Source organism: Ischnura elegans (assembly GCF_921293095.1).
Source record: "Ischnura elegans chromosome 13 unlocalized genomic scaffold, ioIscEleg1.1 SUPER_13_unloc_1, whole genome shotgun sequence".
NCBI classification, from domain to species: Eukaryota; Metazoa; Arthropoda; class Insecta; order Odonata; family Coenagrionidae; genus Ischnura; species Ischnura elegans.
The window spans coordinates 13,289,801-13,361,889 of NW_025791657.1; the positions used below are offsets into that span (position 1 = coordinate 13,289,801).

The 72,089-nt window shown below is 38.0% G+C and overlaps 2 protein-coding genes across 2 annotated transcripts; one reads left to right on the forward strand and one right to left on the reverse strand.

Moving 5' to 3' along the window:
• Positions 1 to 31,096: 31,096 nt before the first annotated feature.
• On the forward strand, positions 31,097 to 56,348 carry LOC124172084 (zinc finger protein with KRAB and SCAN domains 1-like). The gene is made up of 8 exons (XM_046551491.1): positions 31,097 to 31,473; positions 31,583 to 31,720; positions 33,436 to 33,603; positions 40,220 to 40,339; positions 45,901 to 46,032; positions 47,273 to 47,345; positions 55,139 to 55,702; positions 56,290 to 56,348. Exons 1-8 carry the CDS (start codon positions 31,333 to 31,335, stop codon positions 56,346 to 56,348), a joined length of 1,395 nt encoding a protein of 464 aa, XP_046407447.1. The 5' UTR covers positions 31,097 to 31,332.
• Positions 33,753 to 37,186, reverse strand: LOC124172166. Its single transcript, XM_046551585.1, has 2 exons — positions 36,211 to 37,186; positions 33,753 to 34,386 (listed from the first exon to the last, which is right to left on the reverse strand). Exons 1-2 carry the CDS (start codon positions 37,163 to 37,165, stop codon positions 34,064 to 34,066), a joined length of 1,278 nt encoding a protein of 425 aa, XP_046407541.1. The 5' UTR covers positions 37,166 to 37,186; the 3' UTR covers positions 33,753 to 34,063.
• Positions 56,349 to 72,089: the final 15,741 nt, after the last annotated feature.

Here is a 72,089-nt window from a genome sequence, read left to right on the forward strand (position 1 = left end):
GCAATAGTCATTTTTCCTCTATCCTCTCTGATTTTAGATGCATATCCAGATTTCGAATGTAACCGTCCATCATTAGGATTTGAGCACAACGTTATTGTATCAGCAAGTAAGGTATCACATTTTTTAATGTCTTTATCAATCACCTTCTTTCCTTTCCTTGAATGTGATGCTCTTATCTTTGGTTCAAGGACTGCAAACAAGGCTGAGGCTCGTTCAGAAGCTAGGGACTCTAGAAAAGAATTTCAAATAAAAAAAGGTAAGTTCAGGCATGAAATCTACGATTCGTTGAACTAATTTATAACAGCCTTTAGACAGATACCAAGGTAACTACTTTAACCGATTCTTCCGTTAAATGCTATACACATAACAATATGTCAGTTAATTTTTTACGGTGGTTTCATTACATTTCTTCACAAATTGAGCGGCACTGCTCCACCGAGACATTGAGCAAAATAATGAATACTGTAAGTCCCCATGTCAGCATTCATGCCTCGTCACCTCCCTCCCTTCTTGCCCCATCTACCTTTTTCCTTTCCGCACACTAGAGGAATGTGCAACGAAGTCCGATTGCCGAATTGCAGCAACGGCTCCCCCTCCCTCGCACAGACGCCCCTCCCCACCCTTTGTGCCATCCACCTTTCCCGGATGAATGCGAATGCAACGCCGTTTGCCGAATTGCGACAAACGGCTGACTGGGGATAAAAGCAAGGTGAAGGAGGAACAGAGGGAGAACGGTGTGGGCGGTCACGATGGAAATTCCATGTAACAAGGAATAAACGGTACTTTTCCAGCATCTCTGGACTTTCCTTTCCCAAATCCCTGCCAAATTTGCCCGATCGAGCCCGAGAGGACTAACAACTGGTGTCTGGTAGTATGATTTGGCATATTTGGGGAAGTGGATGGAGTTCCAGGATGGTCGGAAGAGTGAGCATTGGAGGGAAGGAGATGGACCTTCAACAGGCCTTAGAACAAATGCACAACAAACTCCGAGAGCTGAGTGAGGAGAACGAGAAGCTCCGGGCTGACAACGGTGCACCCGCCGCAGATAGAGGACCGACGATAAATTTTGGTGTTCTTGGATCCGTAGAGGGGTTCTCTGGGAGACCAGGGGAGTCGGTGACTCTCTTCTTTGATAAATTGGAAAGGGCAGCCGAGTTGGGAGGGTTGTCAGATTCAGAGAAGCTACACGTCGCCGTGCTACGGCTAAGCGGGGAAGCCGCCGAGTATTTCCGCAGCAGGGATGAATGTATGCATGCAGCCAACTACGAAGAACTGAAAGAGCTACTCCTCCAGCGATACCGCAGTAAAAGAAGCGCAAGGTTTTACCGGGAAATGCTCATCAACATGCACATGTTACCCGGCGAAGATATCGAGACCTTCGCGGACCGCATCCGAAAAATTAATTCACAAACGTACGAAATAGACGGAACGGCAGAGCACGTCGCCGAAACACGTTTCTAGGCAGACCAACGTGCTCTCGATACGTTTCTCCGCGGCCTTCCGGGTGAGTTGGGGAGGCAGTGCCGCCTGACGGCGCCGAAAATGTTCGACGAAGCGGTCCGAGCGGCGATACGAATCCAAGAGGTGGAGGGATGCTTTAAGGAGCGGCCACTACCGACCAGGCACATCTTCCGCGCACCGAGGGAGATAGCGTGCTTCAATTGCGGGGAAGAGGGCTACTTCGCGAGGGAGTGCAAGACAAGGAGACGCTGTCATTCATGCGGGAGAGAGGGCCACGTCGCGCGGGAATGTCGGAACCGCCGCCGAGGGGAGAGCAACGGGAATTTAAACGCTGCTGGGGCCGACGTCGCCGCCAACCGCGGCCCCTGGTAAGTGTCCTTCTTCCGAGGGTGGATATGGGGGGAAGGGCACACGATTTAGTGGCGGAAGTTTATATTAAAGAACGCCCGTGTCGGGTGCTGATTGACACAGAAGCTCAAATATCATTGGTGACGAGTGCCGCGTGTGGGCGGGGGGGCATGAAGAGTTCTCCTTAAAGAGTTAAGGGAATTACGGGAGACGTGATGTGGGTCCACGGAGAAAAACTTATATGCATTTCTGTGGGAGAGGAGCGGTATGACCATGTGATGCAGGTCGTGGACAATTTAGGTGGTTTTGGCGGGATTTTGGGACTTGACTTTTTGCAGAAATATAAGGGTGTTATAGATGCTAGCAGAGGGCGCATTACGATAAACGGCCAGGTTTGGGCCTCGCGAGGCGGCCGCATTGCCAATGCTGGTGAAAGAGAGATGTCGAAAAAGGTCGATGATGAAGCAAAACTATGGGAAAGAAATGTTATTGCGCGACTCGATAGATCCGAAGTTCTGCCCCCACGTAATGAAAGAATACTTGAGGTGGCATTACAAGGAGGGCGGGGGTGGGTTGGCAGCGAAGTCATAGCCGAACCGGCGTTGGAATATATTGAAGGGTGCTATGTGGCGAGGGCAGTGTGCCGCGTAAGCGAAGATGAACGAATAATACTTCAGGTGGCCAATTTCAACAACGGAGAATTAACGCTGAATAAGGGAACGGTGCTGGCTAGCGTCGCACAGGTCGACATGAGTGGGGGAAAAATCAAAGGCGGAGAAATGGAGGGGAAGGTGAGAGTTGCGAGACCGGTGGTTGATGAGTTAGATTTCTCCGAAAAGCTGAGTCACTTGAAAGAGTCCGAGAGGAATGTCCTCTTACCTGTACTCGAAGAGTTCCGAGATTTATTTTCGGAGGACGGCATGCCACCACCAACTGATATAACCACCCACCACATACCGACGGGAATTCACCCCCAATTTATAGAAAACCTTATAGAAGTCCCTTCCATCAGAAGGCCATTATCGAAAAATTAGTGCGGGAGCAACTCGACGCAGGGATAATCGTTCCAAGTGAGAGCCCGTGGGCGTCCCCTGTGGTGATCGTGCCGAAAAAATCACGGGATGGAGAGCAAAAATTTAGATTTTGTATTGATTTTCGGGCCCTAAATGCCATCACCACGCCAGACGTCTACCTGATACCCAATATCGTAGAGACCCTCGATTACCTAGGGGGCTGTAATTACTTCACAACTTTTGATCTGACAGCTGGCTACCACCAAATTCAGATGCACTCGGACTCGTCAGCTTAGACAGGATTTATCGTCGACAGTGGCCATTATGAGTATAAGAGAATGCCATTCGGCCTCCGAAACGCCCCCGCGACGTTTCAGAGGATGATGGATGGTGTTTTACGAGGATTAAAACCGACCCAGGCCCTCGTTTATCTCGATTGTGTAATCATATTCAATTCCGGTATTGACGAGCATGCAATAAGAGTGAGGAAAGTGTTGGAGAAGTTGAGGTCAGCCAAACTCACACTCAAATTCGAAAAATGTATGATCGCGCAGAGCGAAGTTAAATATTTGGGACACATAATCGGGGAGAGTGGAGTTCACCCTGAACCCGAGAAAATAGAAGCGGTTAGGAATTTCCCTACGCCCACGAAAACTAAGGAGTTGCAGTCCTTTTTGGGGTTGGCCAAATATTATCGGAGATTCGATGAGAATTATGCGGTGACGGCCAAACCCCTCAAACGTCTATTGAAAAAGGGGGCCGCGTTTGTTTGGACCCCGGAGTGCGACATGGCTATGGAGTCCTTGAAAACGGCACTCACGCAAAGTCCAGTTTTAGTGTATCCCGATTTCCATAAGCCTTTTATACTCTCCACCGACGCCAGTAACTTAGCTTTAGGCGCGGTATTGGCCCAAGAAGTTGATGGGAATGAACATCCTATCGCCTATGCGTCCCGGCAGCTTCATACTTCCGAAATAAATTACAGCGCCACGGAAAAGGAATTGGCGGCCCTAGTGTGGGGGTGAATCATTTCCGATGTTACCTCTATGGCAGGAAATTTCGGGTAATCACAGATCACGCGGCGCTGAAGTGGTTATTTAGCGTGAAAGACCCCTGCAGCCGGCTGATGAGATGGACCCTTAAACTAAGTGAATACGATTATGACGTTGTCCATAAATCGGGAAAACTACACCTAAACGCGGATGGGCTAAGTCGAAAGGTAGGGCGGGTGGAGGTCTTTCCGATTGAGGATTGGCCGGTGGCGCACGAGGGGGATGCGGAGTGCGACTTTTGGGGAAGGCGAGCGGGATTTGTTAAGGTGAACGGAATTCTGCTTAAAAGTACTAAAGATGGGGAGAGAGTGGTTGTCCCTAAGAGTTTAAGGGGTGGAGTAATACAGAAATTCCACGATGATCCCTTGTCGGGCCACCTGGGAGTCCGGTCTACCATCTGGCGAATTAGAAACTTGTTGGTGGCCTGGAATGTTGAAAGACGTAGAAACGGCCGTTAAGGGGTGCATCTCCTGCCAGCAGAGGAGTCCGTACGGGAAAAGTAGAGCCCCCCTCCAAACCCTCCCCGCCAGGGACCGCCCTTTCGATTTCATTGCCTTAGATATTGTTGGGCCCCTCCCTAAGACCAGTTTGGGAAATCGATACGTGTTGACCATATTGGACCATTTCTCTAGGTACATAACGTTATTGCCTATCGAGGATCAAACCGCAGAAACAGTTGCGGCGACACTGGTAAAGGAATGGATTCTCAATTTCGGTGTCCCTCAAAAGTTGTTAACAGATCAGGGGAGTAATTTCACGTCGGAACTATTCCTTCAGGTGGCCAAACTATTGAAAATCGAAAAACTCCGAACATCTCCTTTCCATTCACAATGTAACGGTAGAGTGGAGAGGGTTCATAGGACGATCGCGCAAATGTTAAGTCATTATGTAAACAGTGCAAACAATAATTGGGACAATCCTACCGTACGCCACGGCAGGGTACAATATGAGTATTCATAGGAGTACAAAGTGTGCTCCACACGAAGTTGTGTTTGGTTACGCAAAGAATTCACCTTTCGAATGTATGGAGAGGAAAATAAAAGGGCTGGATGGGACATATGTGTCTAACTTGAGGCGCCATCTTAAAATGATATGGGACAAACGTAGGAAAAATAATAAAAAAGCAGCGGAAAACCAAGTGCGAGCATCTTTAGCGAAGTCAACGAGTCGGCGCTCATACTCAGAGGGCGATTGAGTATACTTGTGCGACTTAAGTTTGCGGCCGGGACAAGTGAAAAAATTCCACAAGCCGTGGAAGGGGCCGTTCCGCGTTGTCAGTGTCATTCCACCTTGCAACCTTAAATTGCAACTTGCGCACCGCACGGTCATTGTGCACGAAAATCGAGTGAAACCTCATCACTCCTCCTCCTTCCTTCCCCCTCCCCCCCCCCACCGGCGCAAAAAGAGGGAGGCCAAAAAAAGCAACGTCGGCGCCCCTAGTGAAAGAGGTGGCCGTCGAGTGGAAAATACACGGCAACCACAGTGCTTCACACATAGTCACGAAGAATCCACATCTCCCCTGGAGGTACACCCACCAATCGACTATGGGCACCCCCCGGCGGATAACGCACCAGACAGCCTGCCGACGCCCGAGAAAGATAAAGAAGAAGAGAAGTGTCCCCCCGCCTCCCCGAACCTCCGTATGCTCTGTGATCCCTTGGACCACCCCCGACGCCGCGTGAACCCCCCTGCCCCTTAAGCGAAGAATCCCCTCCCCTCGAAAGCAGTGTAAGCCCCCCCCTCACGTGTGGAAACGAAAGCATAGCCCAGACGCATCAGTACAACCTCCGTCCTCGGCCAACCTCGAAAAATGGAGGAAATTAATCAGTACTGGTGTATTATGCTATTGCTTGCACTACCGAAGAGTGGTGAAGTGAGAGTGACCCCTCTGATGAAGGGGTGGTTCTTGAGAAACAAAGAGATGTGGTCTTCTCGGAGCACACATGGTCTATTGAGACATGGGAGACCCCAAACGGGGTTGGGTTAATTCTGGGGGAGCCACCTTGAAAACGGTTTTTTGAAATTTTGGAAACAGAAAATGTGAGATTTAACAAAAAATGAGTCTTTATGTTTTAAGAATTGGGATTGTATTATTAATTACTTGTTAATCGTCTGTTTTAAAGTGACATTTAATTTTGATTGTGTAGTTAAAAACATATATATATATATATATATATATATATATATATATATATATATATATATATTTTCTGTTGAGGGAGGGTGATTGTAAGTCCCCATGTCAGCATTCATGCCCCGTCACCTCCCTCCCTTCTTGCCCCATCTACCTTTTTCCTTTCCGCACACTAGAGGAATGTGCAACGAAGTCCGATTGCCGAATTGCAGCAACGGCTCCCCCTCCCTCGCACAGACGCCCCCTCCCCACCCTTTGTGCCATCCACCTTTCCCGGAGGAATGCGAATGCAACGCCGTTTGCCGAATTGCGACAAACGGCTGACTGGGGATAAAAGCAAGGTGAAGGAGGAGCAGAGGGGAACTCGGGTGGGCGGTCACGATGGAAGTGCAATGTAACGAGGAATAAACATTACTTTTCCAACATCTCCGCACTTTCCTTTCCCAAATCCCTGCCAAATTTGCCCGATCGAGCCCGAGAGGACTAACAATACTAACCTCAAATATCTACTCCAGAAAACATCTCAATGCACTTTTTCATGCACAGAAGTAATCTTACACTGAATTTACAAATGCAATGCACACACATAATGTTGAACGGAAACAATTATCACCATTATTAAACGAATATACTTCCTTTCAATGCAAGGCTAAAAATATGCAAAATAATAATGGACAGGAACTACGTGGGTCAAAAGGTAATTGAAGCTAACAAAAAATCATTGCCATCTTAATAAATCGTTGAGAGAAAGATAAATGGGTAATAATACGGCATATTGTAAGAACTAACCTTCAAGGACAACATGTATTAAAAAGAAATATTTGCAGTGCGTAAACAAGAACACTAACAGCAGTAAATGAATATCATATTGTCTGAGAGGCACATTTCTATTCTAAAGAAACTTTCGCAACCACTACACCCTGCATTATTTATAAAATTATTTCAAGTATAAAGGCATGGGGTATTAATGATTATATACCTAGGTCATTATATATATTATATTGGGATGGTAAGATGGGATGCCACGTATCCAAATATCTGCAGCTATTGCCCTTCATCAGATACATTGGATCCAAATTTGTGGAAGGCATGAGATCAGGATCCGAAATTTTATTTTATGGCTTCAGTGAAAGTACACCCCAAATGAGAAGAGTGGAAAGGGTTCTAACTCTCTCTTTGAATGTGCCCTCACATTGCCGCTAATATCTCTTTCTGCCAGTTATAGATTGAGTGCCTGGATGGTTCAGGATGGATAGGTATCAAAAACCATCAGAACACATCTGTTATGCAGAATTTTAAAATGAGAAAAAGATTGTCGTGTTTGCAGAATGCACCTAACATTTTGATAAAAGGCTTTGCATGCAAAGATGCACTGAAATGGCAGACAGCACATTTTGTAACATATCAGTAGCCTCCCCCCACACTACTTCCCAACTCCATCTTACAACCATCTACAATCGTCTGGTTTCAGTGGCTGACCCTGTACTCAGGGTTGAATTCACCATGGATTAAGTCTGGCAAGCAATCGCTATGAAGCATGATTCATGGTTCTTGAGTAAGTCTTTAAGAATATCTATTTCATTTTCTCACTTTGTGGATAGACTTCACATGAAAAACCTGAAAATTGGCAAAGCTACCTGTTATCCAAGTTGTTCACATGTATCCATTTTCCAAGTTCCTCACTCTTCCCTTAAATTCTTTAATAATTTATCTATTTTTAGAAGCAATCATCACAATAATATTTGAATTTGGAATACGTCCAGAGTGAATTTTCACAAAACTCAAAGTAATTAAATTGTGAAGAAATGTAGAAAATACCACTAGAACATCATAATAAAAAATAAACTCAACAGTCATAAGTTAAATTAACATCCAATTAATTCGAACTTCTCATATCCACCCTCAAATAGGGTGATACCATGTACTTTGCTGTACAACCTTTAACAATTTGGATGAAGCAATAACCTTGAAATCTTAGCCAACGAGAATAAGTAAGCAGGGCCTGGTCCCCCACTGTCATTACTCTGCAGAACTACAACTGCTGCACACAAGGTATTGAAATTGAGTCAAGCCTATTTTCAGCCAAAAAGGTTTTTTTTCTTTATCTCACTTTTACCATGAACAACTGTTAGGCCTATTAAAGCACAGTTAACAAGAGCACAAAACATAGAGTTGGTTGAGGTGTTTATCAAAGCAAAATTTTACCATCATTTCAAAATTGAAAAAAAACCACTTGAGCTCATTTCAACAAATTCCACGTCAATATTGTCTATGGACGCCAAAATTGCCATGGCACACAACTGGATTCATATGCTTAGTATTCCTCACAAGTGATTTATTGGGATTTTTTTCTATTACCCAGTCTTAAAGACAAAATTGTTAAGAAAGTACACTGGAATTCCCATATGAATGCACATGATAAAATATATCGATTAATGTCACTGAAGCATGATGAAAATTTTACTAGACATTTGCCGACCTGATTATATTCTCAAGTAGAACTATAAATCATAAACTAAAGAAAGTATTTAATATTATGGATTTATTAAAATTTAATATTATGGATTCAGTGAAGGCACATCCCAAATGAGAAGAGTGGAAAGGGTTCTAACTCTCTCTTAGAATGTGCCCTCAAAGATCCCCTAATATCTCTTTCTGCCAGTCTTAGTTTGAGTGCCTCAATGGTTCAGGATGGATTGGTATCAATAACCGTCAGAACAGACCAGTTACGCAGAATATTAAAATAACAAAAAGCTTGTTGTGGGTGGAATTCACCATGGATTAATTCTAGCAAGGAATCACCATGAAGCCTGATTCATGAGTAAGTCTGTAAGAGTATCAATTTCATTTCCTCACTTTGTCAATTCACAGACTTCATATGAAAAAGCTGATTGGCAAAGATACCTAATTTCCAGGATGTCAACATGTATCCATTTTCCAATACCCTTACACTTCCATTTTAGTTTATCTATTTTCAGAAGCAATCATCACAATACTACTTTAATTTTGAATGCGCCCAGAGTGAATTTTCTAAGTACTGAAAATGTGAAGAAATGTACAAAATACCACTAGAACATCCTAATAAAAATAAACTTAGCTGTTATAAGTTAAATCAACATCCAATCAATTCAAACTTCTCATATCCACCCTCAAAGAGGGTAAAGCCTTGAACTTTGCTGTACCACCTTTAACAATTTGGATGAAGCTATAACCTTGAAATCTTAGCTAACGAGAATAAGTATGACCTGGTCATTCACTGTCACTACTCTGAATAACTAAAACTGCTGCACACTTGGTATCGAAATGCAGTTTAGCCTATTTTTAGCCAAAAAGGTTTTTTTCCTTATCTCACCTTTTCCATTAATTACTGTTTGGCCTATTAAAGCAGTTTCGAAGAGCACAAAACAGTGAATTGGTTGGGGTGTCTATCAAAGAAAAATTTAACCATAATTTCAAAACTGAAAAAAAACACTTGAGCTCATTTCAACAAGTTCCATGTTCATTTTGGCTATGGATGCTATAATTGACATGGTACATAACTGGAATCTTATGCTTATTATATATTTGCTTTGGTTATTATACTTAACAGGTGATTTATTGGCCATTTTTTCTATTACCCAGCCTTAAAGACTAAATTGTTAGGTTAAGTACGCTGGAATTCCCATATGAATACACATTACTGCATTTATTGGTGAATGTCACCGATGCATGACGAAAGTTTTACTTGACATTTGCTGACCTGATATTATTATCCATCAGAACTATAAATCATAAACTAAATAATGTAGAGCTGGATGAAAAATACAGGTGCTCCATCCTTAACAAGGGAAGTGTCCAAAAACCGGGTCTCAGATTTCAATCGAATTTTCTTTTGTTATACACGGTCCATTGGGAGCTGTCCTTGAATCAGCCCCCATATGGGGTTGTATAACCAAATAGTTTAAAATGAAATGCAGTTAAAACGTACAGGTAAAATATATTCAGGTATAAGAGCACTCTGCAAAGGGTGAGCATTAGTCCAGTGGTTTAAGTACCCAATTGTCATGCCGAGGACCTGGGGTCAGCCAAATGCAAAAATAAAATTTTCAGTGAACTTAACAGAAATATTGACGAAAAACCAGCTTTTGTAAAATAGAGTGTAGAAATATGGTATGATAAAAATTCAAATTGAAAATTTGATTGAATTCTGAGTTCCCGTTTTTTAATATTCCCTTGTCATAATTAATTACAAGTATTTTCTGTGAAGAGTCATTTTCAAACACTGAAGATCACTCACCATCCGCCTCTGTCATAGACTCCATAGACATTGTTAGATTCTGAACCAGCTCTCCATTCTCCGTAACAGTAGGCTGAAAGTAAGCAGATTTCAGATGCACCCACACCAAATGACATCTCAAAAATTCTAAAAAAGTAAAGCAAAAATCTTAAACTCTCTTGAATCTCTGGTGTGAATACAAAAACAAATGAAGTGACAACACCAACACTAATCCTTAACGCTCTCCAATAATTAACTGTCCTAACAGTGTTCCCACTCTACCTAAAGAATGAAATGTACGGTTTTTCCAGGTAATCCAAGTATTTACGATTTTTTTTAGGTTTTCACGTTTTTTTCAGTTTTTCACGATCTCAATGTCGTCAAATTCATGGTTCATTTATAAGTCAGCAAAAGGAAAATCGCCGGCCTAAATTACCGAAAAAAATTAGCGTACGCGACATGCGCCATACGTACGAGACATATAATGAAAACGCAGCAATGAAAAGTGATATCTGTTATGACGTCAACGTTTGGAAAATTCAGAGCCGAATAAATGCCAAACCCAACCGCGCTCTTGCCCGGACGCCGAATACCATTGCCTCCTTTCATATGCAAATGCCCTTAGGACCTTCTTCTGTATGAACACCGGAAGTCATTTTCTAATTCCTCGCCGAGAGATTGTTTTTGGCGCACGTTGTTATTACCGCACAGTAACCAAATTTTCCTTACTCAATCTTACAGAGATCTCGGAAAATATTTATTAAAATTGTTTATAGAAATTAATAAATCAATAAATCAATTTCATATCATTACAGTGGATCCTCGTTCTATTGTTTTTCGGGGGATGGGTGAAAAAAATAGACGAATGCGGAATCAATCGATGCGGGAATGTTTCGATATGTTGCCTATGTCCCAGGAAACGCAGGATTTGGGCGCGTAATTATGATATTTGTCACAGGATTCAAAGAAGATTTTAGCCAGTCACAGGAATACTAGTATTTTATCGAGGCACTTAGGTCATATTGTTGATTCGAATAATATCTCTTACAAATATCCTAAAGGAACACGCCACCTCACTAACAATGTTTGCTCTCCACTCGGAATTTACCCTGCTATTATGGATTTCTCTCTGATGTAAAAATCCATGAAACGCCATTTCCAAAACACGTATTCACGAAAACAATATGCATGTTATGCCCAACACAACCGCTATCGCCGACGCAGTGATTGATTGTGAGATGGATCATATAGGCCAAAAAAAGTCAATTATTTGTAATGTTCCTGTCTAATAAATATATTTTTCATGTAATTTAGGCCATGCGTAATGCGTGAACATTGTTGCGTTAATCGTCAGCGGCACGCCCGCCTGAGCCTCGGCTTCATCCCACTTCTTGTTTTCACCTGATAGCTTGCTCTACCCCCACCCCTACCGTTATCTGCTAGAGGACAGCCCGAGGAGTTCTCCAATATTCATGCGCTTCTATCCCGGATGCTTTTCTTCATATTCAATTATTTTAAGTCCATCTTTTAAATCACTCACTTGTTTTTTCGGAAGGGTGATGGTCCGAAGACGGATAAAAATAAAACTAAAAAAAATTAAACCTTACTTTATTAAACCCACATGAAAAACACTCGCTAGTTTGAAGTCAACCCACCCTGGAAAGTACGGGACCACTCGTGCGAGGTGAAGTTCGCAACTGATGCTATCGCGTACGTCTTACGCAGAACGTACTGGAGGATGAAGCATATACATATGACTGCGCCATGAAATTTTTTGTTTTAAAGAGAGGGAAGCTTATACATTTTTTTCTAATTATCGTAGCGCCAGATGAGTAGATGAATTCAGATTGTTAGTAGGGAGAAACCAATTTTTTGAGAAGATATCCCTTCCTCAGTAACTCTTACAACTGAGATTTATAGTATAACTCGTAAATTGATAACTGATAATAACCTGATATCCCGTTTTCGGAAAAATGCCACATTAACTGCCGAGAAGCTCATCTACGAGGACATCGAGTTTCGCCAGAAATCATCATTGTCTTTTTCCCACAATTTTTTCTTTTAAATGCTTAAATAACGTTAGAAATACGTCGTGTTTGGTGTCATTCTTTTCTGAATTACGTGCGCTTTTCAAATATTTTAATCTAATAAAAGTATAATGCCAATTGCCGAAATTCATTGTTAGACACCTTTCGGGCTAGTAGGTGATTCATGCAGCGGTTGACCTCCCAAAACTGGGAGCTTTGAAGCAGGTAGGCTTAAAAAGGTTAGTGCTTGAGAAAAGGGTGGGCGCGAAACACGTTTCTATTGTTCTCGTGTGACTTGATCTTTTTTCGAAGCTAAGGTTTTAGTAATACGAACCCTGCGCGAGCTGAGACCTTTTTTATTTCGGAGAAGAGGAAAGCTTCAGAGGGGGTAGGCGAGTTCTGAGTGGAGTGGGATAGCGGATCTTGGGAAATGCGCTAATGTAACTATCCCACGGTACTCAGCTTCTCCTTATGGTAATTCAATCTCCTGGGGGTGTCTGTCTTTATTAGCCACAAATGACACGTGGTAAACACTTGGTCTCATTTTCGTCAAACGGTAGGTGCGGAAAAATTATACGACGGGACCGCATTCTTCAAACGATCAATGCAGGAAAACGATACTTCGGAGAACGATGGATGCGGGAAAAAATTATATTGACTTTATGGAACTTTATATGGATCAGGAACGGCGAACGATGGATGCTGGAAAACTATCAATGCGGGAACGATAGATCGGGGTTCCACTGTATAATGAACTTGGTTTTAATATATTAAGACAAAATAAATACCTGCTGAAACACGTTATTTTCACTTTTACTTTATTATTCACATAAATTCAAACGAGGTGAGCGTAGTCTATTGAGAGCAATTGCCATAAAATGAAAGCCTATTTGCCGTAGAAATGTTTCCTTAAGTAAAATTCCAATGGCAAACTCATATTTCGAAGCATATGGCATGTGCCCTAATTTTGTGTGGGAACCGAACTTCGAGTTACAAATCAGATAAGTTTCGTAAATGGTTCACTCTGGGTCCATTTGAAATCCAAATTTTTTCATTCGTCCTTTTTCGAATACAAGTCCATCCCAAGCTATCACTGAAATTGAAACGCTTAGACAAAATAACAGACAGATTAAGTTGGAAAACATCGGTCAATGTGTCGTCATATGGTACGGACCAATTACTACACTTCGAATATTCGTATGTAGAGAAATGCGTAGACTAAGAGTCTGCGCGTGCCTGACCATGAAACAAGATTAAAATATCGAATTTGATCAGTCAATCGTAGTATTATTATCAATATTGAGATATTTTTAAGGTTTCATGGCTAATTCACGGCTTTTTCACGGTTTTAAGGTTTTCACTGTTGAGTGGGAACCCTGCCTAAATACTAAAACATACACTCCTTTCTGGGGAAAAAGGGTGGGCCAAAATAACAAACAAAATGCTAGGTACAAATATTGCGGGGAAACGGGTCTTCTGCAGAGTTAGTTCTTCTATTATTGATTATAAAGGGGATTTCTTGATGAATCTTCTTAGCTGGGGGAAGTCATATGGGATAACAGTTTGACTTATCAGCTCTCCGTCATGTACTGGGATGGCTCCTGCAGCGTCTTCATTCACCATGGGGTGAGAGAATATTTAATTCAAGTCGTCGTGAGTTGACATTATTTCTCTTGGTCCGGGATATCTACCATTCAGTTCTCCTATTTCCTCTTCTTCGCCGCTCTTCACCTCACAGTCTAACCTCCACGATTCTCTTCTCTTTCTACCTCTCCTCCATCTGACAGGCAACACACCTCCAGCTGTCTGGCATAGCCTTCGGCTGCATCACTAAGCCGTGGTTGATATTTCTCCTCAAGCTGAAATTTGTCCGTATTTCATTAAACAGAGAGTGTTAGTTTTCTGAGGTCGGGGCAACTGGGGGGAACTTAGGAAGAAGCGTGTTTTCATAGAATCCTCACCACGGGGAGGGGGGATTGCCAAAGCATGTTCTCATTTTGTAGAAGGAATGGATGCAGGTAGTGTCACCCTCTATTCGCTTTTCACAGGTGTTGTTTGCGGGGAGAGGATTGGGAAAAATGTGGTCACGGTACACATCACGGAAAAACCCCAAAATTGGGAAAGCGGGGAATCGTGGTGGGAGGGGGAAACACTCAGCACTCCACTCAATCATAATTGTATACACACAGATATTTTCACACGATATTGAATCAGTTCTCCTTGCCTTGTGAACGCTTATTTTAAGTTACCCAAGAACTATGCCAAGCAGCATAGGTTACAATACATTGTGCCTATTTTTGAAAATAATGGTTAAGTTTGGTATGAAGATTTTCACAGCTTCCTTTATTAATGTTGGTGGTTGTTTTTGGGAATTGCTGTGCAAGAAATAATGTTTAACGCTACATGGGTATTAGCGAAGATGAAAGAATACCATCTGCATCTTATACGTGAATCAGTCGAGATCAGTGAGGCGGGCAACCAAGGTGGGAGGTTGAAACACTCAACACTCCATTCAATATTCACTACGCACAAACATACACACATAATAACACACGATATTGAATCAATTCTATCAAATTGCCAAGGGGCATGGTTTACAATACATTTAACCTATTTTTGAAAATAATGATAAAGATCTCCAAATTTGGGCTCAAAGGCCCGAGTTTACAGTACTGCAAATTCAGGATTTCCCCAAACATCACTTTAATCCATTAATTCAACCCATAAATCCCCAGAATTGCATAAACACAACTTTATTGAATGGTAATTATTAGAAAAATCCTTTATGCAGGATAATTTTTTCTTGGGTTTTCTGAATTTCTGAAATATCTTTCATTCTTAGTCAGTTAGTTTTGTAAAAATTTTCATTGAAATTGTAATTTTTACTTTATCTCTGCATTTCTTCAGGGTTTTTTTTTCGTGTCAGCTGTTTGGTTGACAACAGTTTCGCTGGCTATCCTGCCAGTGTCTTCAGGTCTTCAGGCCCTTCGACCTGAAGATGCTGGCAGGATAGCTAGCGACACTGTTGCCAACCAAACAGCTGACACAAAAAAAACCCTGAAGAAATGCAGAGATCAAACCATCGCCACGGAAACCTACGTTCTAAATTTTTATTTTACTTTAAAATTTGCCTATTTCGAAGCGTTGAAGTACTTCAATTTGTTAAGGTTTCAAAACCTGAGCTCAAGTGCCCAAGTTTACAGTACTTGAAATTCAGGATTTCTCCCAAACATCACTTTCATCCATTAATTTAATTGACTGAGAATTTCATGCATACCTCAGTGGCATCAGTCTCCTTGGGAGATAGTTCTTTCTTGGTCAAAACCAGCAGAGTGTCAAGGTCTATCACAACGGCTCTTGTGCCTTCAGCATCCACTTCTTCACCTTGGGAAGATGTTGAGGCCTGTGCCTGCATATGAGTCCAAAATCAGCATCATTATAAAACAGGGATACAGGTATATAGAAATAGCTTCGTGAGTTCACAAAAAATTGATTCCTATTTATACTATTGATAAATATCTACACACCAACTCAAAACATACACTTCTGTAATATTAAAACCTTAACAGCTTGTGTTATACATTTACATGCAATATTTGTACAATAATCTATCACAGAACTCGAAAAAGAAAAAAAACTCTCATCTTATCAAGAAAATGTAGGATTAGTAACAAGTAAAATATCAATTATTCTGTGTGAACAATTATTTGTGTAATGCCTCAATGTGACTGAGATTCATTGTTGCCTTTATTATTGTTTACTTTGACTAATTTTCAATGCAAGCAAAAAGTGTTTGTATTCAAAGGATTTTTCCACTAGATGTTTTTATCACTCTCAAAATTCTTATTAGTCTTTGAAAATATAGATAAAAGATTCAATTTTGGGCAGATCACTCACAAGAGTACAGAAAAATACAAAGCATGCTTTGCTGAGACATGGATGAGATGTGGTTACTCACTTGACTACTATGTATCACATTGTTAGCTCATCGTACTGCAATGACTGGACTTATTACCAACCTTGAATTTCCATGGTAGCCTTTTCAAATTCTTCTGCGTTTTGCAGGTGATAATCATAGTCCCTGCTTTTTTTTACATTTACCCTACCATTTTTTCATCTACCAAGGTCACTACCCTGATCCAAGGGGTTGTAATTCCATGTCGGTATAGCACAGGTTTTTATTCTGTAGTGAGCCAGTCAATAAATAGCTAAGGAGTATAAAGTAGCATTCATTGCATGCATATAATAACTGCTTGTTTACTCATTCCACTGCCAATCTAATCAAAAGTACAGAGGATTAAAAACCCCTCTTTAGCCTAAAACGATAGTAAACATACTACCATCATAACATTTATATTTTATGTGGGTTTTTAGGGGTGTATCATGAGTAGTAAGTGTATTAAATTTGTATTACTTTAAGCACACTAATATAACTTTTTAAGGCAATAATCTCAATAATTTTACAAAATTGTAAGGTTTATTAATGCATGCGCCTCAAAATTGTATGCAACCAGCTACACACTGACTGATCCCAGTAAAAGTTGATGTATATCCCACAAAATTTCAGTTCTCCTTATTTGGGTGTAAAACATGGTAATCAAGTCTCCTAGGAGCAACAAATTCAGAAGCTCCACAGAAAAATGGCATCGACTTGTATTTTTATTCTATCAGAGAAACTAGTTATTGATGTATTATTTTCAATTTATTATAGTGTATTCTACCTGAATGTGATGTTTAGTATCCTCATCTCGGGCCCTAGAACCAACTATAAAATACTATTCAAAATTCATATAAGGATACTGGAGCTCATAGGTAAAATGTCTACATAAACAGCATGACTCACTCTACATCAAAAATGGACTATATTACCTCAAACTTGTGTGTACATGTATGCTGCAAATGTTTGCACAAAAAAGTATTTTTATAACTATGATGAATTTCTTCACATAAATATTTTTTGCTTTCTTCATTTGTACTGTTTTTGTACCTTACATACTCATTGACATGTCCTGTATTTGTCCAAACAAATCCCTGGACCAATTTAAATATTATTATTATGCTTATTACCTGAGCAGAGGCTTGGGCCACAAGGTCATCTGTGACCGCATCCGTGCTATGATTGTGCACACATCCTCCTTCATCACTGGTCTGATCTGCTTTTACACCAGGGGACCCACATGTTGCCATGCCACTCTAATAGAAAGAGAATTAACACTTCCTTGACATGGGTTTTCACCAATCAGTACGAGATGCAAAAGATCACCACCAAAACATCAAATGTATGCTTAAATGAAAAATTCCCTGAATTGCTATTCTGACCTCAGAGAGGAAGGCAGGATAAATTTATTGATAAAAAAATGGTCCATTAAGTTACTCTACCTTTTATATTAACCATAGGAAAATCTTCTAAAGAAGGAAGAACAAATTTATCAGCAATATTTTGAGACATGATGGTCTCATGACATCATTCATCGGCAACCAAGAATTTTTTCTATATGTGCGGACGGAGTACAAAAATATTGATTTCATCCATTAAGGGAATCACAATATTTCATTTCAATCAAAGTTGAATATACAACATGCTCCATCAAAATCAGCTCATGGAAAATAATTGATGCATCTCAACAACCAACCTGGTTTGCCAACATCCAATACCCTCTCCAAAGATGGTATCACTTGCTCAGTGAGCAAAGGTGTGTGATCAGAGCAGCTGTATGCCCCCATTCTGTTCAGTGAAATGACCCATTCATTTTGAATGATTTCGTCAAGAATGACAAATCTCTTTGTTACTAAAAAAAACTTTGGAACTTATGGGCCAAAATTTAAGGAACTGTGATTCCATTAATCCTCCTTGAAAAAGCAACCAAAATAGGTCAGGAAACGTAGATTGTAGACAAAAATTAGCAAGTCAACATAGTGGAAAAGTTTTTCTTTAACCAACACCATGAGAAACAGTGAAAGTTCTAATTAAGACTCATGACACATGTAACATTTACTTATTCACATTTGACAAAGGAAGGTAAAAGGTATTGTTACTATGGTAAATGATATTGCATTATTCCATGGAGGACTGAATTTGCGTAGTAGCAAAACTATGCTTAACCCATTAGCTGCGGGATCATCAAAATTTTTCTTCCACTGTGTGCGGGACACGAACGGGGAGATATTTTTCCAACGATCCCGGGCGTGTGTCTAGCAGGTAGTGGACCCTCATAATCCGGGACTACAGACCCTACCCCCTGACGACAGACCATGAATACAATTGAGCCCTTTCTAAGAATCATAATTGGAATTAAGATATTTGAACGTTACTTTTTCTAAATTGAATGTAAATGGATTTTTTCCTCAAATTTGGCCAGTATGACATTTTTATGAGCGATTTTATATCAAACAGTAATAAAATCCATTGATTTTTAACCAAATTCCTCAATATTTCAACCATACTTCAGCCGACTTGAACTTTGGGGAGCATTTAGATGCCGTAGGTAAAGGTAATGGATAATAAAGGTTATAATAGGCATTCTTTTTAGAAATTATTGTATTTTTGGCACTTAGAAATCGATATTTGAATGATAATCTCTAAAACAACCCATACATAGAGCTTTCTGACAGTCTTCGCACCAAAAGTGCGTGTCTTTTCTCTTTTGATCCCTTTTTTGGTATTATTACACACGAAACATGCTCTCTGTGGGGTCTTCTCTCTGGGGGATTAGGAGCAAACGTACACCACCGAAACTCTGGAAAAACTGAGCAAAGATCAATAGAGCATGTGGAAAAGAGAGGATATTCGAAGGGAAACCCATTCGGTGGAAAATCCAGAACGAGAATATAATACTCAAAGGAAAGAAATGTCCTTGGTAATTACGCAGGTGCGGCAGACCCACCACCGAAAGTATAAGAAAGAATAACCAATGCTTTCAAATAAGTTTCCCCGGATAATGGACACTGAAAAGATTTAAAAATTCCTAGGAAATGCAAGGATTCATTGGAATTGTTTTCTTCGTGAATGTGCCGCAGAGAGCAGAGAGACATCTCTCTCTGGGAGAGGGATAATCTGGGTAGCGCTCCCCGTGGTGAGGGTACCCAGTCCTCGAAAGACGCCTTTGTGCTCTCTGCCACTAGGTTTGGCCGAGTTCAAGCAACCAGGGAAAGGACGGCAATTAAATCTTAAGGAAAGTCTGCCAGTGGTAAGAAAATCTGGTCAAACGTAGAAAAACGTTTTTCCCGCACTCACCATGCAGAACGTTTAAAAACGTTCCCGCAGCCTAAGGGTTAACAAAGCAAACGTGAACTTACCAATTCATCAGTTGCCAATTGGTCTAAAGCATTTCTTGAAATTTTAGCTGGATCCAGAGTGTGCATCTCAGGATATTTACCTTCACTGAGAGGGTCTTCGTTCTCCTCTTTCAGAGTTTCCTAGAAGATAATGCTGGGTGCCAATCAATGGGGCAAAATAAACATGTGAATAGTTATAAATTACAACAATAAAACCTCCTCTTTCACCTAGAACCACTCAAGCTGGCTGAAATCATGTTTGCACAAGATTTTAGTGACAACCTAAAATGAAATGGTAGACATGACCAGTTTACTCTGCACACCTTGGTGTGGAATGCTTCTAAATGTGCTAGCCAAAGTAGAAGTGGGTAACTTCTTCACCTTTCAACTCAGAGGTTACAGGTTTGAATCCCAAATGGGTGGCATAACCCCACCCAGGACTTGGAATATTTGCGTGTCCTCAGCTTGATTGTAGGAGAGGACTTTGAAGTCCTGAATTCCATCAATCAATAAAGATAAAGCCATTGTCATCATTTGTTCACATTTATTTGTTTCATCGACATTGCAGGTCCACCTGACCCTTGGAACATCATCAGCCTCAGCATAAACTGATCTTGCCCTACATGTGCATTATCAAGCCTATATATGGCCATTTTTTTAACTAAACAGCTCATAATGCTTTCATGCCTTACACCCTAAAAACACGGCAGCTAATTGTCATTGTCATGACATTAATAGCACATCAGAAATTCAAGTAATAAATAAAATTTTGAAAAATTCTGGTAACAACTTTGAATGCAATGGTAGTTTAAGGAACATGATCTTCAAAAGCAGTGAAAATTTCCAGTTCCAGGCTAGAGAGATCAACTGCAGATAACCACTGTGGAGACCAGTCTATATGTGTTCACTTCATTTACACTGGTATGACTAAAACACTGAGCAATACATAATCATACAGCACATCTCCCAATAATTGAAATGGAGAAAAACACACCCTAATTTTTATGTTGATTTAGCCAACTTCAGACCTTAAACTTCAAATTGATAACAACAATGACCGGCATGGGTGCATGAATCTCACGCTAAGTACTATCCAAAATTGCTTTGATGCTTTATTTTTCAGTTAATTGGCTTTTTGTGGACCATGGTGATACTGAATGTGATTCAGACATTGAAAACTAATCAGTAAACATAAGTACAACAAAAATAGTACGATGAAACGCATAATTATTTAAAAGTTTTTATAGAATGAAATAAGCAGCAAATTAAGTTATATTAGAGACTGAAAATTAGGTTATTCCCTATTCATAGTTTATTTCTTGCTCTACATGAATTTCGACAGATATTTCCGATTTTTTTTAATAATGAATAAATTACGGCTCAATATGTCTTTCTGGATGAAGGGGTGATAAGTGCAGAGCCTTTATTTTTTCCCGAATTATGCAATAGGGTATTTAGGATCACAATAATTAGCATTGACATGGTTTGAATTACATGGATTTTATTACCCCATATAAAATTTTAGATGAAATGTCTCTTCATTGATCATTTTCCCATGAAACTTGTGTTTCTCTACCATCACTGGCCCGAGTAGCAAATTTTGTGAACCCATGTCACACTTTGCCTGAAGCGACAACATCTGGATTTTAACAAAACATTCTTAAGTTTATTGCTGCATTAACGTGGACAGCTTTGTTTCCCCAGACACAAAACGTCATCAATACCATTAAAAAGTGATGATTGCAATGCAATCACTAAAAATAGTAACTTCGATTTACCAAAGGCTACTACCATGAAGGAAGTTGTAAGTTCAAGGGAGGCATCAATAATGACCACTTAGAGCAAATACCAGGGCAGGTAGCTAGCAAGGTCTTTCTTAGGCACACGTAACCATTACATGTATGTAGTTATCTGGAAAATTTACACATCAGTGAGCCTAGGAAGAAAAGTTTACCATACTTTAAAATGATATAAAATGTATCTTAACCCTGGAACCGTACACCGGGGCACTCAGTGCCCCAGAGAATTTTAACTTTGCCGTAAATTTTATTTGGCAACACTGGCTGCAGCCGGCTCGCGTGAATTTTACTTGACCCTTACAACCTGTAAGTTACTTTGTTTGCTGTGGCCATGGCACATTGCATTTCTTTTCTGGAACGTTTTTGGGGCACTGAGTACCCCAGTGTACGGTTAGTGTGAGTTTTTATTCAAGTGTGTGTATTTCGTTTTAGTAGATTTTTTGGAATTTTACCGAAGTATTTTTACACTGATTTGGTCATGGATAGGCTAAGAACTGAAGAGGATATTTCAAGTGAGTTACCTCGTTCTTTTGAGCCTGGGAATTTTGAAGATAAGTCAGAAAGTGAAAATGAATACAACATTTTGGAAGATGATCTTATGTCGGACTTATATTCACCTGACGCATCTGAAGATGAGTTTTTTCTTGGTGAAAGTGATTTTGAAGGGGAAGAAGAACAAACAACATATGCAAGAAAACGACCTAGACGAAATGAAGATGCACAAGACTTGCAAGTTGAACCAAAACACCTGGAAGATGAATATGAAGAATCAGAAAAAAATGCAATTGAAAAAACTGTCCCTGAAAATGTCATTCAGTTAAAAAGTGTCCTTAGGGGTAAAAATAAGTACCGTTGGGCAAGAAAGCCTGCTGAAAGAGTTGAACGAACTAAAAATCTGCACCTTTAAAAGAATTTGATAGAAAATGTAAGGTTTCTTAATTCTCTTAGTATATTTGATAAAATATTAAAACAAGAAATTAAATTTATGTTTTTGCAATAATTTAAGGCCCAAATAACGCGTTTTCAATGTTTTTTAGAATAATAATAAGTTTTTGCATTTTATACGCATTTTAACTCTTAGGGGCACTCAGTACCCCAGTGTACGGTTAGTGTAACAGAAATGGAGGTGTACGGTTGCAGGGTTAATATTTTTAACTTTTGGCACCTATGAGAGGTCATGGGAAGAGCTACCCTTTATTGATTTATGGCATGTAAATATATATACAGTAATAATGCCTGATCACATACAAGTCACATAACCAATTACCATGTTATCATCGAGACACTAGATGTACGTTGGAATCAAGGCAGTGACGACATCTGCCTTGAACTTTCATTCCTACTCAAGTAATGAGAATGCAGCTTGGATGCTACCAGTGGAGAGTGAAAACAGCATAATAGTCAACGGGATAACATATAGGAGACACAATTCCATCCCATTAAGGTTTAATTTATACTGTCATTTGTAGTGCATTATTATTTGTTTTAAAAAATGTCCACAGCACAACAATAGGTGCAGAGAGATTAGTGTTTTCTCATTATTTGCAATGAGGAGAAGTAAAATCCTCATTATCAGTGAATCCATCTTCAGATAGAATTGCAAGAAGTCTACCATGACATTGTCACCTTAAATCCGTTACCAAACATTTACTTTAGTAATTTTTTTCCTTATTATGAGCAAATCAAGACGTTCCATGAAAGAAAAATTCTTTTCATCAAATATTTGTATACACTACAGGTAAATCTCACCAAAATCTATAGATATATTACAAAAAAAGTGATGTTACAGAAATTTTATTACAGGATAGAAGAATATTCCAGGCAATAGAATTTCCATATTCTAGATCATAGACTGATTTTTCTCTGGGCTGTTTACATCTATGGGCATCAATGCAGTTGGCATGGCAAAATGATGGAAAAATACAAGTGATGCAAGATTGCAAACATACAAAATCTTTAATAAGGCCGTTTTACACTAGGCACAGAATTACTCAGGCTAGAATGGCATTTATTTCTAAAATGGCATGTAACTGCACGAATGCATGAACGGAATTAGAACAGGGACTATTTTGACATCTCACATTCACGCATGTGTTCTAGCGTTTCCATCCTATACACGACACAATTTTGACTGCACCTTTGTACACACATCAAATAGTGCTTGAGACAGGTAAAGCGAGATCTACAGCTTCAATCATGAAACATGAAAATAGCCGCCTATGGCCGTAACGTAAGGATCAAGTAGCAGGTCAAAACAAATACTTTTTTGGTTTGGTGGAATGGAAGAATCCATTTTAGTGACCAACCAGAGCCTCTAAACTGGAAACCCATTTTAAGCACTCAGCTCAGAGGAAGCCTTTGCGATGGATGAAGGTGCTTTGCTAGGTTTTCTTCGGTAGAGTCACAAGCACACATACAACGCATATAAATTTTGTTATAGTGAAAGGGACATTGAAACAGTTTCTTTGGTTGAGAGACACACACACTCACTCAACATAAAGGAAACGTGCTTCCTTCATGTTTACATTACTATTGAAGGCTATTTTAATGTTTTATCCATCAATCTTTTGTAGATTCGAAATGAATAAGATGAATTTGGTTATTTATTGTACTTTCCTCACTTATAACAAATCTCCATGAGGGTTCTGGCTATTTCCTATGATAAGGTCAAGCTGGCAGATTGATTGAAGAAAAATATAGTATTCTTGCTATTCAGCTATGCTGAAGCAAAGGCAATAGGCTACAAAGGAGAATTGACACAAACCACCAATGGACTCCTCCATGGGATGTGACATTTTTTCCACAAGAATGGTGGTGTAATAAACCTCAGATCGATGTATATACATAAGTAGATTAAGGCTTTAATCTACTTAGGTATATACAACTATAGATTAAGGCAGTCAGCCTTTTTGCCTCATGTTGTGCAACTGATGGTCACATATAGGGTGCCTAGACATTCGGATTGATCTGCACATGTCAATTCGGACATGACCTCCATTTAAAAAAATTTTTCTATGAGAACACTTTTATATCTTAACATTTATATTGTTGTATCTGCCTAAATATTTTGTTCATTGATAAGCAATTCTTTATAGATTTTAAAAAAATTATTATTTAATGGCTTCATTAAATGTGTTATTTTTTTCTATGTTCTTTCATCTGTGATGTAATACATAAGAATATCGTTTATGGGTTATCCCATAAATAAATGAAATGAAATAATGTATTGATGATGCCTTCATATAGGGGGAGCATACATCCGGGTTGGTCCAGGGGTGTCATCCTTAATAGGCTATATTGATAGTCTTGGCAGATTTTTTAAGAATGGGAAAAGTCTACCTTTTTGAAAATCATTATTATAAATATATACATATGTTAATAGCCACTCAGAAATTTCAACAAAATTTCTGAATATTTCTTAACCCAACCATGGGAAAATACAACTGCAGAAAGGGTGCTTTCTCTAATTTCAACCCAGGGGACCACCAAGAGAAACAAACTAAACATTGCCTCAGGCCGTGTTCCAACCCATAGGGTGCACCCTACCCTCTTGTGCTCTTACACTCTTGCGGACTCTTTCCTGCTTGGATTGCAAGTGGTGCCACCACTGTGGAGTGGGGAATTTCAAACTGAAAAAAAGTTGACTGGTGCATATTCGCGGTAAGAGACAGTCATTGCTGTTGTTCATTAAGTGTTGCAATATTTTACTGTACTAAATGGAATCGGGGAAGTGATGACGTATAAAATGCGGCTAAGGCAACAGGGAGTGGCACCAAATGTAACCATTACACTTCACAATAACTTAATTAATTTTGGACAGCAAATATCGTACAGGGTAATGTTCAGACAAATTGAAGAGGTTTTAAATCAGAAAACAATTTAATAAATGTGACGTTAAAATTAAAAATATTAACTACTGTGAAAAGATATCATCAAAACAATTTAAATGCAGTAATTTGAAAGATTTAGTGTGTCTAGCCAACCAAAGCAGAACAATTCTTCCACTATTCATGATTTTTCCAGGGAAAGTTTTCAGGTTGATGTTATGTGATTACTGTAATAGATAAGAAATTTATAAGGCCAAGGAATGGATCAGTTAACACACACTTCATCATCAAATTTAATTTAATCATTTAAATTTATTCTGTGCAAGCCAAGAAGCTACTTCATCCTCATAAGTATATAAGCTCATATGCTGATGTCATCTGTCCTATTCTTTGAGTTTTTGAATCTTACTTGAAACAAGAGTTAAAGGAATTTCGATTCCATACTCTGGTCTGAAATTCCACGTTTCGATGCAGCTGTAAAAATTCCACTCAGCTACTGCATTTATGATTACAACAAACACATTTTACACCAGAAAATGGCCATTGAACTTGAAAAATTACGCCTGAAATGAATTTTAAATTTTAGGCTGGATAAAATTTTCATGATATTTAATGCATAATTCTAGACACTTAAAATTCTTGCATAAATCCCAATTTTCCTGTTGCTGTTTTGGTTGCTGCACACACTGAGATTCACATTTATTCTAGATTAATTTGGATTTGATATTCACTCGATTCATCATGAACAATTTAAAGAACCAACTCACTGCCTCAAATCATATCCTATCGGTATTCAAATAATGAACAGAAATTTCTGCCTGTGTTGAGCAAGTAAGGGTGAATCCTCACCTTTCCTCTTGCTCTTCGACTATGCGCTCTTCAGAGCAGGACCGGAGTTGGTTGGAATCGCACCATCTGACATCACTTCCCAAATGTGACCATCAAAAAGTGCTGGTTAGAGCACAAGAGAGCATTCATGGTGGATTTGAACATGGCCTCAGCAAAAATTAAAAACTTAGCACTGTGGGAAATGCTAAAAATTGCTTGAAGAAGTTAGATCCACAAACAAAAAACAAAACCACAGTGCTAATTAACTTCTTTTGCTCTAAATTATGAATTTGCAATTACGTTTCAAGTGTCCTGCTTTTCCTCCATGCATTCTTTCAATTTAACCCTTTCTCACCAGATGTCGGACGGAGAGAACAGGCATTTTTATTCATAGAACTCCTGCCATTGGGTACAGTTGGGATGTTTGTCTGGTATCGGGTTGGATTTTTTATGAATGGGACATTTTCCTCCTCATTGAAAATCACGATTTTGAGTACAGTTAATCTGTTACCAGCTACCTAGCTAGCTGAAAAATGCAAACATTGCTTGAGAAAATTATGTCCACAAAATATTACAAAATCATAGGTCTAATTAATTTACATTCTTCTAAATTGTGAAATTGCCATTATTTTTCAAGTTGCTGACTTCTTCTTATCTCATTTTTAACACATTCAGCGTGGAACATGTCAATTGACTTAGTACCGTCCAAGACAATATATGGAGCTAGTCAATACAAGTGCTCTGTCAGTAAGGCCAGGAGACCATTCTCCGCCTCCGTAAGTAACTAATATCCATTCCCAAGTTTTTCGATCCTGCGTATGACCTCCAGCAACCATTACCTCTTTCCAACTGTGTGCACCATTTGTAAATAGCAGTGTTTGAATGGGAAGTACATTGTGGAAAACACCCACTCTTTTCTTTCTTATTTTATCAACGATTCTGACAACTTTAGTGAAAATCGCATCCGCATTGAATGTGTTAATAGCTAGCTAGCTTATATAAATACATAAATTGCTTAAGAAAATAGATACACAGAAAAATATATAAAATCATACTACAAATTAATTTTATTGTTCTAAACTATAAAATTGTCATTATTTTTCAATTGGCCCATTTTTCCTTTTATTGCTTATTTGATAGAGAGCTGTCCTAAATTTTTCACCTCATGGCATCTGGTCTCCCTATTCACACAAGCGAAGGTGACTTCCTGTAGAAAGGCATTCATTTACACTACACAAAGCCCCTTAAGTTACCCCACCTAGTAAATGTCAACAACTAAGGGTCATTTAACTCAGGTTGCACTGTGGATGAGAATAAAACTTACCAACATATTAGATCCGAGTTGTTGGGAGTCTTGCACAGGAATGTATATTTCAGTCCTTTGGACTGAATGAGTGAGATGTGGGGTGCCTTCAATCACATCTCTAATGCAGTCATTTGTCTCAGCAGGAGTCCCAAACTTGTTATCAGCTGCCTCCTCTCCTTGGATACTCTATGAAGAGAGTAACAGTGATTAAGAATCCATCCACTCGAAAGTCAACAAATGAAGCATACTCCTAATAATAATGAAATGGGATTTTCAATGTGATATCTAAGCTATTGTGTAAAAATTGAGATGTGTCTCTTAATCCATAACTCAAAAGCTAAATAGCTGCTGAAACCAAATTGAAAGAAAAAAAAAAACTTGGAATAATCAGTTCACATAGACAAAATACTTTGGGCAATGACAGATAGAAAATAAATATTTTCAACAGAAGTGTCTTATAATGTGAATCTTTGATGTGGAATTTTTTTTATTCATTTCTTGTAATTGAACTCCTGTTTCTATGTACCTAAATACCAACCCAGGGAGAGAATGGATAGATCTCATATTTTGGCCATTATCAGAGGCAGAAAGGTATGAAATCATCAGCCTGATATTGGATGGGAGACTTAAGAAACGCGGTAAAGAGGAGAAAAAATTGTTCTAGGTCACACAACATAATAGAAGAGACAGCAATTAGAGACATATGGGACCAATTCCAATGGGCAAGACAGAAATGCCTGAACAGCCAATGCACTGAAGTGTACAGCATAGCAAAGAAGACGAACAAGAATCTAGGAAAATCTGACAATTCCACTTCAATAATCTGGTGGACGGAACCTTACTAATTTAGGGAGATTTTTATATTTTTAAATCTCATCACTTAGTAAAGTAAAAAGTAAATACAGCTAACAAGTTTTTTTCAGCTCTAGATCCAGGTGAAAAAGTTCTTCCCCAAAGAAATCTGTACACAGAGCTGAATGTATATAAAAAAATTCTAAAACAAGAAATTCATTAAACAAAATTTTCTTAGAAAAAGGAACAACAATCGATTCCCTGAACAGAGAATCACTAACAAAAAACTTTTCTGAAAAGTTAAATTTCTAACAAAATTACTCATTTGAAAAAATATTGAAGTTAAAAAAACAGACCTCAAAATTTATCATAATTACCAATATACCCAGAGTAATTTTAACACAAAAAAATTTCCTCAACAACCCCAAAAAATGGAGAATATCATAAGGCAAGTCACGATTGTGGAAACTGTTACATAGGTTAACCATATCAATTAATATAAAAAATGGTATTTCACCACATAAGCCTTCTTCAAATTCAAATAAACAGAGCACGTGAGGTTCAGTGATCATCTTCAATGGTATTCATAGAAAAAAAACCTAAGAATTTTAAAACACCAAAATTTAAAACGCAGAATGCAATTTCAACTAATATATTATTCAAAGAAACTTTATTTTTTCTAAAAAACGATATTATTCGTGATAGCTGAAGTGACTTAGATTGTTCTAGCAAATATAATGTACTCTTATCAATATACATTTTTGCAAAAATAAAAATGTAAACATTATCCTGTAACAAAGCAATTATCCAACAAACTAAACATATTGATACTTAAAAGATATTTCACATCCATTTTCTCAACGTGTTTTATTTTACGTACATAGTTTAAAACGTTAGTTATGACATTTTTTGCAACTATCAACTTCAAAGCTTAGACTCTATTTTAAATACTGGGCCAGCTATGCATTTACTGTTCCTCTAATCTTTTCGCATAACAAGCCGTGAAAATTGAGGAAGCTTTTGAAATATCAGCAGGTATGTTTTCTTATAAATAAAGAAAACCTCAAGAATTCACATTATGTGTGTGTGCTCTTTAGACTATGATTGGACACTAACTTACAGCTCAATTTAAGTTCAGAATTACAATTAGCAGGAACCAGTTGGAGATATTTTTGTTCGTTTTAACATGCTTCGGTTACCCAAGTGAGTAAATATATTAAAAGGTATTGTTTCATAGCGTAGTAAGTTCATTGCCTTTTATGAGTTGGCGAACTTGAATGCCCCACTTTGTTAGCTATGATTGTTTTACAAACACATATTTGAATGAGACAACAAAACCTCTCTGCGGATCACCACTGAAACATCAACTGCAAGGTAAAAATCACTTTGCATGGAGATTGAGAAACAAAGCTTGCGGGAAACTGGGCTAGTTTCACTACTCCGTCAACCATGTACGACGGCCTTTAAAGTTCTCCAAAATTATCAATTAACAAAAATAATGATTTATTTATTTTTATTCTCGAAACATACCATGCACCAGTCTTCAAAAGAGAATAAACGAAAGTACTCACCCTAAAGCATTTCACCGCAGAAAATTTTCTCAGCTTTGCGTCCGCTTCTAAACAAGTCATTTTGAAAACTCGGAATTCCTTGAGCATTTTCAAGCATAGAGGACACAGAGTGGTGGGCAAGCCATCTCCCACAGCAACCTAAGATAGCAATCAACACGATTTCCATTGAAAGAATCTGAAATTATACTCATAACGCAGAATAAAGAAATCAATATGAAAAATAAATATCGATAAGATGTGTCGTGCTACTTACTTCCAAACCGAGTAAACCATGCATGGCATCCTTCACAGTTACTCTGCAAGCTACGTTTGAAGTGAATATGTTGTAATAAAAATCGTTATTCTTCATGCATAGCCTGCACAAGGTACCCTCAGAATCCCTTTCTGATGAAGCGGTGCAAATCCCAGCGGTACGATTCATGTTTTAATTTCAATCACTCATTCAATCTTTAAATATGTTTAATCGTCGATGAAATCATCAACACAAAACAGAATGAGATCTCCAGATTCGTCGTGGGAACTATATATATTTCGATGATACAACATATATTTAGAATGCTTATGGTGAAATACAATTAAATTTTAATATTTAAATAACTTATAATCACCTCAACAAAAAGTTCACCACAGCAAAATGGATAATCTTGTTGACCTTGCAGTTCGCTGTAATAATCAACGTTAGTAAATGATCATGCAATAAAGATAGACTTGCTTTCGCTGAGTGTTAGTTTTCACTCCTACCGCTAGAGGCACATCTAATCAAGGTGCCTTTAGGCGGAAGTGAATATTAAGTAAGACTGAGTTTGCCAATAAAATGAATGTGGTATGTATTTTTATATTCTTGATATTTAAATTTTCCTACTTCTCTCTTAAAAAAATTCCATTAAAAAACATCACTCATATAATTCAAATGAAAAATTGTTTTTTACGGCCTTCTTTCAAAGTTAATTTTGTGTCATTAACGTATTTTCTGAATATACAATATCTATCAATTTCAATATATTTTATGATTTAAAGAGAAAGATAGTCACCTTATCTACACTTTGGAGACCTATTTTAATGCTAATTTACCTATATGCCTGTAAAAATTTTATCATTGTATAGTCGTTTAATGTGTCTCACTATCACCGTTCAACATAGTGCTTTATTCCATTATCATTAATGTTGCTTGCATAGTCTTAAATGAAACTTAAGGTATTTATACTCTTCGTCGACCTACACAATAGGAAGACGGCGGGGATCACAATTGAAATTAACACATTTTTTCTTCCGTTAGTAATCAGAACGCGCACTGATTGTAAGCCTGCTATGTGCTCGTGCCTTTAGCGGTATCAATTAAAACTAGCCGTCAGCGAATGCAAGCCAATCTTTGCTTGCATGATTTTATAATAATATTTTTCATGAATATTCTCGTTAAACTTCTCTATCCATTTTGCTGTGGTGTATTTATTTTTTTGAGGTTATTGTGAGTTATTTTAAGTTAAAAATTTAAACTAGTCTTTCTCCGTGAGCATTCAAAATATATACTGTATTCATGAAGGTGGTTTCCGCGACGAATTTGGAGATCTTCGTGTGTCATGTGTGGATGTTTTCATCGAGGATTTAACATAATTTAAAGGTTGAACTAGTGATTGAAATTAGAACATGAATAGTACTGCCGGGATTTTCACGGACTTTTGCAGACTATGCATGAAGAATAATGATTATTATTACAACATATTCACTTCAAACGTAGCTTGCAGAGTAACTGTGAAGGATGCCATGCATGGTTTACTCGGTTTGGAAGTAAGTAGCAGGATACATCTTATCGACTTTTCATATTGATTTCTTTATTCTGTGTAATGAGCATAATTTCAGATTCTTTCAATGTATAGCGTGTTGATTGCTTTCTTAGGTTGCTGTGGGAGATGGCCTGCCTACCACCCTGTGTCCATTATGTTTGAATAAGCTCACGGAATTCAGTGTTTTCAAAAAGATATGTTTAGAATCTGACGCAAACCTGAGAAAATTTTGTGGGAGTAATTACTCTAGGGTGAGTACCTACGTGTTTTCTTACTTGAAGAGTGGTGCATGTATTGTTTCCCAGAACGTAAAGGTGGAGTCTTTGCTTTGTGCCGACAGCAATGAGAAATCGAGGTAGATAATTATTTGCGGACTCATCTTATTATAGCAGTAATTTGATAAAACTCAAAATTGTGGTTGATTATTCCCTTGATGTCACTACTTGAGATATAGAATGTTGTATGACTGCTTGAAGGTAGTAAATTCGTCTTATTTTTAAAAATACTCGGATCAGAGATTAAAAGTAAATGGAGTATAATTTTTGTAAATTGATAATATTAGAGAATTTTAAAGGCCGTCGTACATGGTTGACGGAGGAGTGAATGTGGCCCAGTTCCCGGAACCTGTGTTTCTGAATCAGTGACTCTGTGCAAAGTGCATGTTAACATGAAGTTGGTGTTTCAGTAGTGATAAGTGAAGTTATTTTGTTGTCTGATTAAACTAATTCTTTATAAAACAATCATAGTGTATTGGGACATTCAATTTCGCAAATGACAAATTTTCCTGCTATGGAATTCCTAGGTCGCGTTTTTATGAGTGCTTGGCTAAGATGTGCACTGGACTGTTTTATTTCATTTAAAGATGGCTTATGTAATGAATTACTTTTTTTTATTATTTGAGATGGCTATCTTACATAACAGTCTTCACATCCTTGGCTTGCCATGAGACATGCTGCATTTTTTGGGGTTGTTAACAAAAGTGTTTTGAGTAAAATTTGCACTGGGTATTTTCATTATAATTTAGATTTGTGAGTAATTCCATAGTGTGGGAAATGGAATGGTTTTGCATTTTTTAAATAAATTAAGTTTATTCAATTTTGAGGTTTAGGTCAGAAATAGCCTTTTCTGGGAATTCAATGACATATTTATTTGAGATTTTTTTCTGAAATACTTTCAACTTTATACAGATTCTTTGGTAAAGTACTTTTTCACCAAAATTTAGAGAGCAAAAAGATAGCTGTATTATTAACTATTTATTTCACCAAGTGTTGAGGTTTAATAATTGAAAAATCTACTAAATGAAAAGGGTTTCATCCACCCGACTATTGATGTGGAGCTGACAGAATTTCTTTGGTTCTTATTTATCTCTTTTGTCGTGCCGAACAATATCCACTGCATTGGCTGCTCAGGCAATACTCTCTTGACCATTGTAATTGGTCCCAAATATCTCTAACTGCTGCCCCATCTATGACGTTTTGTGCCCATGGACATTTTTTTCTCCTCGTGGGCGTTTCCCTACAACTATCTCTTCCAAGATCAGTCTGAGGATTTCATACTTTTCTGCCTTAGAAAGTGGCTAACATTTGAGATTTACCTCTTTTCTCCTAGATTTCATATTTGGGTACGTATAACCAAGAGGTCAATAACAATGGATATGAATCAAAAACATATTCTGCATCAAAAATTCATATTTTAGACACCACTGCTGAAAACATTTATTTTCTGATTCCATGGCCCCAAGGATGTTGTAATATGGCCAAGATGTGAGTCAGCATACCAAGTGTCATCCTTCATAATTTGGTTTCAGTAGCTGTTTGGCTTTTGAGTTATTGATTAACAGACACCTCTCAATTTTTACGTAATAGCTCAAATGACACATTATAAATCCGGTGTTATCAAGATTAGAAATATGCTTCATTTGTTGACACTGAAGGAGGCGAGTTTAACACAGTTACTTTCTCCACAGAGTATCCAAGGGGATGAGGCAAATGATGACGAACTGGGGTCCTCCGCTGACACAAAAGACCTCATTCATGATGTGATACAAGGCAACTCACATCTCACTCGCTCAGTCCAAACAACTGAAATATACATTCCTGTGTCAGACCCCCATCAATCCAGAGCTAATATGTTGGTAAGTTATAATCTCATCTGCAGTGAAGAATGAGTTAAATGAGCTTAATTTGTAGATATTTACTAGTTTGCATGATTAAATTGCTTTAGCCCAGTGTACGCGATGGGTACAAAGATAAATGATAAATAAATAACCGAAGGACCAGGCGGTTTATGATGATTGAAATTGCTATATATTACAAAAAAAGGAGAACTCTCCCGATCGACCATTCTACCTGGCGACCAAAGGCTGACTACCTACCCTCGTGCCGGAACACGTGGGGGCAGTTACAAAATTTGACTTCACACAAAATTTGACTTACTCTGTTAACAATGGAAAAACGAATTGAACTGGCGGGAACTCAACTAGATTACACAGACTTCAAACATTCCGCCCACCTTCTCTTCGCAGAAGAGAACCATTACATAACAACAACAAAAATATTTAAATGAACATAGATTTTAAACTGAGATTACAATATTCATTTTAAAATTATTAGATTATTCACTGGTCTTTTAAGCACTGAATTTGCAGTTTGAATTGTCACAACTCGGACATATCCATCATCACCCGGGTGAACTTTTATTACTCTGGCTAGTTGCCAACGCGCTGGTGGAGTGTTGTCGTTGCAGGCAATCACGAGATCCCCAGCCTTGATGTTTGGGGTTGATGTTGCCCATTTCTGTCGTTGCTGTAGAGATTGCAAGTACTCCCTCGACCAGCGTCGCCAATAATGATGAAGCATTTGCTGTACCATTTGCCATCTCTTTAAAGTTGGAATATTTTCCTCAATTAATGCTGGCTCTGGAATTAGATAAGATGAAGATTGAATTAAAAAATGAGCAGGAGTCAACGCTTGGATATCATTAGGATCATCTGATAAGGGAACAAGCGGGCGGGAATTCAAACATGCTTCCACTTGACACAATAGAGTTGACAGTTCCTCGAAAGTCAACTTTGTTTCCCCGATAACCCGTCTTAGATGATGCTTTGTTGACTTGACTGCCGCTTCCCAGATCCCACCAAAATGTGGGGCTGTGGGGGGATTGAAACGCCACTCCGTTCCATTAGATGCTAAGGCCTCAGCGAGGGTGCGGGTGAAGTTGAAAGATCTCTGGAACAGTTCTTTTAATTCTCTGTCAGCACCCACAAAATTAGTTCCCTTGTCACTTAATAACAAGGAGCAATGACCTCGTCTCCCAACAAATCGTCGGAACGCTGCAATAAATGCTTCAGAAGTGTAATTAGAAACTGCTTCCAAATGCACAGCACGAGTGCTCAGACATACAAAAACACATATGAAACCTTTGTATGAACTTCTACACTTTCCTGGTGAGGTCTTAATGCTCACAGGTCCAGCATAATCAACACCAGATTTTGAAAAAGGTCTGTTAGGCATTGTTCTGTATTGTGGCAAATTACCCATGATTTGATATGAAGTACTTTTTCGGTAACGTTGGCACACAACACATTTATGGATTATCTCTTTGATTTTCTGCCGTCCTTTCAATACCCAGTACTGTGTGCGTAGTGTTGTAAGAGTTAGCTGTACCCCACCATGCAGTGTACGCTTATGGCAGTCTTCGATGATTAAGCGTGTGAGTGGATGATCACTGGGTATGATCAACGGATGTTTCTCATCCTCAGAAAGTAATGAATGCTTTAATCTTCCTCCCACTTTTAATAACTTTTGATCAATAAATGGCGTTAACCTGATAAGCACACTGTTCTTAGGAATAATTTCATTTTTCTCCAAGATCGAAATTTCTTTAGAAAATGCTTGCCGTTGTGTTATGTACACTAATAATAAACGAGCTCTGATAACTTCACTTGGTTTCAAAATTACTTCAGCATTCATTAATTCAACATTAAACCATGATGCACTGAAAATTGGATGCACTAGTTTTTTTTCTAGTAGAAAACGTATCACATAAGCCATGACATGCACTGTAGTTTTTAGATTAGAGTACTTTTGAATGATATTAAAGCCACTAGCTTTAATTGTTGCAGTATTTGTTGATAAAACAATAGGAATTTTAGATTGTTCATTAGTTCTTCTATTAAAAACTGTTTTTGGCCAAAGTTGGTCACACTTAGAGAGCCAGTCCGGTCCTGGCACTTTGATACTTGAGATTTGAGGTAAATCGCTGTAGAAAGTTTCCCATTGCTCAGCCTCCGTTCGAGGCAAAGGTTCATCCCAATCTATCTTAAGGAGCCAAAGTTTTTGAAGAAAGATTTTGGCCGTAATTATCACTGGCGCAATCCAACCTAATGGATCAAATAGTTTAGCTACGTTGGATAACACTAATCGTTTAGTCCATTGCTCTACCTTTTGATCAATTTTAACATTGAAGTTAAAAAAGTCTTCACTGGGTTGCCAATTAAGTCCCAAAACTGCAAAAATGGAATCATTCGCAAAAAGTGATTCCGGTTCACTGGCTTATAACTCTTGTGGCAACCACTGAAGTAGAGTAGAACTATTTGAATGCCATTTGCGAAGGGAAAAACCGCCCACCATGCACAAATTAATGACATCTTTTTGCTTAGTCAATGCGGTGTGAATCTCATGATCATCTTGTTGAATCGTAAATACAGCTGAATTGTGCGGTAGGACCGCATTTGTCTCACCAGATAAGATCCACCCTAGGGCTGTGGCCATGGCAATCGGATGGTTTGCTTCCCCTTTGACGACTCTACCCTCCACGACTCGGGCGTGCACCGCGGCTCCAAGGAGTAGATCGATTTGTCCAGCCTGGAAGTATTTGGGATCAGCAAGCTCCAACTCCTTCAGATGAGGCCAGTTATCCCTGGTTAGAAGACTCGGTTTGTACAACGTTACCTTGGGTACCACCAGAGCCTCAGTGTGACAGCTAAAAGTAGACATGAATCTTGGCTTAATTATAACACTAACAGAGCCTTTGCATTTCATATGATGACTGTTACCAAGTCCACTGACAACCACCGAAGCTGATTTTTTATCAAGTCTAAGCCTTTGACAAAGTGATTCCGTAATGAAACTAGACTGAGCGCATTGGTCAAGTAATGCTCTAGCTAACACAACATTTCCATGAGGTCCTTGCACTTTTACCCACGCAGTGGAAAGAAGTACTGTCTCAGGCTTGCTATCGATCACATTAGTTAGTTTATGTTCGATAGATTCTTCAGTAAAAACAGGAAAAGAGCTTGTTGATTGGTTCTTCACACAGTTTTTCGAAGATTCAGAATTAGTTGAAGGCTCATGTAAAAATGTATGATGCTTTTTATGGCAAACCTGACAGCTCTTTTTTGATATGCAATTTCTCAAAACATGTTGTCCAAAACAATTGAAACAAAGATTCTTAGAAAGGACAAATTCCTTCCGTTGCTCTACTGATTTATCACGAAATGTTTCACAATACGCCAACCAATGGCTGCGGCCACACAAAGCACACAAGGGATTTTTCATTACGGTTGATCCGCCCATATGAAAACTCTTTGATTTGTATGATCCACTCTTTTCATGAAATTGACGTCGCTGTTGCATGCCCTTGGGAGATCCCGAAGATTGTTTATTACCACAACTTTCCAGACTGTCCAAACTCATTATTTTTGTTTTTAGGAAATTTTTAAGAATCTCATAAGTAGGAGGTGCAGTTGAATTCTCTAATTTAATTTCCCAATCACGTCGCGTTTGTGGGTCTAATCTCCTTTCAGTTATAAATACAATTAAATCATCCCAGTGACATACTGGACGTCGCAACGCTTCAAGTGAGAGCAAGGGGTTCACTGTGCCGGCATAAATGCGGCGTAATTCAGATGCTGACTCGTTTTGCATCGATTTAAGATCAAATAGCGCAGCAAGGTGAGCACTAGTTATGCGTCTATTATTCTCGTAATAATTTTGCAAAGATTGCCACGCAAGAGTGAAATTTTCTTCTGTGATAGGAATAGTTCGTACCAGGTCAGCAGCTTCACCAGAAAGACAGCTTAACAGGTATTGCAATTTAGCAACCTGCGAAATATCTTTGCGATCTATTATCATAGACTTCAGGAGATCTCGAAAAGTTTCCCAATTTCGGAAATCACCTGAGAATTTAGGTAACTCCGGGACAGGTAATCTAACAAGGTGATCACCCTCACTATGGGAAGTTTTATTCTCACCATTCCGTTCACTTTTACTTGATGCTGATACAAGGTTTATCAGAAATTCCTCAAACTCACCCTTTCGTTGCAAGTACACTTCCTCAGCATTATCTAGGAAATGAGAGCAAAAATAATCATTCTGTAAATCTAAATATTCACTTTCCAGTAATTGTTCATGAGCATCATTAATTTTTTGCCAATAATTGTCAATGCACTCCATTCGAACCTTACAAGATCCGCGATTCATTTTTGTAGCACCTTCTTTTTTAAAGTTTATGAAGGAATTATTAATTTTCCTTAGATAAGTCTTTTGCTTTTCGTAAAAGCCTTCCATTTTGATATGTCACTCAGTCAATCAGATTAGATAGTTCTGCTTGAGTTCGACAAAATTGCGTTCACAATATAACACTTTGATATCATTTACTTAGGTTAAGCCACATTAGCTAGATAAGATTTTCAATTTAGATGAAACTTGCTAAGTAACTTGGGCGTTATATAGATAAATTGAAACAATCTTACTGATTTTCTGATGACTGCTAGCCCCAAAGACGCCCTCTGTTGTCGATGTACGATGCCTTCGTAGACGTCCGATGATAGTACGAGCGGGGATGAATCAGCCGTTGCAAGGACGACGGCACGATGCACTCCTTCCCCCTCCGATTTCCTCTTCTCCGAGCTGCTTTGAAGAGCTGTCCCTCGTGCCTCCGTCATGAGCCTCACGGTAGATAGGGATGACCAGCGGGACTTCTTTTTCGTCGATGAGTTCCATTAGTCCGCCGATACGATTTTTCTCCGATAAACGATAATTATATGAAACATTGACCGCCAAGATTCGCTAACAACTCCGTTAACGAATAAACGGGACCAATAATCTGGTAAAGATTAATCCGGCAGAGATATAACCGGAAAGATATGTCCCGAGAAGATAAAACCGGTGATGATACGTACGACCTCTGCAATGCGATGATTTTCAATTTGGCGATGCTGAGATCAACGATACTGAGTCCGGAAAGATAGGTCCCGAAAAGATGAGATCCTATGTAATTCAGCACTATCCGTCGCGATCCGATGAGTTCCGATATGATCCGACGTATCCGATGAAATCCGTTGAAATCCGTTGACATCCGGCTCGAAGGACCAAAAAATATGTACGCGATGGGTACAAAGATAAATGATAAATAAATAACCGAAGGACCAGGCGGTTTATGATGATTGAAATTGCTATATATTACAAAAAAAGGAGAACTCTCCCGATCGACCATTCTACCTGGCGACCAAAGGCTGACTACCTACCCTCGTGCCGGAACACGTGGGGGCAGTTACAAAATTTGACTTCACACAAAATTTGACTTACTCTGTTAACAATGGAAAAACGAATTGAACTGGCGGGAACTCAACTAGATTACACAGACTTCAAACACCCAGTGTAACTGAATGCATTTCTATGGTAAGTCACCCTTGCTTGTGTGACTAGGGAGACCAGATTCCATGAGGTGAAAAAAGAGGACAGCACCCTATTAAAAAAGATGTAAGAGTAAAAGTAGGACACTTAAAAAACATTGTCAATTTTATAAGTTGGATCAATAAATTTATTTCCTGTATGTATTTAGGTATATACTATTCTAGATATTTACTAGGTTATATGATGAAATATCTTTTGCCCAGTGTAACTGTAGTAATTTCTACGGAAAGTCACCATTAAATAACGAACTTTTGAGGGGGCCCGAGCCCCCTCAAAACTCCGTTATGGGTGTGAGGAAAAATGTTTCAGGCTTGTCGATTTTCCCTGAGGTGCCCTGATATCGAGATTTAATATGACTCTTCAAAAATGCTTAAATTACTTTAAACTCACTACTCATAAAATTTCCTGGGGCAAGATCCCAGGTTCCCCCCCTCGCCCCGAATAATTTTTGTCTGCATCCCTGGTTGTAGGGGTTGGTTCCGGTATCCTAGAACATTTTGGGGCCATTTATTTCAAAATTTACCATGTGTACGGCTTGTTATAGCACATTTAGGGCGTGATTGATTTAACTTGGGGCTGATGAGGTATTGAAGGGTTGGTTGACCTTATAGTGTCGACTGAGCTAATGGCCCTTATTCTAAGATAAACTTAAACACTGTTGAGAATGTTTCCATCTGTATTGATTGATAAAATTCAGCTTTTTTAAGTCCTCTCTTACGATCAAGTTGAAGGAGAGCCATATATCTGGAGCCTTATGCGAAACCTGGAAGGGTAAAGCCACCCAGTTGGGATGCAAACCTGCTACCTCTGGGTTGGAAGGTGAAGACTAAAACTGCTTATACTGTGGCAGGCAAATGCAGAAGCATTGTACAACAATGTGAGCAGAATTAACTAGTCATTCAATGGTAGTTGTCACTAAAATCTCACACAAAAATTCTTTTGGCTTTCGAGTAAAAGGGAGATTTTATTGTTATTACTTGTAACCATTTGCATTATCATATTAATGTGTTATTATTTTGCCTTTTTTGATTGACACTCAGCATTGTCTTCTAGTTTAATCTGAAAGAGGAGAGCGAAGACCCTCTCAGTGAAGGTAATTATTCTGTGATGCACACAAGAGATCCAGCCATAATTTCGACTGATGTCCCAGACCCATTGGCGACGGATGACTGGGTAAGTGTAATTTTCCTTTGTTCAGCGCAGTTTTGCTACTACATAACTTCAGTCCTCCGTTGTATATTCCAATATCGCTGAAGACTCGTTCACACGTTCATTATTAGTCATTTGCAAATTATCACTTCAGCAATCACTCTTGTTAGTTTAATCGAGTGATTACTCTGAATTTAGCATCAAGCGCAATTGTTTTTTACGATCACAATGATGCTGAGGATTCCTATAGCTTTTTCCATCACTCGTCTGGTCACTTTTTCTGTTGCTGAAACCTCATATCAGCCGATCAGAATGCTTATTCATATGGAGAGATTTCAGCACAGCATTTGACAATAATGGGAACATCATAGAGCTGTGATATCGGAAATAATAGGAGAAGTGACTGTGGGAGGGACCGTGTGATTCAGAAAACTGATATTTCAAGCTGATACTTATCCGGTCCGGAAAAGCGATCACTCAAGTGATCAGAGAGGGACAAAACAAATGATGCTATGATGCTTTACCAGAAAAACAAAAGCTTTATGCTTACTTTCTAAAATTTGAATGATTAAACTTGAAGTGTGTCATAATTCTTAATTAGAACTTTCATTGGCACTTGTCATGTAAATTACAGAAAAAAATTTTGGGCTGTATTGCTATTCATATTTTGAAGTTTACTCGTACATTTCCAAACAGATTCTGACCACTTTTGTAAGGGAGATAAAGGGAATTGAATTCCCAAAGTTTTTTTTATTTCTGACAAAAAAAGAGGTTTTTCCGGGGCTCCCGCATAACCATTAAATCCTTAACACCGTAAATATGCCATTAATTTAGTCATTTAACCGGAAAAATTTCTGAAATATTATTGTAAAATTATGATTGATGGACCAAAAAGAATCAATACGACTATCATATTTCAAGGTCAATCGCTCATTTATCTGCAAACATATGTACAAAGCGCATGTATTGGTTCGTGTTCCATGAAAACACATTGGCCATCAGACTTCACCAAATCTGGATAACCACTAACTTAGATGTTCATTAACCCTGGTGAAATTTCAGGCACTACCTAACTTCCGTGCGACCCTTCTCCCTCTATTTTCCCACTCACAACCTAAAGCCAGCACTGAATTTTTCCAATCATGCGTGAAGTCATAAGAGGTAGAACTTTTATTGCAGTGTTTGCATTTACTGAATATGTCATTCGTTACATTTTTAATTGCTGTAAGGCCTGTGATTGTTACTTGATCGATGATTCATCGTAAAATGGTGTATCAGCTGACCATGAATTTGACAACATTATGACCATGAATGCCTGGAAAAAACTGAACTTTATTATTAGGTTAAAGTGGGAACCCTGTGTGTCGTTCTTGAAAAAAATCTTTCAAATTGAGTGACTCACTGCACTGAAGAGGTTGGGGGCATACAGCTGCTATGATCACTCACCTTTTTCTTGCTGAGCAAGTGAGGGCTTTGACGTCACGGCACTTCCCACTTTTGTGAGCATAGATATATGTACTATGCTCACTTCCAATGGCCACAAAGCAGAAGGAAGGATCATCATCACTAGTAAACAATCATAAGATTGGTTTGATGCAGCTCTCCTATCTGCTGGACATTTTTTAGCCAACATATTATTTCTCTTTTACATCCTTAACCTGGATCCGCCCAAAATATTTTTTTTGAGATTTATAATTGATATTCAAGGGGAATGCTAAGGGTCTCATATTTACAACATTCTGAAAATATTACATTGATCGGTTGTGTAGTTTCCGAGATACAGACTGTGACATAAATGTCACATTGGGTGGATCTGTTGTCTTTTGATGCAAAGTAATATTTCCCCAGAAAAAGCAAATATTTTTCGCATTTGAGCTGCACAGTTCATTTAAATGATAAAAAAACACTAGAAAAACATATTATTATTTACGTACACTATTTTCAAGCTTTTGTTTAAATTTAAAGTAAATTGTTTAAAAATTTAGCAATCATTTTCAGAGTTCCATTGCCCGTGATTTATAAATTTTTCAACGTAAAGTGTGATGTTTTAAGATGAACAAATTTTCTGGATTTTTCAATGTTATCACACAAATGTGGAATATTGAAATTTATAATGTTTATATCATAAACTTGTCCAATAAACATCAAGAAAAATTATTTTAAATTTATGTAAAGTTTTCGTTAGGAGTGTTATGGAATTACAGAACCTCGAATTGACACAATCAATGGATTTGTTGATGGTACATTTAAATAATATTTTTACATGGCTAATAAGTAAAACAGTTGAAAATGCATTTCCCAATTTTGGAAAACACAGAATAAATATACATATTTGAAAATTATTCTCACAACGCATTAGAGTGAAATACAGAATAAAATTGAATGAAATTTGAATCAATTTGTTTCAAATAAACTATAGATTGATTTAGAGTTCAATGCCGGCGTATACGTACCATTTTGAGTGGTAAGTAGTAAAGCAACATTTGTCCATATTACATGCATCGCATGCAGTGCAGTTGATGGAAGCGCAATATTCTCCAGCACGGCGACGCCATCTTTTATTTAGTAAAACAGGGACTAATTGATCATTAGCATCATAACATATTTCACCGTCTGCCTCTGTTGTAAATGAAGTAGTACGGCGGCTACACTTGGCTTCTCATCGATGTATGGTCAGTTATGTTTGCACTATTACACGCCTGACCTCTAATTGTGACATGTAAGGACCAGATTTGGCTTGTGAACAGCTTCAGATTATAAACAGCTACAAGCAAAAGGCAAGGAAAAATATTCCACCACCACCACCAAAACTAATTGTATTCCGCCAAATGAATTGCATGCAAGGATGGATACCAAAATACATAATCATACTCCTGCCAAAAGAGAGTTTTCTCAATGGGAAAAATCTCCCTGAAACATTTTTTCAATTTTGTGATCTACGGGCGTAGCTCCCACAATTTGTCTTTCATGCCAGGCATCGTATTGTCTGCACATTGAAGGTATTTACTTATGACAAGGAATCTACTCCTTCGCTTGGCTACGGCAGGCATTGAGTTGTAAACATCCCCAGAATCTTCCCGGGAGCATCGCTTGGATTGAACCTTGTTAAAGCCCCATAACAGTAAAATTCCAATGAAAATTTTCATCTCCTCTATACTGATACTAGGATATGAAAAAACAATAAACGTAGTATAATTATCTTATTCTGCTGTGAGAAAAAAATGTCATCCGAAAAAAACCATTTCAAAAAGGTGTACACATGATTTTCCCTCAATTCAGGAAGATCTGTTTCGGGGAATAACCTATACCTTACAAAAAGAACTTCCCGTCGACAATTGGCTGCTTCTATTTTTACTTTTTTCTGTTGGAGAAGTAATGTAAGCTTCGTTGACTTCGAATCCTTTTCCTTACGAGTAAGGTACCAAATTCTTCCAGACTTCTCTTGAAATTCATTAGTATGTATTATCATTATCAAGCTGCAAAACAAGCTCCACTCTTGCCCGAAGTTGTCTTCTCGTTCAATTTTCCACAAGTCCTACAGCCTGGTCATCTGCAATGTCCTCATCAGTGACAATTATTGATTCTGGTGGCTCAAGGTATATTGATTATATGTACTTCGTCAAAGTCTTCGTTTTCCGGAAGCTTCACAGTGTAATATCTCTGAGCTATCGATGTCAAGAATATTAAAAATTTTAATTCAAAAGTAATTACCGGAATAAAAGTTATTAACGCAAATTATCGATTAGTTGATAAAAAATAAATCTTTTGGCGAGAATGCAAAGGAAAAAACGTTGAAATGCAATAAATTCTAACTAGAGCATAAAATTCGAAACTTTGAAGATTTGCATAGGGATCCGCCCAATGTGACATTTATGTCACAGTACCATTTATCAGAGAATATGACAAAAATGGATTGCAATACCAAACATGTTAATGTATTATTAATAATTTTGCATCATTGTGTAGTTATATACCAAAAATTGTTTCTGTAGCGCATACAGTTAATGAAAAAATTAATTACTTACACAAAGCGAACGTCCATTTTTAGTGTCTAGGGAAGGCGCATAAGTACCAGGGGTACTTAAAGGATAGGTCTTCACTCTCACTTGACAATTCTTACCTTGAATTGAAGCACTTAGCTTCCTCTTTCTAATAAGGTATAAAACTTAACAATATAACGTGCCCGAGTTATTTAAAAGCCATTAGAGTGGAGCGATACAGGGTGTGACATTTTTGTTACATTGGGCGGATCCAGGTTAAAGACCTGTGCTATGAAACTCATTCAAGGCCCTTCCTTGCCCTTATTTCCTTCCACCTGTCCGTTTACAATTGTGGTCATTGCACCGTCATGTCTCATAATGTGGCCAACTGCACAATTCCATATTCTGCTAAGGGTTTTTAGAAAATTTATCTTTTCTCCCACTCTTCTTAGCACTTCCTTGTTACGTACATGGTCAATACCCTTAATCTTCATCATTCTTTGGTAGTACTACATTTGATATGCTTCCTCCTCTCGACATCTCTGCTGCTGTCAACGTCCAAGCCTCACTTCCATAAGGAGACATACTCCATTTGGAAGGAAAACAAGTGAAATTCATGATACCTATTGTTGCATTCGGTAAACTCACACTCAGTGATTGTGTTGTGGTGATCAACTGATCACCAAGTATAGTGCGGCTGAATACACCAAATGATTTGAGTCATTCCTTGGTAAATCGTTGAAAATGAAAAAAAAATCATTTGTGATGAATGATAAATTTGAAATGAAATTGGGTTACGTTGGTTGTGGTTGGTTGCCTTTCCACAAAATCAGTTGATGATGCAGTTTCTAACCATTCCTGCCAAAGAAAAATTGTTCCCAAAAAAGAATTTATGTAAGGCGTATTCTTACTATATCAGATTTGGATATTGTGTGAACTGTAAACGGGAAATTATGATGGGGACTCAGGATTTGTCGTTTACCATTGTGAGGTGATTTTGATGGAGCTTGTTGTAGGTATATAGTTAGTAGAGGACACAACTCAAGTATGAGGGGAAATGAAAAACTTGTTATACCTCACCACCGAACAGTGGCATTCAATAAATCAATCATCGTTGCTGCATGCTGCAAATGGAACAACTTTGACTTACCATTATGTAAATCATCATCACTCACCTCTTTCATGTAGCAAATGTAATTTATAGAATACAACCACTTTTTGCATGAGTACAAGTCAAAATAAACAGTGACAACAGTATTTTGAAGGAATTCAAGTTAGACTCAAGTCTCAGTCACACATTCAAGCATTGGAAATATATTTATTCACACATTAGTAGTGATTTTGTACTTGATACTTATTCTACCTTTTCTTGATAAAATTAATGTTTTTTTTCAAAAACTATGATAGCCTATTGTACAGTTAAGTGCATATAATTGTGATGCACAAGCTGTTAACAAATTACACTGGTGAATTTTTTGGGGTGGTGTGTACATATATATCAATGCTATTAGGTAATGGGAATCATTTTTTTGGCGAACTCACAAAGCTATTTCTATATTTCCATGTCCTTGTCTTTAATGATGCTGATTGTGGACTCATATGCAGGCACAGGCGTCATTATCTACCCAAGGAGAAGAGGCGGATGCTAAAGGCATAGGAGTCAATGTGGAAGACCTTGGATCTATGCAGGTTTTAGCCAAGAGAGAACTATCTCCCAAGGAGACTGATGCCAGTGAGGTATGCATGAAATTCACATTCATTTAAATTAATGGATGAAAGTGATATCTGGGGGTAATCCTGAAATTCAAGTTCTGTACACATGGGCTATTTTGAAACCTTGATCATTATTTTCAAAATTGGGCACAATTTTCTGTGACCGATGCCACTTGGCATGGTTTTTGGGTAACCTAATATCACCGTTCATGACAGAAAGGTAGCTCATGCAATATCATGTATGAGTATCTTTGTGTGCATAGTGAAGCATGAATGGGCTCGATTGTAAAGTGTTTCACCCTCCCCCTACGATTTCCCAATTTTCTGATATCGTGGTTTTTCCATGTTGGGTATGTGACCGGTGAAATGTCACCATTTTTCCCCAACCCCTCCATCCAAACAGGACCTATGAGCAGGGAACAGAGTGTGACATAATTAATACCCCCTCCCTCTACAAAATGAGAACATGCTTTGACAAACCCCCCTCCCCATATTGGGGATTCTAAGAAAACTTGCTTCTTTCCGGGTTTCCCCCACCTGCCCCAGAAAACTAAGCCTCAGTGGGTTATAACATCTGGACGAATTTCAGCTCATGGTGACACATGGACCCTGGCTTCATTTTATTGCCAAAGGCTATGCCGGTCAGCTGAAGGTGTGTGCCTGTCATGTGAAGGAGAGGTAGAGAGAGAAGAGAATCTTGGAGGATTGACTAAGACGTGAAGAGTGGTGAAGAAGAGGAAATAGGAGAACAGAATGGTAGATTTCCCATGCCAAGAGGAATAACGTAAACCCACGATGCCTCAAATAAAATATTTTCTCAGTTCATGATTAAGGAAGACACAATGACCCCGACAGCTGCCAGCCGAGGAGGTCATCCGCATCCATGACTGAGAATCAATAAATAAAACAGTTATCCCCCAATACATCCCCGCTACAGTTAGAAGATTCACGAAGAAGTCCTCTATATCCCCCAATCAAGAATGGAAGAGCTAGCTGTGAAGAAAACTTGCTGCCCCATATTAATTGTCCCTTGCTTTTTTATTATTTTGCCCTCCTGTTTTCCTCATGAATGACTGTATATTTCAGTATTTAGGACAGAGTGTATTATTGGATAGTGTTTAGGTTAATTGTTGGTGTTGTCACCTCATTTGTTTTTGTATTCGTGCCAGAGATTCACTCGAAGTTAATGTTCTTGTTTCATTTAAAATAATTATTATAGAGATATCACTTGTTTATGGTAAATCTTAAATATGCCTACTTTCAGCCAACTGATAAGGGGAGTGGAGAGCTGGTTCAGAATGGGACAATGGCCATGGAGTCTGTGACGGAGGCTGTGGGTGAGTGCTCTTCAGTGCTTGAGATTGAATATTCACAGAAAAGACTTGTAACTAATTCTGACAAGGGAATATTAGAACACCAAATCTCAGAATTCAATCAAATTTTGCTAACCCCGCATAATTTTTTTCATACATTGATTCTATTGTCTATGTTACAGAGGAGTTCATGAATATTTCAACAAATTTCTCCGATATTTTTTATGTTTGTCTCGACCCTAAGTCCTTTGAGTGACAACTGAGCACCTTAACCACTGTGCTAATGCTCATTTTGCAGAGTGGCTCTTATGCATGAATACATTTGAACTGTAAATGTTTAACTGTATTTCAGTTTAAACAATTTGGTTATATAACCCCAAATGGTGGCTGATTCAAGGACAGCTTCCATTCATAACATAACATATAACAGTAAAATGTAATTGAATTCTGAGATTCGGTTTTTGGACACTCCCCTTTGAAGGATGCAGCAGCTGAATTTGTCTTCCATATATACTCTCTTTTGTTTATGTTAATAGTTCTTCTGGAGAATATTATCAGGTCGGCAAATGTCTAGTAAAGTTTTCATCATGCTTCAGTGATATAAACCAATATTTGCAGCCATGTGCATTCATATGGGGATTCCAGCATACTTTACCTAACAATTTTGCCATTAAGACTGGTTAATTGAAAATAATTCCCAATAAATTACTTGTGAAGAATACTTAGCATATGATTCCTGTTCCCATGTCAATTGCTGTGTCCATAGACAAAATTAACATGGAACTTGTTGAAATGAGTGAAAATGGTTTGGTTTAGTTATGATGTAATGGGAAAATTTTGCTTTGATACACAACCCATCCAATTCACTTATTTGTGCTTTTGAAATTGTGCTTTAGTAGGTGTAACAGGTAATCATGGAAGAAGTGAAATATGGAAAAAATCTGATTTGGTTAAAAATGGGCTAAGGTAAATTTTAATACCTCACGGCTTCATCCAAAATTTTTGAAAGCAGTACAGGGAAGTACAGGGCATCACCCTCATTGAGGGTGAACATGAGAAGTTTGAATCATTAGGATGGTAATTTAACTTATTATTGCTAGGTTTATTTTTCTCATTGGGATGCTTTAGTGCATTTTGTTCATTGCTTCATATTTTAAGTACTTAGAGTGTTGTGATAATTCATTCTGGGCATGTTCTATATGAGAATAATATTTTGAATTGTGGTCATTGCTTCAGAAAATAGGTAAACTATAAGGTTCAAGTTAGGTATTTGCAAATTGAATGCATGTGGACAACCTGGGATTCAGGTATCATTGCCATTTTTAGCTTTTTCAAATGAAGTCTACAAATCGACAAAGCGAGGAATTGAAATAGACATTCTTACAGAGTTACTCATGAATCAGACTTTACTGTGATTACTTACTAGACTTAATCTATGGAGAATTCAATCCTGAATACAGGGTCCGCCAGTGAAAGCGGACGATTTTAGGTGGACTTAAGATGGATTAGGGAAGTGGTGTTGGGGACGGCTAGTTATTTGTTACAAATTTTACAGTCTGCCAATTCCGTTCGTCTTTGCATGCAAAGCATTTTATTTAACCCTCATATGGATTATCTGCGCCTTAGCGACACTCGTGGTTTTAAAAGTAGTGTAAAAATTTTCCATTCCAATGGATCATTTTGAAATTTTCAGTAGTCTATTTTTTCCGGTTTCTTTGTCTACATATAAAATTTTGTTTGCATGGTGTCGATATTTTACATTTTATTGGCCTCTAATGAAAAAAGTTACGTCGTTGGATTTATAGCACCGCTGCGGCGCTCAGTATTTCCTCGTCGCTACGTCGGGGACTGCACTCTCAATGTTAATGTCAAAGCAATTATGTTTCGTATGAAATGTTATAATCTATTTATAATATTATTATTTAATTTTCTAAACTTTATAAACAAAATGGAATTGTTAAACAAAAGGAAAATACAACTATACCAATTTTTCTTTCTATTTTCCCTAAGAATCATAATGTTTGCCTCGATATAATGTTCATTGAAAAAACTTCATCTTTTCACAAGAATAATTCATAGAATCTCATGGCTAGCCAAAGTTATCCTGGGCCTCCTACTTATTTTTGCTTGGGCCGAGAATTTCCTTGTCGCTACGTCAGGGACTGCACTCTAAACGCTAATGTCAAAGCAATTATGTTTCGTATGAAATGCTATAATCTATTTATAATCCTATTATTTAATATTTAAAACTTATAAACCAAGTGAAATTGTTTAACAAAAGGAAAATATTACAATACCTATTGTGCTTTTTCTTTTAGCTAAGAATCATTATGCTTGCCTCGTTATAATGTTCATTGACAAAGCTTCATCTTTTTGCAAGAATTTTTCATAGAAACTCATGGCTAAGCTAGGTTGTTTTTTCCATGGCTTCCGTCTTAGTTTTGCTTGGGCACCTTCTCCGCTCCACGTCCACGTACCTGCCGTGGTCATATTAACCTTTGAGTAAATCCCAGTGTTACTCTGTTTAGAATTACACCAAGCAGCAATTCTATGAAAATTTCAACGTAATGCATTATCGAAATTCGTGGAATAATGCTTTCTAACCGTCGTGTGAATATTTCTCGTTGAATGAGCAACTGTAACTTGCCAGGAGATTCAGAGGTTTCACCGACTACCGTGAAGAACACATTGCACGGTTACTGTTATATGTCTTGTACCTCTAATTCGAAAATATTCCTTTGCAGATACGATAGTCAATGCAAAATTGCTGACGTTTATATAATTACCGATGACGTGACAGTTTACCATTGGGGTGAAATCAAGATTACTACCCAACTAATTGTGTGATAGAAAATAATTTCTTTTTCCTGGCCATTAGTTCAGTATTTGCATGGTAAAAATCGTTTTATGATGTATAGGAGAATAGACAATTTACTGTGAAGTGAACATTTGTAAATATATTCCTCGTTTCTTTGTGTACTCAATGCACAGATATTTTATTCATTGGGGGGTTTTACTAACTTGAAGGGATGAGTGAGGAGGAGAAAGGAGAAGAATTGCCAGGTAGGTTGTTTTGAGGTGAAGGGGTGGTAGTGTGTCGACTGCCAAGGATCAGGGAATACCCAGATCGTTAGGCCAGGTAAGAGTAGAAAACCCTTATCGCGAATAAGGTTGGGAGTGCAAGGAGACAATAAGATACAATAGCCTGCTTTTTCTTTATCTTTCCATCGCTGCATGAGGGACAGGGAACAAAAGCCTTGTCAAAACGCCTCGCTGTGGCCCTCCCTTCATTCCAAGAAGGTCCAGCTCGGGTGGGTCATTAGGGCAATGGAGAGAAGTTCAATAAACTTTTGTGGGCGGGGGAAGAAGGCGGTGAATGGCGAATAAGGAAGCTTAGTGGGAAGGTATGGATAATCTCAATGGTCTCAATGTTAGGGTCAGTGAAACGCTACGGAAAGAAAAGGTGAGGGAAGTCCTTTCAGCTTGAAGGTATTTTTGTCACCCCAGAACATTCTTCCTTCAGTCCCTCACGTAGAGCTGGACGAAAGAAAATAGGCGCCTGTTCCTTCTTCCCTACCACCTATAACCCATACTTCTAAGAAGTTATTTTCTTGGATTTCCCACCAATCCAGGAGTAAACCCTCATCTGGTACACTCCCATGCATCACATTTACTCGTCCATCTCTAAGGAAACGTCCTCAGTGAGGGAATGGGGCTCCGCGGTCGGAAAAAAATACCGGCTCTTCTAGCTCCACCTTCGAAGCGCCGCGGCGTTTGGTTGTTGGACACGTCGCTAATTATCCCATATTCGTTATATTACAAAACCTATAGGACTGTATTTTTTTAATTGCAGGTTATGAGCTCCCAGAATATTCGTAAGATTTTCCTTGATCGCCAGAATCCTGTAAAAATCACGAAAGTAGCACTCGTCTCTTCTCACTTCACCTACAGCTGTTTCATTATTAACGTTTAAAAACTTATCCTTCAGTATACACAACAAAGATAAAACATATGGGTGGACGCAGTGAAGCAAAATTATGTCATATGGGCATAAACGAATTTTATTCGATACTCATTTTTAGTATTTAGATACATAAAAATATAAACAATATAAACATTAAAAAGCGGAGTTAGTGTAGCACTGCATATCAAAAAAATATTTCAAACAACCATTACACACGAAATTAAAACTTTCATTCGAAAATAACAGACAAAGGGAGCAGAAATAGAAAGTATTACGGCAAAGAATGGAAAAGAATGCAGCGTTTAAGATTTTTTGTTATAACTTCCACAAGAATGGATTAAATCTAGCAATACACGGTGAGAAATAAAGATAATAGATGTATTTACCATTATCAATCAGAAAACTTGTAAATTCAGGCTAACTTTGAAAGATAATAGCAAAAAATGACGCGGCGCCGCTGTGGCGCCGAAAATCCAACGACGTAACTAAATTTGTAAATCCATATGAGGGTTAAATGGTGGAAGCATTATGCATTTCGTCATTTTAACATTCTGTATAACTGGTCTGTTTTAATTGATTTTGAAACCAATCCATCCCTAACCATCCATGCTCTCAAAAAAAGACTTGCAGAAAGTGATGGCGGCGGCACATTCAAAGAGAGAACCAGAACTCTTTCGACTCTTCTCTTATTCCTAATGCATTCACTGAAGCTATGATTTAAAAACTCGGATCTAGATCTAATGTCTTCTGTGGCTTTGGATCCGATGTATCCGCTAAAGGGCAATATCCGCGGATATTTTGAAATGAGGCATCGGATCTGACCATCCTGAATGTTAACCTAGGTATGACATCATTAACCCTTTCAAGGCGGCGGAGTTAACGTCTTAGCCTGACTGCGGTACTGAGTCCCAAGAGACTTCTTTCTCATGGTAGGGAGCATTTTTGGAGGACATTCGTTAAGAAGGGTCTCGCAGAACCTTTTTCGACCCTTCCCCGCTGGGACTTCACATTATCTCGGACTCCGAGAGTAGTTGTGCTCCCTCCTTTCCGGGTTAACGACCATACCTGCGACATTGGTTTGCGGTCAACTTATGTATTGCTTATATGTATTTAGCACGTGGATAATTGTCGCCTGCAAGTAAATTGCAGACTTTGAATTGAATTCCTCATTTTTTTCTGAGCATTGCCAAAGGGTCTAGCAGGTTGCGATTGTGAAAAGTGTCCCCCAATATTTTGAGGAAATAAAAAATATACACTTACAGCGTATCCAAAATTATGCGTTTACCCAAAATTTCAGGCCTCAACAATGGAAAACAACCCCAGAAAAAAATTGAAATACGATTTTTAGTTTTTTTAACCACATATCTAGTTTTTATTTTTGTAAAATCGTTTTCTTGATTTAACAACGTGTACACTATCATGGTCTACCATTCTTATTTTTTTTATTTTAAACCGAAAACAACTTTTAAATACGTTTGAAATTATAAAAATTAAATAAAAATTTGATATGTTATTTACAAAAACAGGAATAACTGTGTATATGAACTGAACGTGAGTATATGGCCGTCGTCTCCCGGGTAAGGAAAAGGTTAATAAAATATTTGGAGAAAGATAAATGGGCAATAATGAGGTAAATTTTAAGAAATTACCTTCTAGGACAGCAAATACAAAACAAAATATTTGTAGTGGGTAACCAAGGACAACAATAGCAGCAAGTGAGAATCACATTCCCTGAGGGCAGACCACTCTATGTCAAAAGAAACTTTTGTAACCACTTACCAAGCAATATTTTTTTTAAATATTTCAAGTACAAGTATTAACCTTTTCCCTACTAAATACTTAAATGTACGTGTGGACGTCTCTTGACCCGGGAGGCGGAAGTCGTGTATTTTTGTCTGAGATTTACGTGACCAAGACTACGAAAGCCGTATATATACACTGTCTACCTCTCCCCCTTTTATGACGGTCGCGGGTGTACGACGTCTTTGTTTCGGGACAAAACACTGCGGGGTTTAGGCTGTACCCTCGGAATCCGGGTTACGTTAAAAAGGTCATGCAATTGGTTACCCAGTCAGATTTTAAAATAAATATTTGGTCTTTTCTCAAGAAATATAAACTAAGAATTGAATTATTTGTATTTTGAGCAGCGTTTAAAATTTTCAAACGAGATTCTACGATAAATATTAAATAATATCTCGATTTCAGTGTAATTATCATATTACGATTGATAATGCTTACCCGAAATTGTTTTTAAAATTTTTTTGCATAATTTTGCACTGTTCCTATTCCACTCATCTTCCTTTTCTTGGGAATATTTTCCTCCGCATCGGACGACGAATCGTCTGACGTAGCCGCGGAGAAGCGCAGCTCCCGCGATATCCTGGATGTCGAGGGCAGCGATATAGATGTCAATTCCCCGTTCCCAGATCATCGTCCTCGGAATAGAAGCACAGGTCTCCATCCTCACTACCACTGCGGGTCAAAATTTCCAATATCTGTTGATTCGTTTTCAATCTCTTTGCCGTGATTCCAGCCGCAGCAAAGAGAGATTTAAAAACACTGGCGGTACACTGCCAATTTCTCACGACGAATACAGTAAAGTTATCACTCGCAGAATGAGAACGTCAAACGTCTGAACCCAAGAACGACTGACACAGAAGTGAAGGGAAACGTAATAATCAAAAAGAATTGTGGGTATTGTAATTGTAGAACGAGAATGAACTTATCCCATTCTGAGAAATACGTTTCTATACTGATGGATGCAATTCCAGAGAAGCTCCACAGGTGTTCTGAATGCCCATGTGGAGCGTACTTTCCAAGGGATAGGTACCCAAGTTGACCTGTGACAGACAAAGAGCTTTTATTGCGTGGATTTTTTACCTAGAGTAATGGATTTCGAACGAATAGTTAATGAGATTTTTGGAAGGCTTTGAATTCGATATTAAAAATTTTAGGAGCATATATTTGGCATTGAAATGTTTGATGCATTAAATCCGTTAGTATGGACCTTACAACTTCGTTTAAAATTTGAAAATGCTCAAAACTAAATGAGGAATTCAATTAAAAGTCTGCAATTTACGTGCAAGCAACAATTATCCATGTGCCAAATACATATGAGCAATCCATTAGTTGACCGCGAACCAATGCCACAGGTATGGTCGTAAACCCGGAAAGGAGGGAGCACATCAACCCTCGAAGTCTGAGATAATGCGGAGCCCCGCTGCGAGGGGCGAAAAAGGTTGGAGCTCAGAGGGTGTAATGATCCTCTAGACCCTTCTTAACGAATGCCCTCCAAAAATGCTCCCTACCACGAGAAGGAAGAGTCTCTTGCGGCTCAGTATAGCAGTCATGCTAAGACGAAAATTCCGCCGTCTCGAAAGGGTTTAGCTGGAAATTGTGTTTGTGAGCTTTTATTACCTCCTTTCCCCCATAGTTCCTGTGTATTTGTATATTTCATATTTTAAGCCTTGCAAATCAAGGATGTATTTGTGCTGTAATAATAATGATAATTTTTCAATTCGATGTTATGTGTATAAATGCCATTGGTAAATATAGTTTATGATTACTTCTGTTCATGAAAAAGTGTACTGAGTAGTTTTTTGGAGTAGATACTTAGGGTTAGTATGCAATAATTGGCTAAATTTCTCGGAGGAGCAGTGCCACTCAATTTGTGAAGAAACATTTGGAAACCACAGTAAAATATTAAATGACACCTTGTTTTGAGTGTAGCATTTAAACGAAAGACAGGTTGAAGTGGCTTTCTTGATATCTTTGTTATGGCAGTAAATTATGGCAGCAAGTCGCAGATTTCATATCTTACTTTACTAATCTTTCATGTGAAATTCTTTTCTAGAGCTCCCTGCTCCTGAAAGAGCCTCAGCCTTTTTTGCACTCCTTGAACCAAAGATTATAGCATCACATTCGAAGAAAGGAAAGAAGGTGAAAAAAGAAAATTTGTCAATTGGAAAAGATTTGTCCCTCAAAATTCTTGTTTCTAGAAGGGAAACTGTGAGATCTTTTCAGCCGTCCTCCTCCAAAAGTTTAAATCAGCTGATATTTAAAAGACATGGGATGAGGCAAAAGGGAAATGAGCTACTTAAGGAAAACTTTGGAGAAACAAGGGAGAAGAGAAATGTGATGCAAGCGAGGACAAGCTTCATTGTAGATGGGAAACCATGCACAGGTAATCATCACACAGCAATGAAGCCCTATTCCTGCAATGGATGTGAAAAGTCGTTCTCTCAAAACAGCAGCCTTGTCCGTCACATTCGGACTCATACGAAGGAAAAACCTTTTCCATGCTATGAAGGTGATAAATCTTCCTATCAAAACAGTGACCTTGTCTATCACATTCGGACTCACCCGAAGGAAAAACCTTATTCCTGCAATGAATGTGATAAGTCTTTCTCTCAAAAGAGCAACCTTGTCGATCACATTCGGACTCACACGAAGGAAAAACCTTATTCCTGCGGTGAATGTGAAAAATCTTTCTCTCAAAGGGGCAACTTTGTCGCTCACATTCGGACTCACACGCAGGAGAAACCTTATTCGTGCAATGAATGTGATAAGACTTTCTCTCTAAAGGGCAACCTTGTCCATCACATTCGGACTCATACGAAGGAAAAACCTTTTCCATGCTATGAAGGTGATAAATCTTCCTCTCAAATAAGTGACCTTGTCTATCACATTCGGACTCAAACGAAGGAAAAACCTTATTCTTGCAATGAATGTGACAAGTCTTTCTCTCATAAGATCAACCTTGTCTATCACATTCGGACTCACACGAATGAAAAACCTTATTCCTGCGGTGAATGTGAAAAATCTTTCTCTCAAAGGGGCAACCTTGTCGCTCACATTCGGACTCACACGCAGGAGAAACCTTATTCGTGCAATGAATGTGATAAGACTTTCTCTCTAAAGGGCAACCTTGTCCATCACATTCGGACTCATACGAAGGAAAAACCTTTTCCATGCCATGAATGTGATAAATCTTTCTCCCAAAAGGGCAGCCTTGTCCGTCACACTCGGACTCATACGAAGGAAAAACCCTTTCCATGCTATAAAGGTGATAAATCTTCCTATCAAAAAAGTGACCTTGTCTATCACATTCGGACTCACCGGAAGGAAAAATCTTATTCTTGCAATGAATGTGATAAGTCTTATACCTCCAAACATAACCTTTTCTTACACATGCGGGTACACAGGAAAGAAGCCTTATTCTCGCAATGAATTTAAAAACTTTCTCTCAAAAGATCCACCTCTTATTTCATTGGTTAACTCTGTGTTAGGTCTTAGTAGTCTTATTAATTGGTATTCAATCGTCACCAAGGTAAATAATTCTTCTTACTAGGAATACTGCTTTTTTTAACAAAAACAAATTGTCTCATAATGTTGAAAATAATATTTTAATATTCAATTAGGTCTGTGACCTTATTTCATAAATGTTCGAGAAAATTTACTTCACTATATTGTCAAGGATTATATGATTAATTTATATATTTTTAAATGCAAATTTATTACTATTAGCAAATTGTTTACACAAATGTAAGCCATACATTTCTATACTTCCGATAACAGTTTGTGGCAGTTTTTCCCAAGAATAAATTATTATATAATAGATATCAATGCTAATTGTGTTATTAATACAAAAGGTAATTTGTCTGATCCATGTTATTTGATGTAGTTCCTGTATGTAATTTATATGAAAATATTAAATTGATGATAATGTGCTATTGAAGAGAGAGTGGTACACTGAGTGACTCATCTGTTTTAATTGTTGCTGTACCCACTTTCCTATTAATCATTACATCAACATTGAGTTGTAGTTTGAATGCGTGCATCACAATCACTATGCAATTTTTTGTTCAAATGGTAATAAAATTCGTCCTCTTGAATACATTGCCATCCATGGTTAAGGCTCAAATGATGAATGCAGGGAATTTCTTTCTCAAATGAATCACCATAAATTTTCTGGTAACTGAATTCCTTGGATAGGCATCAACCAATTAACTTCCCAGCTGTGCATTTATAGATTATGTTTTTATATAGGATATTGGTCGTATTTCACGTGTGGTTTGGCGTGTCATCATATAGGAATTAAGTTGATTTTTTCATGGACAAAATATTTTACGTAAAAAGATTGAGCAATGAACATATTTTTATTGTAAGTAATTAAAAGCACCGGTTTATTAAGTCCGCTAAGGCATTGCTATCCTGTAGATATTATGGAAGCGAATTCATACAAATTTAATCTTTCAAATTTTCTCTGATTATTTAGTGTTACACATTCGTAAATTTATGTCAACATTATTAACATTTAGGTGGAAAGATTTTCTTTGACATTTACAATCACTGATCGACATATTCTCGAGCTCTGTTTACATATCTCATTACAGTCACTACATCTTTAAATAGATACTGATGTTAGTACGTGTATTCCGCATCAATACTTAAGTTTTATTTAATATTTATAATTTATTGTGAGTACATTATTTAGATAAATTAATATAACAAAGTTGTATAACTAATTTTATGGACTTGGAGGACAGTTCCCAGCCGGCACAGCCCATAATGCAGCTATATGTGAAGTGGATGCAATGTGTGACAGGATGCGCTAGGTACCAAATATCCTTCTGTCATCCTTTGCTATTTGCGCCTATGTATGCCATATTTTTCATGGTGTGGTTTAATACTTAATAATATCTGCAAATCCTCGCATTAATTATTATAAAATCGTCAGATTATGAAGATGATGAAGTAGAAGATGTCTACCAAGATAAAGCGGAAGTTATCAAGCAGGTAAGAGGGGAAGAAAATCTTAATATTTTAGGTGACTGGAACGCCGTCGTCGGCGAAGGTCAAGATGGAATAATAACTGGGAAATATGGGTTAGGTAACCGAAATGAAAGAGGAGAAAGGCTACTTGAATTCTGCACGGAGCACAGGCTAGTGGTTACCAACACTTTATTCAAAAATCCCCTGCGAAGAAGATACACGTGGAAGATGCCAGGAGACCTGAGAAGATTCCAACTCGACTACATTCTAGTGAAACAAAGATTCAGGAACCAGGTGAAGGACTCCAGGGGCAGATGTCGATAGTGACCATAATTTAGTTATGATGAAATGCCACCTTAAATTTAAAAAGTTGAAGAAAGCCGTTAAAAACATATGGCAGGTTGAAAAATTGAGGGAGGTTCAGCATCAACTGGATTTTAAAGTGGCTGTAGAAAATAACATAGGGGAGGATACGACCAACAAACCAATGGAAGAGAGCTGGAAAACCATTAGAAGTGGTCTGCAGGCAGCAGCTGAGGAAGTTCATGGTAAAAGAAGAGTCGTTATGAAAAAACCATGGATCACGCAGGAAGTATTAGATCTCATTGAAGAAAGAAGAAAATACAAGGCTGCCAAAACAGAGGAAGGATAGAATCGTTACAAGAGAATAAGGAATTGAATATGTCGTAAAGCGCGGAAGGCTAGAGAAATGTGGATGAAAAGTATTTGTGAAGACGTGCAAAACAATCTTAAGCACGGAAAAGTAGAGGCCGCCTATAGGATAGTGAGAAACCACTTTAAGGAAAGGGGCGTTAGATTTAATGCCCTTAGGGACAAAAACGGAGAACTAATGATTGAAAACGAAGAAAAAGGGAAGAGATGGAAGGAATATCTGGAAGATTTGTGCAATGGAAACAGCCTCAGAAGGAATGCTGTTGAAAACGAGAGGGAGTGGATGCCGATGACATGGGAGCCCCTATTTTAAGATCGGAATTTGATGGGGCTGTAAGAGACCTCAGGATAAATAAAGCGTCTGGCATTGATGACATTCCTGCAGAACTAATTAAAAATTCAGGAGAGAAGACGTTGAACCAGCTATACAAAATCATTAGTGAAATGTATTCGACAGGTGAGATACCAGAGGACTTTGAGAGAAACATTAAAATCCCTATTCCTAAGAAGAAAAGTGCGGAGTACTGCGAAGATTTTAGGACCATTAGCCTGACTACACATGCGTCGAAGATACTGAAAAGGATCATCTATTGAAAAATAGAAAGAAAAGCAGAAGAGTACTTGGATGAGGACCAATTTGGATTCAGAAAAAACAAAGGCACAAGAGAAGCAATATTGGCCATGAGACAGCTCATAGAGAAGAGAATGGAAAAGAACAAGCCAACCTTCATTGCGTTTGTGGACTTAGAGAAAGCATTTGACAACGTGAATTGGAGCACAATGCTTGGAATCCTAAAGGAAATCGGGGTTCTTTATAATGACAAAAGAATCATCCACAGTTTATACAAAAACCAAGTAGCGGTGATAAAATCAGGGCCCAGCTGTGAAGAAGCAAGAATTAGGAAAGGAGTGCGACAAGGCTGTACATTGTCATCCGTAATTTTCAACGTTTACATTGAGAAAGCCATTAATGAAATCAAAGAAAAGGCATTGGGAGTGAATATTAATGGCGAAAAAATTAGCATGCTAAGATTTGCCGATGACATAGCCGTTATAGCAGAAACAGTGACGGATTTGAAAAATATTGTGGTTAATATGGGTAGGGTAATGGGTAGAGATCAACTGAAAATAAGCACGAAGAAAACCAAGATCTTACCATGCAGCAGAAGAGAAGAGGTCAAGACTAACATTAAAATAGGGAAGCAAAAACTGATAGAGGTGGATGAATTCTGTTATTTGGGAAGCAAGATAACTAGTGATGGGAGAAGTAAGAAAGAAATTATCAGCAGAATAGCCCAGGCGAAGAGAGCATTCCACAATAAGAGAGACCTGCTTACAGCAGGAAACTTAAGTATGGAAGTAAAGAAACAATTTATAAGAACCTACATCTGGAGTATGCTCCTATACGGAAGTGAGGCATGGACAATGACCGCAGCGGAGAAAGCAAGGATAGAGGCCTTCGAAATGTGGTGCTACAGAAGAATGATGAAAATCAAATGGATCGACAGAGTTAGTAACGAGGAAGTCCTAAGAAGAGTAGGAGAGAAGAGAAGCCTCATGAAAACCTTAATAAGAAGACGGAACAACCTTATAGGCCACATCCTGAGACATGATGGCCTGATGAAGACAATCGTCGAAGGGCAAGTGGAAGGTAAGAATGGAAAAGGAAAACCTCGAACAAAATATATGGAAAAAGTGAAGAGAGATGTGAAAGAGAAGAAATACGTAGGTGTGAAAATATTAGCTGATAGGAGAATAGAGTGGAGAGCTGCGTCAAACCAATCCTAGGATTGTTGACCAATGATGATGATGAACGAAAGCTATTTTATTACAGATCCATATACTGTTTTTTTAATTGATGAGGTTAAACTGGCTAATATTGAAAAATAAATTTCTACATTTTTTAGATTAAAAAATTAATATAATGAATTATAGAAAATTAAATAATGGACAACTAAAGCGCCAATATATCGGCCCGCCGCACTGAAGGGGTTAATCAGCATCAACTCATCTCCCCTGCTGCACTGATCATTTTAAAATAAGTAAATGAAACATTTTTACAATCGATAGGAAATCACCTTACTTGTGTATACATAACAAAACCTAAATCACAATAAGTGGAGGACCTGCTGGATTTGACCTCACTGCACGTTGCTTATATCCTAATGATACGGCTTCCCTGCACGACACGGATTAATGCGCGTGTTGCGGGAATTACACTAGGCTATTAGTCCAGGAAATGAAGCATTTTGGCTTGCAATTTTTTCAAACTGAATCGATTTTCTTGAAATTTTCACAATAAGTAGGGAATATACCAAGAATCAAAATCTATATCATGCCGACGGGCGCTTTTACCCTGGGGGTGGTTTCCACCCCATCTCGGGGGTGGAAAATTTTAATTATATTTTGACCACAGGAATCGATAGAAAATTAAATTCTAAGAATAAAATGTTCTTTCCATTTTTTGCGTAAAATTAATATTTTTCGAGTTATTTGCGATTGAAAGTAACAGTTTTTTGACGAAAAAATCAACGATTTTAATCGATATTAGGCAAATAACTTGAAAAGTATTAATTTTATTAGGAAATTGTGAATTACAAAACTATAGCTTGTAAAAAATTAAATAAAAATCTTATTTTATATTTCCTTTATGACCAATTCGGACCGAGCTACAACTTGTTGATGGTTATATATTGTTTGTCATACGCTAAATTTGAAAGATTCAATACCAAATAGCGGAAAAAATGTAATTTTCGAGGAAAAATTATGCAATCTGTTTAAAATTATTTTTTTAAAACTTTCTTATAATGAGAAAAAATATTTTTTATCATGAAATTTGAGCGAGTTATGATTAAAAATAAGATTAGTCCCTACTTTTTTGTACGAAAAAATCAGTGAAAACAACTCCTTATTACCACACTAGACAAAATTGATCAATGCCCTTCAGTATTTCTCTTTATTTAAGTATTGTTAATTGATCCTATAAGTTTTTTTAATGTACAACTCTAAATTTTGAAAAAATTAGAGGAAAAAGTGAAAAGTCATTTTCTACAATTTCGTTTAAAATGCTGTTTTTTTCAAAATAACTCCAAAAAAACTGGAGATATGAAAAAAATGCTAGAGTAATAAATTGTAGCTTCTTTATTTTCAAATATTTTGGTGTGTTTTAATTTTCTATACAATAAATATTTGGTGAGATATTGATAATTAAAACCTCTATTTCCAAGGGAGCTCCACCTTATTTAAACCCTTAAATCCCTCCCCTTTCAAAATTAATGAATCGAAAAAAATTTAATTCACATGACCTTGTAGTCAGTAAAAAGCCAACAAAATAAAATTAAAATGAACTTTCTATCATAAAAAATAAAGGAGCTATGTTTGAAATACCAATCAAATTTATTTTCGAAAAAATCGAAATCCACAATTCAGAGCATAATATTCCTCATAATCAGCATATACTTTGTGTACTTTACGTTAGAAGCTAACGATACACTCAAATTTGCTACAAAATAAACACAAATACCCATAAGATGTATATATACATACACATATGTGAGTATGTGTGCTCTCGCTCACAGTGACCTGTGAGCATGCATGTGGTGGGAAGACTGGAAGCCATACAGTCTCCGTTTGATTGTATTTCATGTAATGTCTACATAAATGTACATTTATTTGTTTATGTTACCATGACGAAGTTTGTTCTGTTTATCCTATTGTTATATCTTTTCTGTGCTGTGATTAAAATCATGAGAGAAAAAAGTGAATACATAATAAAAGGAGTAAGAAAGTGAATAAGAAGATACAATGTGATAAATAATTTTTTTTACATTAACCCCCAATAAGGGTTGATTATTATGGGTTGAAACGCCTTAAAATTATTTTCCAAACAAAAAAAATAATTATACAAATAATTTAAACTAAATTTTACCCGTATTTAGCTTTAAAATATAATTTTTTAAGTTTTAGCTTTTAGGGGTAGTTTTCGCCCCTAAAAAATAAAGGCGCCCTTCGGCATAGTATAGATTTTGAAGAAGGGGGTATGATTAGTCTAATCCCAAATGTTTATGCAAATCGATTCGGTTTGAAAAAAATTTTTAAATGTGGTATGATTAGTATAATTACAAATTTTTATGCAAATCGATTCAGTTTGAAAATTCTTTTTTACATTAACCCCCAATAAGGGTTGATTATTATGGGTTGAAACGCCTTAAAATTATTTTCGAAACATAAAAAAATAATTATACATGCAATTTAAACTAAATTTTACACGTATTTAGCTTTAAAAAATAATTTTTTAAGTTCCAGCTTTTAGGGGTAGGTTTCACCCCTAAAAAATAAAAAGCGCCCTTCGGCATAATATAGATTTTGAAGTAGGGGGTATAATTAGTCTAATCCCAAATGTTGGTGCAAATCGATTCAGTTTGAAAAAATTGCAAGGTTTTTCACTTTTAAGAGCTTCATTTCCTGGACTATATGGCCGTTTTCCGAATCGCAATAGGATAGTTTCCTTCATCAAAGAAAACGAAAGGCATTGATTGCGATTCGTTACCCACCATTAGTGTATTCATAATACACAAATTATTTGGTTTTTGAAATACCGGTTTAGACGAATGGCAAGGGTCAAATTTGATCCTCATTTGAAAAAGGCCAGATTGGCGCCCATGCGATTCCACTCCACGTGACGTCACAGGGACCTAGTTTCTACACGAGAGGATAGGAGTTATACATCGTCTGAGGTTACCAATGCATGTATGAGGCACAGAGCTTAGGGAAACATGTCTTAATAATCACCTACTAAAACTGGCTAAGGTCGGAAAGTTTTCTTCATTTGATAAGGCATTAATAAACCTTTTTTAAGCCAAGCGCTACCATTCAGCAAGGTACTCAGCTACCCGCTGGCAGCCTGCGACGTATCACCGCTAAGCCTCGCCTCAAGGTCATCTCACCGGGCGGGAGGGGGAACCAGAAATACGACGTACGGAGATATTTCCCGGCATTCATACTTCAGCGTCGCGTTTTCGCGCGCTTGAAAATTTTCACTTTTCATTTAATCGCGAAAAATAGATATCGTCACTTAAAAATCTAAAAGCGTGAAATACGTACTCCAGGACTAATAATCTTTCGATTAAGGCAATAAAAAATAATAGGAAACCACCCTCTTATTCACCCTACGTGCCCTTTTCGATCGTCAACTTACGGATGTGACGACAGCAAGGGTGGATCCAATCGGCGAGGGCGCAAGGGAACGAAGGGTAAAGTGAGCAAGGGAACGCGGATGCCCCCTCACTACCTTCCCCTCGTAGGAAGTGGACGTGAAAATAGCGGCAATGGAAAACTCAGAAATCTTGAAATTGAGTTGTAAGTAATTTTAGTTTATTATGTGAAGAGATAGCGTCCAATCGGTGCTAGAAAAGTCAAAAATACTAAGCAGTCTAAATTACAAACGTAAACAAACCGAGTAGTAGGGTAAAATTAATTCTTAAATCAACCACAAGATGTCCTTACCCTACCCTGTGCTTCACATTTCGTTACTGCTAATAGTTCGCATTATTTCCGTTCACACTTTATGGCGCCAGTAGAGCATGTGTAAGGGTCAGCCCCCTAGAAATCCCTATCCCTGCCCCATAAATACTCTACACATGATTCTCCACTCCCATGGTTCCTTTGATTCCCACCGGTCGCATTAAATAGCGGCGCTAATGTAGCGAGTCCCGATTGGTCCCAAGCAATACACGCCCACAAGAGGCACGCTACGCGGCGAATTTGAATCCACGTTTCGCAACGCAGAGCTGTGAAGGCACCCTACTATGAGGCCATCCTGATAATGATGTGACTTATTATTCATATCCAGAGGTTTCTGTCGCGTCAAGTAACTGTAACTAGTTTAACCTTACTCTTCTCATGCACAGGTGGTGTTTTCAAACTAGACAAATTACGGCAGATTAAATAGGAAGGGCAATAGCATGAAAAGCTAGGGACAATCACCTATAAGGCTAAGAGGAGGTAATTCTCAAATGGTCACTTGAAGTTTACTAGGCTTACTAGGGGAATACACGACCTTCGCGTCGCCGATCGAGCTCAAATTTTGCGATTCGGTAGTTCATGGGTACAAATGTAATATGTTGAAGCGAGACGACGCACTTCTCGTAAAATTCCGAGAAAAAAGCAATTGAAAATCGTAAAAAATGAAGGTACGCTATATAACCTGTTTTGAACACCCATGCTAATCAAGTGGGCGACAGCCCAGTGGATACGGTATCCGACTGTGGAGGTTAGGCCCCTATTAGCCGAGGTAACCAATGGCGCCTCCCGGTGGCGCGTCTGGTTTCCTCGGCTAATAGGGGCCTAAGGTAGCGAGTTCGATGCTCACTCAGGGAACTTTTTTTATGTTAATTTTTAAGAATTTTATTGTTTATATTTTTAAAGTTCGTTTTCTTATCTTCGTTACTACTATGGAATATATTTTTAAAAGTTTTTTTTATATTTAAATCAGGAATGGATCAGTTTGGGATTAGGAACTGAGGATGAAGGGTGGATAGAAACCCGGCGTAGGCATTAGCCTGCTCTTACCGAAAGGCGCCAAGGAGACCACGGCTTAACGTCCCATCCGACGGACGGTGTACTGCACAACTAGTATATTCCACATTACGCGCAGGGATTGAATTTAGGAATGCCCCTTCATTCTTTACCGAAATTTGGATGTGGAAGGCCAGTGCAATGCCTCACCACTCCAGTTAATCCTCTATTTACAATTTTCAGGATGGAACTCATCATAAAGACATGCAAAGCAAAGTGATTTGCGGCACCACGAACAAGCAGAAAAGGCGTTTTTTTCCACAACCGCAACGACTGTCCATAATTTTTGAAGGAAAACACACGTCATTCACATTTACGGAAAATTGTCTCGATCGGCGACGCGAAGGTCGTGTATTCCCCTTGTTAGATCGAGGTTAAGGTACCAACCACAAGCAGGGTGATTGGATTCAATCCACTCTGTGGAGTGGACTCCACAAAGACGTTAAGCAAGGGTGGGGAAATTATCACAGAGATACACCTATATCTATCGGTCGTAGTGAAATGCTGATAGACTTGATCTCAGGGCGTCTTAGAGGGGGTAAAACTTTTAACACAAAGTTGACACTCATGATGGAATGGATAGAACTTCAGAAGTCACAGAAAGCAACAGAAAAAAATATTACTTTAAGTGCTGTAATAGACAGTGTAATAATATGATGGTTCCTTTTAGAAATTAAATGTGGATACCTCCCTCATGAACTTCAACCATCAGGTTGCAGAGCCTAATTTTTTGCCAGGCTAATTGCAGATGCAGCTCACAAGTAATAGTTTAACAGAATACCTAGCAGAATGTAGTAGGATAAACGAAACTTACGCACACAGCTCAATATTCATAAAAACTAAATTCCCCATACACAAAGCAGAACAATCGGTAATATCAACAACCACTGCAATACAATTACCAGCTAAGTGTGTGTGAAATGTGAATAAAATGTGATAAAAATTCTTATCCATAACAAAGCAATTGATCAATGTAAGGCTAAAGGCCACAGCGAAGAAAACAGACATTTTACATTAATCTTCAGGACACAGCTTTGTATTTATTGAGGCATTCGTGGTACAACAAGATTTCAAGTCTCTAATTCTTCCACACTCCTGTGAATTTACGTCTTCCATGTTTCACTCATGGGGATATCAAATTGGTTATCACAATACAGCAAAAAAACACACACCTAGGCCTCAACTCAAATAGCTTCACACCATGAAAGGAATTCTTCATAAATGCCAACAGCATTTCCAATTAACATTTTTTTAACTTTCCTGATATTCCAAGTAACCTAAGCAACACAGAATTCCAGGATAACCATGAAAGGCATCAGCTAGGATCCATGACAGAGGATTGAAAGCCTGCCACACCAAGGCCAGCTAAAAATTTAAAATTTATAATCAGTACAAAGTGGAGAAATCACACATATAAGCATTAAAAAAATATAACTCACCCAATGAAGAACCAGTTCCATGTCTTCAGTAGAGGTAAGAAATAACAAAATCTTTTTAAAATTCAAAGGAGACAGTCGCTAAACTAACATTCAAATTAGTACAGGCTTGCAGCAGATTCACATTAGAGCAGTTTCCCATTGAGATATCTTAACCTCCACGTAACTAAATCCATCGCTTAGCAAGGCAATTTTCAATCTCAATCTGATCTGCAATGTAAAGGTGACATTAAAATGACTGCCGGAACTGTATACATTTTTAAATTCATAATCCACAAAATACAAACCCATGTTCACTTGATACAATCAAATGAAAATATGACTCCAATAACTAAAAATAAGGAAGCTATGGTTAATTTGATTAATCCATACAGTTATGTGTATCCCAATATATGACCGCGGAATGTGAAGGAAAAACCAGATGCTCCGTCTTCAAATCATTCACCACACCATCTGAAACATGGAATATAAAGGGTGCCATTTCAATCAAAATGAAGCAGAGGATGCCCCATAACCTATAATTGGAGACCAACCATTAGAAAAAATACAATATATGTCTTCATTACTACTCAGACACTCCATAATGTCAAAAATGAAAGAAAAACGAATGATTCCTTCGATGCACCAAGGAATTATCAAACTCACACATTTAAAGTTGCATCCCCACCTCGATAGCTGTAAAAAAGCTCTCTTATTTCAACTCATACCATCCAACCGATGTAGTAGCATTGCTCTGTAGTAGCATTCAGAGTCTTTGTACAATCTGACTCAGAATGCCTGTTCATCAAGCAAGAAGACTGCCACAAACCAAGTAACTTTAAACAAAATCTTCCACCAAAGGCATGGCAAACAAAACCTGCAGATATAAGAAACAATATTCCGGCACAGCGTTCACAGTGCTTTTGAAGTATAAGAACATGAAAGATGATATCTGCTTCTATAGCTAGCAGATGATACTTGATGTTTTTTTAGAAAATTTGAAAAATTTATTATCAATTTGCAAGTCATTATTACCACAAAAAGCAAGTCAAAATAGAATTCAAACATTCCAGGTTATATACTAACCAGGACAGAAATACAATGTTCCTATAAGTTCAAACCAAGGATGATCATCAAAAGAAAGTAATACTTTTCAGCATGAAACAATGCATGGATCTCATACTCAGACAGGACAGAGTAAGTGTTATCGGATTCTCATAGTTTTCCGACGGAAAATTTGGCAAGTAGATTATCATCTCAGTCACCAGGACAGCAATCTTCAAACACTTCTGAGTTCACTTCAAGCAGTTCAGTGTATTCATATGCAACTCTTCAGTCTGCAGCTATGTAAGCAGCTCATATTCTTCAATTATAGCATCAACCACATGATACTTAAACCGACATGGACACCAATACTTCAGCTCCTACTAGTTCAGCAAGCATAATATGTGATCATCAGCCTGCAGTCCTGAAACCGGTTCATATATCTCCAATGGTAGCAACTCACTCGTAACATCCTTTCCTCCAGTGACCATGATAGAACTCACCAATCTCAATGTGAAACTGCACATGAAATCACACAAAATTATCAAAGCGAAAAATCAAGTCGAAATTAAAAGCACAGATTACATGTTATGTACTCACATGGACACCAATACCTCAGCTCCTACTAGTTCAGCAAGCATAATGTGTGTTCTGCACAACAGAGCATATTCAATCCAGTCAATCTTACTCCATCACCACGTCTTCAATGCACTATCTTTCAATGATGTCTTTCTGTGACATAGCCGACTGGCTTCAATGGAGTCAATTATAGCACTGAATGCACCAGCAACTTCCCAAGCAGAATAGAAAAGTAAAAAATACCTCAAAATGGCGTCAAAATATGGCAATTTCTCAAAAGTCAAAATGATGTCATATGGAGTGCCAATTGTGACTATTTTGTGACATCACCTTCACTTCATTGTGACTTCAAAATGATCTGGCATACAGTGTGTCAAATGGTGGCCTTTCCAACTTTCAGGATATACTTCAACAGCAGTACCATGTTCAGGGCTGGCACACCCATTCGGCGCACCAGGCGACTTCCTAGGGCGGCACTTTCCCGGGGGCGGCAAATGTAACCTTTGCCTAGGATGACAAAAGTGCTATAGCGCCGGCCCTGACCATGTTGTACACGAATGAAATGCTAAAGAAATGGAAATATTAGGAATAAAATGAAAATAATACGAAGAAAAAAGTTGTTTTTAATGAGAGCTTAATAATGTTAGCAATAGCATAGTAGCAGGCAGTCAATAAATTTTTCTTTGAGAGGCAGTGTAAATCCAGCACTTAACAGCCTATTCCGCATGGTCCATTATGCTGTCAGGAAATAGCTTGAGTACAGCACCTATGCAACGCAAATAAATATCCATCCATCAGTTTATTTCACCTACAGAGCAAGCGTACGCAGCCCCAGAACCCATCACGATTTCTAAAACTTAAGCACAGTTTGAACACTACACAGTGTTTCATAGATACTAAATTATGGAATCATACCTATAGTTATGAAACACTACTTAAAATCTATAAGCTTAAATAACACATTTAAACTTTCAACAACACTTAAATAAATTCAATGGACTCTATTTTCACTAAAGAAAAATTTCAAACAGTACTTACACGTTCTTCGGCAGTTTTCGGCGTTGCTTCATCCATCATGCTGACATTCAACGTCCAGCATAAAACCAGGTAAACTGAGACACAATTTAGAAACTTTTTCACAACGGCGAAATTCTCCAATCCAGTCGATGAGGTACCTTTTTTACCAAATACCGTCGAACCAGAATAAATACGAGGACAAATACTACGTTGGCTTCCATCACAACCACGTGACGTGACGACGCTAACCACGCTTGACAATGAGTGACATCACTCGGTAGCGCATACGGACTACATGGAACAACAGAGGCTAGACTAGCAAGAATTAAATGCTGTTAAAGTAGTTTGAGCTGTTCGTAAATTCTTAACGTCTTCATGAGAGAAAATTCCGAATGAATGAGTATATCTATGTAAACAGAAAATAAATAGTTTTTTAACACAGGCAACAATGCAAACGACAACACTGGAAAGCGTAAGCGATGCTGAGAGGTACCCTCCGTGCACTCACGAGCAGGTAAATTAACCCTGATTTTAACGAGTAAGGATGAACCTGTACTTAATTTATTGCACTACCAATTGGATGGAGTTAGTGCGTAAAAGCTATCAACACCAGATCCAAAATACAATCTTTCTTTTAAATGCATCATTAACCAAACATCTGAAGTCATTAACCCATTTTCGGCCGAGTAAGGAAATACTTAAAAATATAATTTTTTCCGCTTAATTTTGCCTAATAAAATTCTCAATAAGGCAAATTGAAAATGTAGGCCTTCAAAAAAAATTTCTTATGATAAAAAAATTTATGCTGCGTTTTCGCAACTTTGGACGAATTCAGTATCTATATGCAGTTGTGCAACCCGCATTACAATATATTGTCATCTCATGGGAATATGCCGTTTATGCTGTCAGATATAATCATACGCCTGTTAATGCCACTTGTTTGACAGATTTTGTCATATTTGATAATTAAAATTCTTAAATAATATGCTTCCAGTGAGATTTTTTTATAATTTAACCTAAATTCACAATAAAAAATACCTGCTTTACGGTTTGAAAGAAATCAGTCAAAGCGAATATTTTCTCAGAAGAGCATGTATTTCAAAGGTTTTAATTGACACTAATTTTTCATTGCGGATTGAATTACAAAAATAGATGACTATTTATGAAGTAAATGAAAGCATTTTGGGTGCAATGGAAGACATCATTTTGTACATTCATATATGTTTTGTCTTTTACACTGTCGCATCGGCAAAATACCTTTTCAACTCTAGTCAAATGTGTCCTTCCATACATCACGAATCCGCGATTTATTACATGGCCTACTTATTTCTATGTTTATGGACGTGAATTGCAACGAAGTACGTAATCTAAACTCATTCGTTTCACTTTTTAGATGCGTCCCTGCTAGATGCAATTTTATGTCTACCAGTGAAATTTACCTCCGTTGGATAACCTGTACAATTTCCAGTCGTTAGTGCAAACGCTGTCCGGTAAGTTGATAAACTAGTACCTTTTTTCCCCAGATTCTAGTGCGGTAATTTGCATTTGCATTATCACGTAGGTATGTGTTCACTATACTCCCCAATAACTCGAGACTAGGAATAGTATTTCCTTTTTTCGGCTGAAACGTTTCCCTATTCCCAATGGAAGCGCATAACTTCATCTTCCCATAACTTCCCATCATCAAAAAATTATTGTTTTCATCGGACTCCTGCCAATCAAGCAATCAAGTATTTCTTTTAACCGTGTTTCTGCGATGAAAAATAACGATTTTCTTAACTTTGCTAAAATGGCATTTTTCCGGTGGTCCGCAGCCACGTTTTTAGAAAAGATAAAAAATCACTATTTTTCATCGCAGAAACACGGTTCAAAGACGTACTTGATTGCTTGTTTGGTAGGAGTGCGATGCAAACAATAATTTTTTATGTTCGGATTGATTGAGTGATTGGTTTTCAAATTGCAGTCAGAGCGGTCACTTTTCTGGAAGTAGGCCCCCCGCTCGGAGGGGTCCATGAGACGGCCCTGCGTGGGTGAGCTCGTCGAAGATAGGGTCCCGGATTAGCGACCCTTTGGAGGGTGTGCTACGCCCATTATATAAGTTCCTACTCCATGGGCCCACGAAACGCATTGTAATCTTTTCGCCGCATGTGCGGAGAAGGTTTTCGGAGATTGAACAGCGGCGAAAGGGTTAAGTCCAAACAATATTCCGTCATATTTTTGTAGCCAGCGAATTGTATTGTCATTGGAATATAACAGACTATTGCATGTTTGTAGGGACGTACATGATAAACTACAACACAATGATACAATTTTTATAGGCATACGGGTGAAGCAACATTGAAACAGGTCTGTTAGTGGTGGCTGTGGTGGAGGACTACCTCTGTAAAATAACCGTTATAGTTCAATTGATATCTAATGATAAAAGCATTTTTATGACACAGATCAGGAAATATTTGAATAAAAGTCTAAAAGACCGTGGATTTCATTCAAATTGATGTAATGATCCTTGAACCAAAATTTTTGAAAACAGATATAGGAATAAAATAACAAATACTTATAAACTAAAGAAATGACACTTTCATTCATTTAATTGGAAAACTCAATCTCACCCTGATTAGCATGCAAAAATGATGAACTATTTCCAATAAACGCACAATATTTTGTTGATTTCAACAAGGTACGCTGCAATAAATAATGATTACTTTCAGAGGAATTCAGAACTATTAA

Excerpts from the sequence above, each read along its gene's own strand:
- LOC124172084 (XM_046551491.1), top strand. The coding sequence starts at position 31,333 with ATGAATAGTACTGCCGGGATTTTCACGGACTTTTGCAGACTATGCATG. Across the intron at positions 31,474-31,582 it reads ATGGTTTACTCGGTTTGGAA|GTTGCTGTGGGAGATGGCCT; the intron begins GTAAGTAGCAGG and ends TTGCTTTCTTAG. Across the intron at positions 55,703-56,289 it reads TAAGTCTTTCTCTCAAAAGA|GGCAGCCTTGTCCGTCACAC; the intron begins GCAACCTTGTCG and ends TTCTCCCAAAAG.
- LOC124172166 (XM_046551585.1), bottom strand. The coding sequence starts at position 37,165 with ATGAGTTTGGACAGTCTGGAAAGTTGTGGTAATAAACAATCTTCGGGA. Across the intron at positions 34,387-36,210 it reads CCTAGGGTGGATCTTATCTG|AGCCAGCATTAATTGAGGAA; the intron begins GTGAGACAAATG and ends ATCTAATTCCAG.